This window comes from Brassica napus, chromosome A7 (genome assembly GCF_020379485.1).
Source record: "Brassica napus cultivar Da-Ae chromosome A7, Da-Ae, whole genome shotgun sequence".
Classification (NCBI taxonomy): Eukaryota; Viridiplantae; Streptophyta; class Magnoliopsida; order Brassicales; family Brassicaceae; genus Brassica; species Brassica napus.
Window position 1 is genome coordinate 2,322,030 of NC_063440.1, and position 69,868 is coordinate 2,391,897.

Below are 69,868 nucleotides of genomic sequence, written 5' to 3' on the forward strand. Positions count from 1 at the left end.
GTTCCTGAATGTGTTTTACCAGTATTAAAACAGTGTGTGGTTGTATTAAATCATTGAAGTCATAAAAACTCAGACAGAACATGTAAAGTTACAAAAAATCTCAAATAGTTAAAAGAAAAAGTTCAAATATCGCTCATGATATCATAAAACACAGCCTTCAATTTCCTAAGGATCATTTCTCACTTCAAAAGGGAAATACAACAATACATCTGTTCGTAACTGTATCCACACAAACTTGTGCTGTCGTGTAAACCTACAAATAAATAAAAAAAGTTGAAGATAAAAGACTGGATAAAATTTTGAACATGTCAGTAATAGGTAGTTCAAGACTTTAAGACATTACCTCCTCTTATCTTAGTTTTCTCAAACCTTGAACTCGTGGACGTGGAACCATTTCGTGGATGACCATTTGTTTCCTTTCACCACTGGACATCCACCTGAAAATCAAAGCAGACGATATAGAAATTTAGAGACATTAATATTATTCTCACTGAAAGAAAAAAAAAGAGTTTTTGGTTGTTGAATCTCTTCACCGTGCAAACTGGAAGGGTCTAGAGAGGCATCAGGTCTCATGTTCCAGAAAAGTAAAGCATCTCGCTTCTTTGGTAGAACAGAGAGTCCTTCTTTGCCACATTCCGAGAGCTGGTTCCACCATGGGACTGCACTAATGTTTCCTTTTGCTGCTGGGAACACGGTCTCGCCACCATCATCAACATCAGAGCTAATGTATTGTATGTCAAAAAAGAAGAAGATTAAAACACACATAAGTATATATTTCTAAGAAAAGAAATGGATTATGAGAAAAGTTTTTGGTTACTTACAGGTACATAAGAACAGTGGCTATTCGTTGCCCTCCATTCTTGGTGTTGAACTCATCTAAGAAATAATCATAGTGAGGCTCATACTTCTGCCCAACTTGGTAGTGAAGAACCTGAAGACCTTCTCCATTTTCTACAAACAAACAATGATCCACAAAATCAAAGATAAGATGATATTAACTCTGCAACCCTTGCAAAAAGGGAACGTACCAACAGGAATGAAGGTGAAATCTGAAATCCTTTGCTCAATCCTCTCGACAACTTCGTCATGTCCTCTTTTGAGAAAAGTTCCAGAGCTCGTCCTTACTCTGAACAGGGGACCGTATACACAAATTAACAAACTTCGCCAAGTTTAAACTAAGAAGAAGCAAAAAAAAAGAAAAAAAAGGAAAGAGTGGATAAATCACCTGCTATCTTTGCTGCCACCGGTTTTCTCATCAACCACAGTTGACTTAACCATGTTGGGTTTAGCGAGACTGATCAGGTGCTCACATTCATCATTGGTCTAAAAGAAAGCCCAAAGATCACATCTCAGACATTTCAATTAAACAACTCTTTTCAGACACAAACGAAAAGAAAAATGTGTGTGTTCCCTCCCTCTAGGCCATGTTCACTGAACATTTCCATTAGTGTTCAATGGAAGATTCATCATAACATCTTAAACTCTAGTGCAGAAGCAAAACAAAAGTCAACTCGATCTATCATCAAACAAAGTCAAATCTCAACCTTAGCTTTATCTTTGTCAGACAAGAAATAATAAATAAAAAAAAGATTTACCAAGAAATTGTGGTAAACAACAGCTCTAGGCTCCCACGATATCACTTCAACCCAACGCTCACCGTTCCCTTCCTCATCTCCTCCATTCCTATTACCAAAAATTTCACACAAAAACAAACTCAGCAAAATTCAAACTCGAATTCAAATCGTTAATCACTACTAACCTCTCCTCCTGGCTCTTCCGTACAATGTTGGTCAAATCGTTGGGCTTTGAAGAGTTTCTGTTGGCATTGGGAAGTGACAAGATCCCCAGACCTAGAAGAATCATAATCACCACGAGAAGACCGATGAGCACCGTGAAGGCTTGGGTCGATCTCGATGCTGATTTTCGCGGTTGGTAGCGAAGGTTGTTCTTCGATTTAGCCGCCATTGGTTTTTGGTTCTCTTTCAAGATCTAAATGATTAGCATTGAAGAAGAGAGTCGTTACAGAGAAGCTTTGGAGTTTAATTTATAAATCTTTAAATAATTATTATTATTATTGTGTAATTTCGTGTGAGATTGATTCTCTTCTTCTCTTCGTGTTGGAACAAATGCTAATATGGACCACTTGGGTTCCAAAAAATCTGAATTAGACCCATCCCTTTTTTCTTTTTTTTTTACATTTAAATTTAAATAGAAATCTAACTAAAATAACTAAAAAGCCTAAGGACTTAAACATATTTACTAACCTATGCCATTACTATCCTACCCAGAATCCGACCCGGTTTCAGACCCGAAATTCAACCCAACTTTAACCTAAAGTTTCTTTTTCTTCCCCTTTTCTTCTCCGTTATTAGTTCTTTCACCATAAAACAAAATCAAAAATTTTCTTCAACCATCCACTAATTTTCACTTTCTTATCTCAAATCGATCAATCCATAGAAAGATTTAGTCAATTATATATTATCCAAAATCAAATTTCATCTTTTACATACGAGATTCAAGATAAAGAAGAACGCAGAGTATTACTAGTACAACTAGTACAACTCCAACTAGTACAACTAGTACATCTAAAGCGATTATAACTAGTATAAATATATTAAGTATAACCAAGACGTTATTTGAGAAGTGATTTTCTTATGCGTCATCACCATGTTCATTATCACCAAAAAAAAGATGACCCGGCTTTGAGAAATTATGAAATAGCATTATAATTTTATTTATTTATTGTTTTCAGCATATGAAAATGCTATAAAAGAAGATGATGTAGAACCAATAAGACATATTGGTCTAATCTCCTCCGGCTGCATGTGTCAAATATATGAATAGTATATTTTTAATAATATTTGATTTGGATATTGATACGTTTACAAGTTGTACTAGTTATACTAGTTGTACTATTTTTCGGGAAAAATCATCTTCATCTTTTTCTCTCGAGACCACAAAACTAGATGCGGAGCCAGAAAATTCTTCAACTATGGCTCTATAATGCAATTCACCGGAAAGAAGAAGGTGAGAGTGCTGACTACGAATAAGAACGACTCACCAGCGACGAACAAAAAAAGAAGAAGAAGGGTGTGTCCTTGTCAAATCCAACCAAGCGAGCTTGGAATTGCGAAAGAGAAATAGCATCTCAACCAGACTCTCAAGGTGGTCTTTTCCCGAAACCGTCAACGGATGCACCATCTCGGCCCGGTAGTGAGCCCTATAAATCACCAAATTAACCCGAAGATCCTCTTTCTTATGAATTTTTTTAGTTTAAATTTACAGGTATTTTAGTCAATACTCGACACTAGTGTAAAACCACAATGTTTAAAACATGATACACATTTAAAACGTGATGCACATTTAAAACAATACTAAATAAAATACCAAGTAGTTGTACCAATTTGTTAGTTATACCGGCTATAACATAGTTGTACTAGTTTTTCAGTTATACCCGTTTGTGCATAGTTGTACATTAGCTGTGAAATTGAAAAATATTAGTTGTACCACATAATAAATAAAGTTACTTCAGCTGTACCACTTATTTATGTTTACATGTCTGTGCCTGGTTACAATGAAATAAACAATTTTGTAAAAATATATTTCATGTATGTTTTCCAAAAATTATGTGGACAAACAAGTTAACAAACCTTAAAAGTATAATGTAGATCATGTAAACTTATGGAATTGTGCAATAATTTTCAAAAAAATAATTCCAAAACTACAAATAAATGAAGAGAAACTTTTTGAGTACATACTAATTGTGATATTTGATTGTTTTCTCATATGGAATACCAAATTGGTTTTGTTAATTTCTAAAATGTCAAAGTTGTACTAGTTGTATCAGTAATACTCGTCTAATATATAATAAAGATATATATCAATTGTTTATATGTCTAGTTTTAGGGTTTTACCAATATTTTCACATCATAACTTTGTAAAAATATGTTTGATATTTGTTTATCATACTAATATAGCTAATATAGTTAACAAACCTTAAAAGTAAAAAATATATAATGTAAAATTAATAGTGTAATGTAATAATTTAACAAAAATATGAAAAGTCTCAAATAAAATAGATGAAATTTTGTCTTCAGATACCAATTACGATATTTTCTTGTTTATTTCATATGTAAACTATGATTTATTAGTCGTGTTAATTATAGCAACTACATATAATACATAAATTATAACATTTATATACTAGTTATACTAGTTATTCAATTTTTTTAACTTGTTTAGTTGTAAGAGTTATACGAATGCGAATGAAATAACGAAAATTGTGTGGCTGTGAATTGATCACGTGGTTGAGATAATGAAATAGAACGAGAGTGAAGGAGAGATGAGTGAAATCGATGGCCAAAATTAAAACATGATGAGAAGATCCGACGGCTCATGATTAAATTTCATTAATGGCAAACTTGTAATATTTTATCTATTCTTTCCTCTCATGATCCAATGGCTCTCATTAAAACATAAATGATTTGATCAAAAGGTTTATATTGACCTATCATTAATGGCAAAAACGTCATTTACACATACTTGGTCCACGTAGAATAATTTAGGTGGTGAAAGATTATTTTTTCGCCATTTGGTCCATATGAGATTTTTGTCCCTTCGTGTTTGTCTTTCTTCGTCGTCGTCGCGTATTTGTTAGATACAGACACTAGTTAGGAAGGTGGCTTTGACTTTTATAATTCTGACTCAGCCCTTTTATTTTCTTTTATTTCTTGTTTCGTTCCCAATACTTTTCGGCAATCCAGATTTCACCCCCCAATTTGTTTTGTCGATTGCTGTGACATACTTTTCCCTATTACTAGAATGTCCTCGGTTTTATTGGCACGAATTTGTCCAGATATGTTTCTCACATTTTTAGCGTAAATTAATGGAGTGGTTGGAATAAGAACAGAGTCTCTAATTGCTGGATTATTTTAGTTGCGAGTGGCAATAAGGAACATTTCATGATCACTTAAATAATAATCTCTAAACATTCAAATGTGAAATGTGAAACAATGTTTCTCATAGATTTTTTTTTTTTTGAAAAAAGGCTTTCATATTTAAATTGCAATGCTGAAAATAAAGTTACAAGGCTATGAGTTTTGACATCATAGAGATCAAAGTAAAGCTTGGGAAAGAAAAATGATTGACAAAATCATATGGAGCTAGAGAATTAAAGCAAAACACTCTGAGCATTTGAAGAAATTGAGAGAGGGATTAGCTCACTAAATAACTTTAGTTTTGGTCTCCGTGACGACCTCTGCCTCGGCAGCCCCGGCTTTTGCGACCTCTTACCGTGTGCCATTGCATATCTTAGACCTTCTATGTTTCTCATAGATGAAATAAACTTATAGATAAAAAAAAAAGATTGTTAGGATTTATTTTGGTAGATGTCAAATAATTTAGGTGTTGAGGAATTACAGAGGACTTGGGAGTTTTAACTTCTAGTAATATCTTTTAAGCGAAGTTACTAATGGAAAATAGCACATGGATCTCTCCTTTCCAATGATATCGATATTTCTTTGTTTATCTACAAATTGAGATGTGGTAAGAACATGTTAGACATTACCAAAACATGATTCGGTCACATCTTGAAGTGTTTATATTTCTCTATCCAATAAAAAAAAGAGGATGGTCAACATTTTCTTTAGTGGGTATTATTTAATACAAGTACTTAGTTGTCAGACTAATCCAATTCTTATCAAACATAAGAGAATTAGATTCATTTCAGATTAGCTTAATTCTTTTTATTACATGCATCCCAAATAAATCCAACATTCTCTTTCCGGATTAAGTTTTGATAATTCAGTAATACACTATTTGAGATAAACACATTGTTCATCTGAGATGTGTATGAGTCTTTCTTATGGATTTTTTTGTTTTTGTCAAGAGAGTCTTTCTTATGGATAAGAATTATAAAAACACCCATGTACAATATAACCTTATTATCTACGGAACAAGAAACTAATGTTCCATAGTAAGATTGAATTTTATTCAACACTTACAAACCAAACAACCACACACCAAAGTCCAGATCCATTAACACGGAACACAATTACACATGAATGTACAAAGACACAAACACACACACACATATGTAGACATATACGCAAGACAATTTGCACATAGTTAAAAGACATTAAGCGAAGTTGCATAGAGAGGAATGCAAGGCTTGAATGAGAAATAGTTTGGTACATAAGACGAAAACCTCTTTCTCTTGAGTGAATCTGCAGATCCAAGAGCAGGCTGGTTCAAGTACGCGTACTTACTCTTCATCCACCTGATAGATAAGTTAGAACCGTGTTATAACAGCTCAAATAGCTGAGAAAAAAAACAGGTGGCTCTTGTTCTAGACTCATTATATGGTCTAAGATATTTGAAAAAAAGAGTAAAGATTATCTGAAGGAGAGTTAAACAGAGACCAGTCTTTAATTCCCTCGTGAACTTCGGTTTCTGGATCCTCCATGTCCAAGCTTTCTTCAAAGCGTTTGTAGTCCTCATCCTGCAACAAATAAAATAATTAGACCATACCAAGTTGAAGGCATGAGACCATCTGATTATCCCTCGTCAATGATCTAAAAAAGCCACACAAGAACTGTAAAAACAATAAGGACATACAGAGAGATTACGGGCTCTGACACGAGCTGCAGCCTTAATAGCAGCAAAGAGATGCTCCTCTTCAATGATCTGCTTCTGCCTCCAGAACTTCTTGATCTGTTTATTGGTTATGCTGTCTCCCTCGATCTTTCTTGATCCATATCCTGGAGATGGAGGAAGCGGTGGAGGAGGAGGAGGAGGCGGCGTCAAGGACTTCTTGAAGCACAAGTTCTCAGACTCATCCATAATCTGCTTCTTCATATCCATACCAAGGACTTCACCTTCACAAGCTAAAACAATTTGAAAACTATATACACAACAGAAAGAGAAGAGAAGCTACTAAATCTACAGATTCTGAATCTAACCTTCAAACTAAAGAGATACACCTAAGATTCTTAAGGGTCTACCAAACAATTATCAACGTCTACGTCTACTCTTCTAATTATCTTGTACGTTAAGACAAACTAAATAGCTTAAGCTGTAGAAGATAAAGACAGATAGATGTAACTTCTAACCTTCACTCAATGATAAAGTAATGTAAGGATAATGTAAAATATATGGTCTTGGAGCACCTAATGGTACATCTTTCAATCACATCCGTTGAATCATGAATGGCCATCGCAATCACTCTCACCGAAAGGCCACTTTCAACATGACGCTCCTCCATTAAACTAACTATTGGTTCTTGTTCTGTTCTTCACTTATGCTTTAAGCCGCCGATTGTATAATAAAGAAAACAACTCAACTTTTGAGTTCCTCGTACGAACATTCAACCAATGAATAATGAATTAGTCTCACCAAAGAAGCGAATCGCCATAACAAGAACTGATAGATTACTGAAGAAAAGATGAAACGATAAACACAAACACATACTCCTTATTTACATGTAAAGCTTAGATAGCAGTTTACTGATTCATATAATCACAAATCCAACTTAAACAACATACTTAATTACATACATGTGTGTATATATATCTATGTAAAGCGTAAACCCTCTGGCTCAGATAGAGGTTTTATTATGTCTGGGACGAGATCAGAAGGGTCTTGGTTTTGAATCGATAACGAGGAGCACGAGGAACGACCTGACTCGGACCGAACCCATACTGACCGATACCGCCGGTGAGAGGAGGACCATCGTCGTAGATGTAACCCACGAGGTGGCCGCAGCAATTGCACTTGATCTTGGTTCGTTTGCGTTGGATTCCCCAGTAATTAAGGGTTTCGAAGAAGGGCATGATCTTGTCCTCCTTCTCGAATCTGAATTTGTCGGCGTCGACGGCGGCGAAGGAGATGGTTGCTTTGTTCCCGGCTTCGAAGTAGAAATCGGGAGGGAACAGGTCGTTAGGGTTAAGGTTTAGATCGGATCCGCATTCCTTGCAGCTGTACATCGTGAACGCCATTTCTCTAATGCTACTTCTCTCTCTATCGTTTCTTCTTCTTCTTATTTTTCTTTGAGCGGAATTTTCTCCAGAAACGCGTTTCTTCGGTCAGCGCCGTCGGAACTGACTCGTATTTTCTGCCGGTGTCAAATTGCGCTAATGGGCTTAGTGTGATTTAATCTGTGGGCCTTCCATAATTTTTTTCCCGGCTGAACATATTTTGTTTTTTTTTCTCGTCTAATTTTTTAATTCAATATTTTCTGTCGAAAACAATAGCATAAAAGTTTATATGGTACTAGCATAAAACAATATTTTTTAATTCAATATTTTTTAATATATATATATATATATTTATTATCTCTATATTTCTGTTGATTTAATATAGCATATCTAGTGCATAAGTCCATCACTGGTACAAAGTGCTCTGGTTCTCCAAAATATTCTTTTATAACTTTTCTAGCAATAGAAAAATGCTCTTTACAGCCGATCTTAAGGCATTGTAGGACAAGAACACTTATATACCATGTTGTCTTTGTAAGAATGTTGTAGAGTCAAGAAATCATTTGTTTTTTCAATGAGAATTCTCAGTAGAGATTTGGAGTAATCTCACGAAAGGTCTGCTCGGACACCACTACACCTATGACTGCCTAAATACTGTACATGAACTGGCCAAAAACGACTTGGACTGTCAGCGGCTGTTTCTCATACGCTATGCATTTCAAATCACAATTCACTTTATCTGGATGAAAAGGAATAGGCTTAACCACGGAGACCCCCCTTCCAGGCCTCTCTCTCTCTCCATAAGACTGTCGACAATGACATTCAAAATCGCCTCTAGTATTGAGAGAGAATTGCAAGGGGATGAATACAATTTAACATTCATTCAAAAAATGCTGAATTTTGTGTATGCAGAATGTCTTAACTGCACACATAAATTGAAGTACTAATATGGACAATAAAGTGTATGCTCCAACACTCAACATGCCATCATTTTGAAACAAAATTATCAAGATCTTATAAGGATGATTTGCAATCCAGAATGATGGCATAGTTTATCGATGGAGCTTAAAGAGGTAGTATCACTGAAGAAACATTTTCAAAACTTCACAATTGGATATTTCTATGAGCTGATAATTATATGCATTAGTTCGTCATTTACGGTTATATGCATTATATGCATTAGTTCTTCATTCATATTTCATTTACGACTCTTTTCTAGTTTCATATGTTGATCATGTGATATTATTATTATATAACTAGCTAATGGGGGATTTAAAAAAGAATAAATAAAAGATGGATATAGTCAATGGGGACCAGATGAAACAAAACTTCTGATCGATTTACTTGTTGATGCATTTCATCGTAATTGGCGTGATGATAATGGTTTAATAAACAACTTTACAGTGGAAGGAAAAAAAATTCTTGTTCTCATCGAAAAACTTGGATGCCAACAAGAACACAAGCACTACCTAAGTTTTTTTTTTTTTTTTTTTTTTGACTAAAGGCATTCATATTAAAATTACGGAAAGAAATAAAAAGTTTTACAAGCATAAAGCTATAGTCAAACCCCTACACAAAAGCCCGTACATAGTTATAACCCATAATTGAGATCAGAATGACAAGGTTGAATTTTTTCAAAAGATCAGATAGTTGAGGAGTCAGGGAGATCAATTCATGGAGGTATCGGCAGTGTGTTAAACCACCTTTGCATGAGAGAGGAGGATAGGGACGGCGATGAAGATCTATAGCTCAGTATCTTGTCCCTGATCAGACGATCCAAGGAGGAGATAATCATGTCTGATGATTGGAACCGCTGACTTTGGAGCCGCTGATTCCGCTCACGCCACAAAAAGTAGATCACCGCTTGCCAACATAAGAGGATGAGGCGATTTGCATGTCTGTCCCCAGTTAGTGCCATCAGACGGTTTATTGTATCTTGCCAAGAGGGGGAGGAAGTGAATGAACATCTGCGCCCGACCTCCGACCAAACTCTCATAGAGAAAGGGCATCTAAAGAACAGGTGATCCCTAGATTCCGGTTCCAAATTACACAACAAGCAATTACTATCCACCGATAGTCCCCAAGCAAGGAGACGATCACGCGTTGGGCATCTATTCAACACAACTAACCAGACAAGAAAGCTGTGTTTTGGGATTCCTCGTTTTGTCCAAACCACCTTCGCCCACGGAACTTTAGCTTCTTCTCCCTTCAGTTCCCAATATACTTGTGAAGTTTTGTATTTTCCCGATGCTACTCCTTCTACTATCCATTCATAACTGTCCTCAATTCCCTCTTGCAGAACCATAGTTGTTAGAGCTACTTGAACCTGAATCATTGCCTCCGATCGTGCACGAGGTAGTAACCAGTTGCCCGACCTGTTAAGATTCGCTAGAGTAGCAGCCATGGGGATCCCCTGTCTGGATGCCAGAGTTGAAGCGAAGTGGTCCTGCAGAGAGCCCAACAGGGACCAGTTATCCGTCCAGAAGCGGCACTCCACTCCATTACCTACTCGCATTTTGATCCATGTATACACTTCTCCTCGCATCTTGATTAACTTGTTAGCTAACCAAGAGTTTGAAGCACTAGTTTTGACGGTCCAGAAGTTAGAAAGCGAACCCTGTAGAATCTCCGACTTGAACCAAGCAACCCAAACCGAACCTCCCTGGAAAAACAGCATCCAAATCAATTTGATACATCAAGCTCTGTTCCACGTACCCAGGTCCTTGATTCCTAGTCCACCCGCCTCTTTACTTCTTGTTACCACTTCCCAAGAGACTTTCGCAGAGTGATGACCTTCAATAGAGCCTTTCCATAAGAACATACCACATAGAGAGTTAATGCGCGCAATGCAAGCTTTAGGAAGTAGGAAATTTGAGCACCAAAAGTTAGTGATCCCAGCAATTACTGTTTTAATAAGGAGCAGCCTTCCCGCAAAAGAGAGAGTCTTCACTGTCCATGAATTAAACTTTCCTTTCACTTGTTGAATCAGGACCTCGCAGTTGGCAATGGTGAGCTTCTTAGTACAGAGCGGGACTCCAAGATATCGCACTGGAAGGATTCCATTTGGCATGCCTGTAGACGCTTTGATGGTGTCCACCTCCTGCTGAGTGAGACCAGAGGAGAAGAAGGAGCTCTTTTGAACACTGACCGCAAGCCCTGAGCGAAGCTCAAACTCCTTTAGCACTTGGAGGACATTTTGGACAGAATCAATCGATCCATCAATGAATATTAAAAGGTCATCTGCGAAGCATAGGTGAGTGAGCCTTGAGGAGGAGCACCTATGGTGATATTTGATCTTCATTTCTGCCGCTGCACGATTTAGCATGATAGAGAGGACATTCATCGCAATTACAAAAAGATATGGAGACAGTGGATCGCCTTGGCGAAGACCACGGTTGCCTTTGAAGTATCCATGAACCATGACATTATACCCAATGGTGAAATTTGTCGAGCAGACGCAAGCTTTCAGCCATCCTAGGAGCAGAGGAGGAAGCTGCAGGCCCTGTAGGCAGTTAAACAGAAATTCCCAGGAGATAGTATCAAAAGCCTTCGCAATATCCACCTTTATGGTGATTCTTTTAGGACCTTGCCTCCTGTGATACCCATTAACTAGTTCTCCAGCCAAGGTAGTGTTCTCCACAATCAACCTATCTTTGACAAAAGCTGTCTGATTTGGGACAATTAGAGTAGGAAGAATTGGTTTAAGGCGCCTGACTAGTAGTCTTGCAACTACTTTGTACAGGGTATTAAGACAGCTAACAGGTCGGAACTCCGATATGAGAGACGCCCCCGGGAACTTTGGGACCAGTGCTAGTATCGCTGAGTTAGTTGAGGATGGCATGAAGGAGTAATGGAAGAAGTGAGTAACTGCTTCAACAACCTCCTGTCCAAGGAAGCTCCAGGAGGACTTATAGAAAGCAGAAGTGAGGCCATCGGGGCCTGGGGCTTTATTTGAATTCAGCTTAAATAGCAGAGAAGTTATCTCTTCAGGTGAGGGGACAGCAGTCAGCGAAGGCAAGACAGCAGATGGCGGTGTGTAGGAGGTTAGTAGGCCAAACCATGCTGGAGAAGAAAGAAGCATAGGCGTAGCAACTATATCGGGGCCCAAGATATTGCGAAAATGCGTGATGGCATGCAAGGACATCAGGTGCGGGTCCGTGATGATTAATCCAGACGGAAGTATGAAGGACCTGATAGAGTTGTAGCAACATCTGGTCTGAAAAATCCTAAAGAAATAGGCAGTGTTCTGGTCACCTTCTATCAGCCAGTTGATCCTGGATTTCTGCCTGAAGTAGCTCTCCTCAATATCCCTAAGGAAAACCCATTTCTCATGTAATCTTCGCTCTTCCTCAAAGTTAACAGTGGATGGATCAGTAAGCGCTTGTACCTGCACAGACTGCAACAAACTGTTAGCTTCTAAAACTCTCACTTGAATGTTCGAAAAATTTTCTCTGTTTAGTTGTTTTAACACTCCCTTTACACTCTTTTGCTTCCAGCTCAGCTTTGTGAGATTCATTGCCAAACTTCCAGCTTGACTCCAAGTCTCAAGTACCAGTTGGTGATAAGAGGGGTGACGGGTGAGATAGTTAAAAAAGCGAAAGGGTTTAGTTCCGGCCAGGGGCGACGGGTGAGATAGCACTACCTAAGTTGAATAAAAATATTTAAGAAAAAAAAACAAATCTATTTGGATCTCAACGCTTCAATTCTGGATTTGGATGGGATCATGACACTAAAAGGTTTACTGCTCCAGACGAAGTCTGGGACGAGTATTTAAAGGTATGTATTTGTCTATATAAATTTAAACATCATAACTTAAGTTTTCAAAAATATATTATAACTAAACTGTGTTTATTAATCTACAAAACATCGTACACACAAGCATCTATGGTATGATTGGGTTGAAAAATATGAGGATCTGCAACTCATATTTGGAAATGGTGTAGCTAACAGTGGTTTTGTGATTGGAATGGGTGATAGTACTGATGCTCGTACCTTTATAGTTGAAGAGAGTAATCAAATGAGAGAATACATAAATATTCATCAAAGTAGCAATGAAGATTTTGAATTATCATCTTAACAACCATCAATGGAATGTGGTATGTCATCTTTTCCAGGTACAAGTTCAAAAGATCGTGCAGAAAAGCTTCATCCGAGGAAGAAGTCAAAAAGGGAAGCGGATACCAATGTAAATAAGCTGAAAAATGATCAGGTTGCCTCTATGATCATAGTTAGCAACAAAATTCTTAGTGTCATACAACAAAGAGAAGCTGAAAAAGAGAAGAAAAGCTAAAATGAGAAGCTGAAGAAAAGGAAAGCTGATAGAAAAAAGACATCATATGGGAAGCCATGAAGAAGATTCCTAATATAGATAATCATACCCGCTACAAAGCAATCACCTTGATTCATTCCCTTGGGATGAAAAGTGTCTTCAAAGATGTGACAGTATAACATTTTGGTTGGATTTAGAGAAATCTTGGCTCTTTATGATTATTTAGTTGGTCTTTAAACGTTTCTGGATTTTTAGATTTTCTTAGTTTTTGTTTGATAGGACTTTTTATAAATGGTTTATTAATAGGAAGTTTACTAAAATAACACAAATTAATTGTGTTATTACTAGAACGACTCATATTTTTAAAAAATTATTAGAAAAAGTATGCTATAATGTAACTGAACATTTTCTTAGGATTTGGCTGAAAATGAAGGTTCTTACTCTCTCGGACGTTTCGTTTCTGTGTCTTGTTGTGTTGTGTGTTTTGGATTGTTTGTTCTTTAATGCTTTTCTTGGATCAAACGAATGGTTCAGATTCTTTGCTCTCGTAATCTTTATTCTCGTTTATGTTGACTTAAAGTTAAATGTATTAGCTGAGATTAGAGCTCGGATTGGTGACATGTAGTATTAGGGTTGATTTGCAGTATGTATTACAAATCGATGTAACTTGCAGTAAAATTAATGTGGTAAAAACTGTAGACTTATGCGGTAAGTTTGCAGTAAAATAAGAGTTACTATTTTATTAAAAATATTGACTCGTAGCTTTTTTGAAGTATGAATTGCGGTAACGCTTTAAATAAAATAATTAATGTATAAACATATAAATAATGAAGTATTTATTAAAGAAAAATAAAATATTAAACTAATTTAAAATAATTTATTATTGAATAAAAAATATTACTTTGAATATGTATAAGAGATAAGAATTTAACAATTAATAAAATTGATTGGTAATGCTTGTACTTTGTAAATTGTAGTAATTATTTTTTTAAAATTAATAAAAATTATAAATACAAAAATAATAAAAGCTATTACTAATATAATAATTAAAATAGATTAGAGAAAATTTAAATCTATTAAAATTAATAAATATCTAAATATACATATATAATAACAAAAAACTCTTATTATAAAATAAATTTATGGATGTAAATTTTAATTACCAAAAATTAACAATTTAAATTATAAAAGGTTCATTTTATGTAATTGAATAGAAATAAAAAAATTTATAATGAAGCTGACAAACAAATAAATTGATGTATATAACTATTGAAAATATTTATTTATTTATTAGCAAATAAATAGTTGTATGCAACAGTAAATGTTGGACAATTGCCATGTTTCAAAAGTTGATAAATTTCCTTAGAAAAAGAAAAAAAAACGTGGACAACCAACTCAAGTTAACTCAAGGTCTAATACATGCTCCACCTCCACGTAGTTGTTTTTGACTAATTATAAGCTCGTAAACGATGACCAAAACCTGAAAGCTGCACGCTAGAAAGTTGGTGGTGTTTTAGATTACTGATTTGATTTAATGGGTTGAAAAGGACTGGTAGAAGGAGACTAATCATGATCTGAATTTTTTCAATAAATGGTTCATAGTCCAAGCGAGTCAGGCTTTTAGTCGTCAAAGCTAGATTTGATGGGAACTGCAACTCCCAAAACTGAGAGAGCATATGAGCGACGGTTTGTTGCTTCTTATCATAACTATAAATGATTTTGCATATGATGGCCAAACCTGATTTACTGGTTTAAGACAAGCAGTTTGGGTGGAAGCCTATCTCCCCTACATTATTAAACCCGCAGAGATAGCACATTGATGGCAATGACAAAAAAATATATGAGAAAGTGAGCACAGTTGCGTTAGGTCACTGGAACTGTTAAAGAAGCCTTTAAACTGACACATGTTCCATGTGCTATTATAACATATAACATTTCACTTGTGTTTCAAAGATTGACATGAACGCACATTTTAGTTTTATTTTATTGTACAGTGACACTATTTCATTTATTTTCAAGGAAAATTCAAATATCCGTCTTCAACTAGTTGGGATATATGTTGAATCAGTTCCACAAAAGCGATACAAGTGTATGATGAAGCTCGATTAATACGATCTCTTTTTACAAATCTAAAAAGTCTTTTATAAATGTAAAGTGCTAGTTTACATTAGAATTTTTAAATCTTCTCTATTAAAAGAGAAGTACCATTTTTATCTACTACAAAATAGTCATCCTAGAAGTCTAGGTCCATATATTCAAATAAATTTTTTTATTGTTTACATTAGTTTATTTAATGTATAACATTTCTAAATAATTATAAGGATATTAATAACAAATTCATTTTAACTATAAATTTCAATTTTAGTTTTAGGAATAACAAAATCTGTTGAGAAAAAATTTAACAAAATCTTTTTAAAAATTTAAATATTCTTTTAATTAATGCACTGATTAATTTCGAAATTAGTAGTATAATATTATTATAAATTAATTTTAATTACAATTTTATTATAAAAAATAATGTTTTTTTGCTAATTTTATATTTTTTATAAGTATATTCTACATTATATTAAAATATAAGTAATTAATGAATTACATATTAAAATTTTTTTTTTTTGCAAACATATTAAAATTATGTTGAATTGGTAAACCAATATATTTTGAAAAAAAACTTTCAGTAAGATAAATAAATAAAATATTATTCACCATTTAAAGTGACTAAAATATCATTCACTTTTTAAAATGATTAATATTCATAAATTATGTAATAATTTTTACAAAAAATAAAATTGTTAACATATGTTAAATTTTAATATTTAGAACTATATATCATCTATTTAGTTATTTTTAAAATGAAACAATATATTATCATAAATTATTATATAAAAATAATATAAAAATTTAAACTTATAAATGAAATGTTATCCGCACGGATGTGCGGATCAAAATCTAGTACAAATTATATCATCTGACGTCTGTGCTATAATAATCATAAAACTTCCAATATCGAGTTGTATTTTCTAAGGGTTTCTTTGCCAAATAACAAAAAAGAAGATAATTAGATTTGTAGTGAGAAGTTAGAGAGAGATATGAAGAGAAATGAGAAGAGAAGATGTGTTTGGTTAGATATTGTATTTATGTTTTTTGTATAGTTACGGAGGCAAATTTCTCTTTTTCTGATAAGTAAGAATTTTTTTAAAAAAATTCAAAAACAATACTAAAAAGCAACAGTATCCAGAGAGAGGATACTGGTGGTCCCCCACACACACACAAGTGGGAAGTAACGTCCTGTGACCCACGTCACAAACAAGTGGTCCCCACTTAATGACGTGGTTATATCCTACGTGTAAAGCACACGGTAACGCCAATCTCGCTCGCTCTCTAATCTCTTTCCTCCTCCTCCTCCTCTCTGTTTCGGCGGGCCTATAAATAAGAATATCTGAAGATTGTTTCAGTCGCTCTCTCTCTCTCTCTCTCTCAACCTGAATCTTGGATCAATCTTCTTTTAGATTTCGGAAGGTTTCGCTTTTCTCGATCCTCCGTCGTGGATTTAGTGGCACCGATGAAGAACACAGACGAGTCGGAGAGTTCCGGAAGCAGAGCCGTCGTGGCTTCTCCGTCCCATGAGAACCCTAGACACTACCGCATGAAGCTCGACGTCTTCGGTGAAGTCTTACAGCGACTCCAAGAATCTAGCTACCAAGAAGCCTCTCTCCCTGATTTCGAGGATCAACTCTGGCACCATTTCAATCGCCTTCCTGCTCGGTAACCCTTTCTTCTTCTTCTTCTACATTGATTTCGACTGTTCCTTTAGGGTTTTGTCATCTCTGAGTTTGATCAATTGGAAGAGTCTCTTTGGGTGTAGTATCTTGCCACGTGTTTATATATGTTCATCGACAGCGATAATCTTTTTCCTGCCACGTGTCTCTTGATCCAAGAAAAATCAAGTGAATGTAATCTTTTGGTTTGTTAGTATCGTCATTGCTTGCTATCTCTCCCAGGTATGCTCTCGATGTTAAAGTTGAGAGGGCGGAAGATGTTCTCACGCATCAGAGATTGCTGAAACTTGCGGAGGATCCTGCAACTAGACCTGTGTTTGAAGTTCGTGATGTACAGGTACTATTAAAAAGATTTTAGCTAAAACAAGTGTTCTTTGTGTTGATTCCCTTCTCTTTTGTTGCAGGTTTCTCCGAGAAACTCTGCTGACTCTGACCCTGCGTTGGAGGATGATGCTCAAAGCTCTAGCAAACCACACGGGAAGGGGTAAAGATCCATCTTAAAACTATTGGCTCCTCCTCTTCAATCTAACCGTGCGCTTTCTTATTGTTTAAAAGGATTCTTGCAACTCCGACTTTTGGCTCCTCTACTAATTTTGAGGCTATTACTCAGGGGAGTAAAATTGTTGAAGATGATGATAGTTCTGTTAATGCAACATTGGCTACTCGGTGAGGTTTCTTTGTTAAGTTTTGTCTTTTTTGTACATAGATTCCTAACTTGCTTTGCCTACTATCTTGCAGACCGATGCATGAGATTACCTTTTCTACCATCGATAAGCCTAAACTCCTTAGTCAGGTTAGTGGTGCTTTGTTTAACATCACCTTTTGCCATGATCTTGATGCTTTGTTATAGATTGTCATGTAGACGATGGCTGCATCTTCCGTTTTGTTTTTTTGGGTGATAATTTGAGTCAGAGATGGTTTTCTGTTTCAGCTTACTTCCCTGCTTAGTGAGCTTGGATTGAACATTCAAGAGGCTCATGCTTTCTCCACTGTGGATGGTTTTTCTTTGGATGTCTTTGTTGTTGATGGTTGGTCTCACGAGGTATGATTTTAACTTTCTTGGAGCATCATGCTACTTGTTACTTAGTGAATGACTTTGTAAGTTATTATAGGAAACAGATGGTCTAAAGGATGCATTAGGCAAGGAGATACTGAAGCTTAAGGTATTTTCTCTATCCTGATTCTAAGATTGATTTTGGAGGCTGTACCTATGTTTTCCGTTGGCTGTGTTCTACAGGATCAACTTGGTTCAAGACAGAAGGCTATTTCTTTCTTTGAGCGTGACAATTCAAACAACTACATGATACCCGCCTGCATTGAGATACCCACAGATGGAACTGACGAGTGGGAAATTGACGTGAAACAGCTCCAAATTGAAAAGAAAGTGGCATCTGGTTCATATGGGGATCTGTGAGTGTTATTGTTTTGTAAGATTTGTTCTAAAAGGCGTTTAAGTTTTTATCCAGAAGTGACTTTAATATGTTAATGATTCCTACGCAGGCATAGAGGCACTTATTGCAGTCAGGAGGTTGCTATCAAATTTCTCAAGCCTGAGCGTGTAAACGCGGAGATGCTTAGAGAATTTTCTCAAGAAGTCTATATCATGAGGTCAGTGCAATTAATTTGAATCATGATGTGGAATGCATAGTAGTTTGCGCTGGTATTCAAGTTGTAGTCATGTTTTAAGCTCGTATGATGTAGAAAAGAAAGTTGTAGTCATGTTTGCGCTGGCCAACATGCATGCTTCATTAGTGTTCTCTGTGACTGATATATATTTACTGTCTTTTAGGAAAATCCGACACAAAAACATTGTTCAGTTTTTGGGTGCATGCACACTATCTCCGACCCTCTGTATTGTGACTGGTACGATATCAGTAGATGCGAATTTGAGTAGTAATTCACAAAGACATGTCTCATTTGAGTCTATTATCTTTTGTGACAGAGTTTATGGCTCGGGGGAGCATTTATGATTTTCTTCACAAGCAGAAATTCGCTTTCAAGATTCAAACATTGCTTAAAGTTGCAGTTGATGTTGCAAAAGGAGTGTGCTATCTGCATCAAAACAATATCATCCACAGGGACCTTAAGACTGCAAATCTGCTCATGGATGAATTCGGAGTAAGATTTGTTCTCTCTCTGGTTATGCTTCATGTAGAAGCAACAGATTTTCTCTCTCTCTCTGGAGTTCTTAAATTTGGGTTTATTTTCTGAGCAGCTTGTCAAGGTTGCTGATTTTGGAGTTGCCAGAGTACAGATTGAATCAGGGGTGATGACAGCTGAAACAGGGACATATCGATGGATGGCTCCGGAGGTATAAAGTCCATAACTCTCTGTTTAATCTCTCACCTCACTCACTTTGACAATATACTTCTGAGATCCAGGTGATTGAACACAAACCGTACAGTCACAAAGCAGATGTGTTCAGTTATGGGATAGTGATATGGGAACTTTTGACTGGTCATGTAAGAGTTTTGCTTACAAGTCTTTCTCCGAATTGGTCTTCATGCTAACTAAAGATAACTCTGGCTAAATTGTAAATGGAAACAGATCCCATATGCTTACTTGACTCCACTACAAGCGGCTGTTGGCGTTGTTCAGAAGGTACTGTATTTATTTTAAGAACGTCTTTGCATTTAGAATGTTTCAGAGGCTAAATTGAATTCTTTTTTTTTTTCAGGGGCTTAGACCGAAGATACCAAAGAAGACACACCCAAAAGTGAAGGGACTTCTACAGAGATGCTGGAACCAAGACCCAAAAGACAGACCAGAGTTTGAGGAAATCATAGAAATGCTTCAACAGATAATGATTGAGGTAAACGTCGTACCGTGATGATGATCCGAGTAAAAAAAAAAAACCTTTTAGAGGCGAGATTTCTGAGAGCACGATGTGGTGGTGGTGAAAACAAGCAGGTTGGAGATGAAGACCCTGCAGATAAGGACAAGCACTGTCTTGGTTTCTTACAAGCGGCCTTCCGAAAGCCTCGTTACTAGTTCATCTGATATAGTGATATAGCTCTCACTCATTCACTCTCTTACATATTTTGACTTGTACAGTTTTTTTCTTGTTTCTTTTAGTTGGTTGGTGTGGGCTGGCTGATGGGGGAGTTTTGACCTTAAGAGAGTGTTTTCTCCTTTTAGGATTCCTTTCTACTTAGAAAAACCTTTTGGCACTTTTTATAATGATAAAGAAGCTATGGGTATTCATTTGACAAAATCATTTTTCTTTATCTAGTGAACAGAGTATTTCTTTTTTAATGAGCATATTGTTTTGGTTGTTACGTACTTTTCCACTCATGTCTGCCACTGACGCACCCTACTTGAGCTTGACCAACAGCAGCAAACTCGTGTTCATGGCCATACGAGTCAAACTAACATATAGGGATGACTAACGTAATGACGACTTCTTTTGACTACACACAACACTGTTTATTGGTTTATTAGTAACTTTAATTAAGCACGGAGACATTTATTAGCTGGAGAAGAGCGGTTTTCCAATGAGTTTGATGGAGATGGTAAAGTATGGTATGAGATTTTATAGAAACATTTGGAGTCATCCGTAGAACTCATGAACCATAACCGACAAACCGATGAACATCTGAATCACACATTCCTTGTCGACCAAGTATACATCTTATTTCTCATCGTTGAAACGTTTTCACGAGACTCCATCCACAAACATCATACGAGAGATGTGTTTAGGACTTTCTAAGGGTTATGGTGTGTTTCCTTTTCTACGTAAATTAGGGTTTAGAGTTTTAGTGTTTTGGCCCTTTTTTTTTTTTTTTTTTTTTAGGTTTGATTATATACAAGGGTCGATCTCTTATGATCAAATTAGGGTTTTGAGTAACTATGGAGCCAAAAGAAAAGAAGAAGAGGAAGACAAACTGCAAAAAAAGCAGAATACAATCGATTCCTACAGACCTAACCATAGAGATACTCTCAAGGCTGCCTGAGAAATCTGTGGCTAGGTTTAGTTGTGTGTCCAAGCTTTGGTCATCAATCACCTCGGACCCATCTTTTCCACGGTCGCGCCTTCTACTCTGCTTCCAAAAACATAATGACTTGTTTGTTTCATCTATTCCACATCATAATCCGAACTCGAACAGGTCCTACTCTTCTTCTCTGTCTTTTGATCATCATCATATGACGAAACTCCCACTACATTTTGATCGCTACCAATCCACATCTGGCTTGATCTGCTTTGTTTTAAATAATCCTATAGTTTGGAACCCTAGCACGAGACAGTCCATAACTTTACCAGCTATACCCACGCCATGTAAGGACTGGAACAAAGTAGAACTCTTTTTAGGGTATGATCCCATTGAAGGTAAACACAAACTAGTGTGCGTTCCCTACAAAAGGACTTGTTATGTGTGCCGAGTTTTTACATTGGGATCATCTCAAGAATCATGGAGAACGGTCAAAACTAATTGTCGGCATCGTCCTACCGGTTATACCTATGGGCAATGCATCGAGGGTGTGATATATTATCTAGCATCTAGTCTTGAGGGGGACGATAGAGTTGTAATGAGCTTCGATGTCAGATCTGAAAAGTTTGATATGATAAGACTACCTTCGAACTCTGACTGGGACGTGCTGATAACATATAAGGGAAGGTTGGGTTTATGTAGGGAAATACATTATGGAATAACGCATATAAGATTATGGATTTTGAAGGATGCAGAGAAACACAACTGGTCGGGACAAGACTTTCTTTTACCTTTTGGTGACTTTTTTTTTGCCAAAAAGTGAATTCATATAATATATGCGCGAGTTTGTAAATTTACAAAAAGGTTAGAGCTTAAGCAGGATCAGCCTTGGCAAAAAAGATAAAACAAGGTGAGCCTGCACATGAATTGGTTAAACTAACAACCAATTACTCAAATCTCAGCCACGACTGCATTAAACCGTTGAAACGTTTGTCTTTCCTATGGCCGAGGATAACATCTCTGATGAAGCGATCAATTTGCTTGCATATTATTGCTGAAGTAGAGGATGTACTGGCGTGGAGTCTGTTGTTCCGCTCCCTCCAGATGCTGTAGATAACGGCTTGCGAAGCAAGGCGTTTGAGGGTCCTAGAGGAAATCGTGTTCCTAATGCTTATCCAATCCGAGAAGGCTGTCCAGGTGTGGAAGTGCAGACCACTGTGGCCTAGCCTTGTCAGTATACGCTCCCAGATTTGCTCACTTACTTCACATCGCAAGAAGAGGTGGTCCCTGTTTTCAATGAAAGAATCACAAAGACAGCATGTTGTCGGGGTGTTCATACCCCAACTGGCAAGACGAGCTCTCGTAGGGAGACGGTCTTGGCTTGCAACCCAAAATGTAAACGCATGTCTCGGGACAGCACCACTGAACCAAACGTTACGTGTCCAAGCTTGGGTCTGTCCCCTGTTTCTGATACCCTCCCAAGCAATTTTAATTTGAAAAGTATTAAACTCCTCTCCCTGCAAAGACCAGACATAACAATCTTCCACAGACGACAAACGAGGATTTTCGATGGTTGTAAGATAGGTCTGCAATACTTCTGCTTCATTTGAACGTGCCCCCCTCATGATCCACCCAGAGCTGGTACAAGTATCAGATACTGTTGCAGAGATAGGAATTTGGAGCTGGCTTGGCCCCCTTTCACCAAAGTAAGTCAAGAGGGAACCATAAGGGGTCCAATTATCACTCCAAAACCTGATTTTTTCACCATTACCGAGCTTGGCTTTGATGAATTGAGAGGCCAAACCCCGCAGGCGCAAGATAGCCTTCCATGTCCAAGAAGAGGCCTGATTCTCATCAATCCTCCACAAACAATTCTCTTGCAGCCTGTAGCATCGAATCCAACTTGCCCAGAGAGAATCAGAGGGGACAAGAAGGCGCCATATAAGCTTTAGACACAAAGTTTTGTTCCACAAACCAAAGTCCCGAAATCCCAGACCACCCTCAGCTTTGGGAAGACAGACAGTACTCCAAGAAACCTTAGCCAAATACCGAGAGTTAGTTTTACCTCCCCACAGGAAACATGAGCACATCCCTTCAATCTTTTTTATACATCCTTTGGGGAGAATAAAAGCTGACGTCCAGAAATTTATAGAGCCATAGATAACTGAGGCAATGAGCTCTTTCCGACCTGCAAAAGATAAAGCCTTCGACGACCACATATCAAAACATCTTGCAATCTTGTCTAGCAAAGGTCGGTAATCTGTGATCCTGAGTTTCCTGTGCATTAGTGGCAGGTCCAAATATCTTATTGGAAGTGAACCAATGTTGTAACCAAGAGCCGAGAGCTCCATAGTTTCTGCTTGGTTCAGTCCCGCCGTAAAAAGCTCTGTTTTAGCCGCATTCATTCTCAGTCCAGACCAATCTGCAAACGCTTCTAATGTTTCAGTGATATTGGTTAAGGATTCCTTACATCCATCAAAGAAGATCATTATGTCGTCCGCAAAAGCTAGGTGGGTTAAAGAAAGATCTGTTGTGTACGGGTGATAACCAATGCTCCCATCAAAGTATTTGACTCTCAGCATCTGGGAGAAAACCTCTAAAGCCAGGACAAATAGATAGGGTGATAGGGGATCCCCTTGGCGTAGACCTCTAGAACCTTTTGGTGACTTAGATGCTTGGAGTTTCAAACTAAAAGGTTTTACTCATGCTGGTGAGTTTATTTATGTACCGGAAATGACTAGCCAATCGTCTTATATTTTATTATGTGATCCGGTGAGAAACAGCTGGAGAAAATTTGAATTTAAAGGAATAGCAGACGAGGTATCTGTCCATAATGGAGTTGTTGAAGAAGAAGAGGAAAAACAAGATGATGAACACCGACCTATGTATGCGCTCCTTGCTTTTCCGAATCACATTGATAGTCAAATATCTTAGTAACAATTTGCTGCTGTTTTCTTTTTCCTTTGAATGATATTCTTATGCCAACTTTATGATTTTCTTATAATATATTTTTCTGAGCCTCTACTTTGATTCTATATATCCCGTTTCATTACCAGTTCATTGTGATTCACATTGATAGTCAAGTGTCTTTGTTACAATCTGCTTTTCCGTTTTTCCTTGGAATGACACTCGTATGCAACTTCATGATTTTTATAAATATTTTTTTTTTGGAGTCTTTACTTTGATTCTATCCCATTTCATTACCAGTTCTCTGTATGTAAAAGAGAGTATAAACACGAATTGCTTTAAGTGACATTATGTTGAATCTCTTAACATTTGCACCCAAAAAAAAACATTATGTTGACACCTTTTTTAAGTTTGAACCTCAAGCTTTTAGATGTCATACAAACCCGATCACCTCACCTCATATATGAACCTAACATGGTAAGCATATAGCCTATTGAAGTAAGCTTGAGATAGCTTGAGATAGAAGCTATCATAATCCTACTGAGATTGAGTTTACTAAAAGGATTAAGAAATATTGAGTTGTGTTATACCTAATGAGTTTAGGATAATTAGATAGCTATATAAGGATATGCATAGATGTTGCATAACGTGTGAGAAATATGATTGTGTTAGAGAGCTTCCTTAAGAGAGGTTAATAAGAACTGTTCTTATTGAGAGAGTTTGCAATCGTGATCCTGAGACAGTTTGAGAACTATATTTGGTATCAGAGCCACTAAAGAGAAACATCATGAGTGATATTGTGGCAATTGCGGAATGCCCTAAAGAGAGAGGAGGCTCCTCGACCTTCCAGTGTCCCATGCTTAACGCGACCAACTATACCGTTTGGTCCATCCGAATGAAGATTGCATTACAAGATCATAAGGTTTGGGAGGTTATTGAAGAAGATACCGAGAAGAACGATGTAGCCACGGCTTTATTATTCCAATCCATACCCGAAACCCTGGTTTTGCAAGTCGGGGATTTGGATACATCTAAATAGGTGTGGGAAGCCATTAAAACCAGACATATGGGAGCAGAGCGAGAGTTAAAGAAGCGAGACTGCAAAAATTAATGGCAAGTTCGATCGTCTTAAGATGAAAGAGACCGAGAGCATAGATTGACTTTAATGGGAAACTATCTGAAATCTCATCAAAGTCAGCGGCTTTAGGATCCAACATAGACGGACCGAAACTTGTCAAGAAGTTTTTGAAAAGCCTGTCTCGGAAGAAATATATCCATATAGTAGCTTCTCTAGAACATGTATTAGACCTTAACACGACAACCTTTGAAGAGATTGTTGGCCGTTTGAAGGCGTATGAAGAACGCATTACAGAAGATGAAGAAACTAGGGACGATCAATCAAAGTTGATGTATGCAAATATGGAAGCTCAATCTGGTCAGTCGAATAAAAGCTATGGACAACAAAACCGAGACTATAATGGAGATTGGAGATACAGAGGCCGTGGAGGTGGACGTTTCTACTGTAGAGGAAGAGGTAGAGGAAGATATTATGGAGGAAAAGACACACGAGATGCATCTAAAATCACATGTTTTAGATGTGACAAAGTAGGTCACTTCGTTGCATCATGTCCAGAGCTTAAACTTAAACTACAAGAAGCACAAGAGGACAACACTGAGACACAAGAAGCCGACGATGGAGATGGTAAAGTATTGGTATGCGATATGAAGAAACATTTGGAAACAACTCTCTGCTCAGTTCTCGTGTTTCTTATGGTACAACTATCGTGTCTTAGCTTGAACACCTGAATCTGATATTCATTTCTCGTCCAAGTAGATATAGTTTTGCAGTCATCCGTAGAACTCATAACCCATAACCGAGAAAGCGATGAACATCAGAATCTCACATTCCTTGTCGACCAAGTATACATCTGATTTTTCATTGTTGAAACGTTTTCAAGAGGCTCCATCCACAAACATTATTCGAGATATGAGTTTAAGACTGTCTAAGGTTATTTATATATATATACACACTACTAATACAAGGGTCTCTTATTATCAAATTAGGGTTTTGAGCAAATATGGAGCTAAAAGAAAAGAAGAAGAAAACAAACTACAAAAAAAGAAGAATACAATACATTCCTACCGACCTAACCATAGAGATACTCTCAAGGCTGCCTGAGAAATCTGTTGCGAGGTTTAGTTGTGTGTCCAAGCTTTGGTTATCAATCACCACCGACCCATCTTTCCCACGGCCGCGCCTTGTACTCTGTTTCCAAAACTATTACGACAGCACACTCAGAACTCCACCAGGTCCTACTCTTCTTCTCTGTCTATTGATTATCATCATACGATGAAAATCCCACTAGATTTTATTCACTACCCATCTACGGAATCTGTCCATGGCGTGATCTGCTTTGAATTAAAAAAAGCCCATAGTATGGAACCCTAGCACGAGAAAGTTCATAACTTTACCAACTATACCAAGGCCCTGTAAGGACTGGAAAAAGACAACACTGCTGTTAGGGTATGATCCCGTTGAATGTAAACACAAAGTAGTGTGCATTCCATATAAAAGGATTTGTTACGTGTGCCGAATTTTTACACTGGGATCAGCTCAGGAATCATGGAGAACGATCAAAGTTAACCATAAGCATCATTCTGGCATGTATGCATATGGGCGATGCATCGAGGGTGTGATATATTATATAGCATATAATCGTCATCAGAGCCGTGGTTATGTTGTAATGAGCTTCGATGTCGGATCTGAAAATTTCGATATGATAAAACTACCTTCGGAATTTTATGGGGACAAGCTGATAATATATAAGGGAAGGTTGGCTTATTTTAGTGAAATAATTCACAGAACAAATTATAGAATCAATCATAGAATATTATGGATTTTAGAGGATGCACAGAAACACAGATGGTCGAGACAAGACTTTTTTCAACATTTTGGTGACATAGATCGGAGTTTCAAACTAACAGGTCACATTGATAGTCAAATGTCTTTGTAACAATTTGCTGTTGTTTTTTTTTTTCCTTTGAATGATATTCTTATGCCAACTTTATGTTTTTTTTTATAATATATTTTTCTGAGTCTTTACTTTGACTCTATCTATCCCCTTTCATTACCAGTTCTTTGTATGTAAAAGATAAAAGAGAGTATAAACACGGATTGCTTAAAGTGAAGATTATCTTTTCGTGGATGATTAGCATGAACACATAAGGAATGAATAATGGTTGAGACTGCCATTGCACATTATATGTTGCGAAGGACTAATATAATATTGTTTTGGCTCGACCTATTGCTGTTCTAGTTTATTCTGGCTGTGTTTGTTTTCCGAAAATCAGTATAGGTGGTTGTCCTCCAAGCCAAGTTGTGGTACAAATGCAAAGTCAATTTTCTCTCACAGAGCTCCGGAAGTGCGTTTTCTTCTTCTCATCTCTTGTATCCTACTTATATTGATATATTTGAACTATGCACTTAACTGTGAGTTTTTTTACATGCCCTATATGTGACAAGATCAAGATACAAGAGATGAGAAGAGCAGTATTGTTTTCACCACCACCACTTCCGGTGGAAGGATCTGACTCTTGAACATTTGTTGCAGCTCGGTGGCCCATCTTTCTCTGTGTATGCTCTGTTTTCTCATCCGGCTCCGTTCAACTTCATAGGTCCCAGTGGCCTTCTAATCAAGGAGGCACTGCACCAAAGTGGTTTATTACTGCTTTTGCTGTTGCTTCATTGGTCCCAGTACCAGTCCACATTTTTCTCTGAGCCTCATACTGATTTAATAATACATTTTCTGTTATTACATTGAGTTGTTATACAATGCATCTGCATATAATGTTTCCAAGATTCTTATTTGTAACCTACGTTCGCAGGGCAGTTCATGTCCCCATATGATCCAGATGAAGGTTGGAATGTACAGCGCTGGGAATCAAGTGGAATTTTGGTGGACAGGTCCCCACCCAAACTGTCCGGGTATCTGTTGGAATTGTATCCTTAGAAGAAGAAGAAGAAGCACAGGAAACGAAGGTGCAAAAGAAAAGAAGAAGACTTGAACCGCAAGAAACAAATAATGAAGAAGAAGCGGGAAGAACAAGGAGGAAGAAAGTCAAAGAAGAACTAGAAGTTACACAAGAAGAAGAATAAGAGGAACTAGTTGGTTTGTAAGCTAACTAAGTTAAGTTGAAGTTGTTAAGAGTTGTAGTTCTGCTCATGGTGGTGAAATTGCGGTTGCTTTTCTTGGTGGTGGAGTTCATATCTTTTTCACCCGTTGAAAACTATCAAATAAATGTCGGTTGGGCAATCTCTGCACCCGCATTTTCTCCAACGAGCTGTTGCTCGGCTTCTGTATGGCATGATGCTGCCAAGGACTGTGCAATGTTGATAATCATTTGTGTTCTTCCGTGGGAGCGGGCGACTGCTAGGACGTATGTATGTCATCTCTAGTGGAGTCTTTTGGTCGGAGTTGATTGGTGGGATGCAGTTGGCTGTACTGTACACAGAGTGCTGCAGAGGGTGGCATTGGTATAATTTGTGGTGCTTATAAGTTTTCTTGATTTCATTGCTTTTTAATATTTTCACTCAGAAGTAAAAAAAACACTTCAGATTTCTGAGAGCAGGATAGGATGTTGTGGTGTTGAAAACAAGCAGGTTGGAGATGAAGACCCCTGCCGACAAGGACAAGCTCTGTCTTGTATTCTTACAAGCGGCCTTCAGAAAGCCCCGTTACTAGTCTGATTCAGTGATAAAGCAATATCACACCACTCATTCACTCTCTTATATATTGGCTTATTATATAATATAATCTGGCCCAGCGCTGGCCTTATATATATACAAGGGTTTCTTATAATCAAATTAGGGTTTTGAGTGAAATATGGAGCCGAAAGAAAAGAAGCAGAGAATAACAAAATACGAAAAAAGAATACAATACATTCCTACAGACCTAACCATAGAGATACTCTCAAGGCTGCCTGAGAAATCTGTGGCTAGGTTTAGTTGTGTGTCCAAGCTTTGGTTATCAATCACCTCCCATCCATCTTTCCCACGGCCGCGCCTTCTACTTTGTTTCCAAAAACATAACGACTTGTTTGTTTCATCTATTCCACATCATAATCAGAACTCGAACAGGTCCTACTCTTCTTCTCTGTCTTTTGATCATCATCATATGACGAAACTCCCACAAATTTTTGATCACCCATCTACGGAATCTGTCCATGGCTTGATCTGCTTTGCTTTAAAAGAGCCGATAGTTTGGAACCCTAGCACAAGACAGTTCATAACTTTACCAACTATACCCAGGCCCTGTAAGCACTGGAACACTGTAAAACTGTTTTTAGGGTATGATCCTGTTGAACGGAAACACAAAGTAGTGTGCATTCCCTATAACAGAACCTGCTATGTATTTCGAGTTTTTACATTGGGATCAGCTCAAGAATCATGGAGAACTGTCAAAACAAATCATAAGCATCGTTCTAACATGTATAAAGTTGGCCGATGCATGTATAGCATCTAATGTTGACATCAGCCTTGGTTATGTTGTATTAATGAGCTTTGATGTCAGATATGAAAAGTTCAAGTTCAATATGATAAAACTACCATCGGACTTTGATGGGGATTTGCCGATAACTTATAAGGGAAGGCTAGCTTGTTTTAATGATTTTGATGATCATACAAGATTCTGGATTTTGGAGGATGCACAGAAACACAAGTGGTCGAGTCGAGACTTTCTTTCAACTTTTGGTGATTGTAATCCGCGTATGGAATCTGATTTGAACCTAAGTGGTTCCACACATGCTGGTGAATTAATCTATGTACCAGATGACTTTAGCCAATCGCTTTATATTTTATTATGTGATCCGGTCAAAAACAGCTGGAGAAGATTTGAATTTAAAGTATCGGTAGAGGAAAAATCTGTCTGTTATGGAGGAGAAGGAGAAGGAGAAGGAGAAGGAGAAGGAGAAGGAGAAGATGATGATGATGATGATGAACATCGACCTATTTATAGGCTCCATTATTTCCCAAATCACATTGATAGTCAAATGTCTTTGTAACAATTTGATATCCCCCTTTAGTCAATTATTAAATCTTTAGTAAAACAAAACAATTTTCTGCTGGTTTTCTTGTTCTTTTGAATGACACTCGTATGCAACTTCGTGTTTAAATTATATTTTTCAGAGTCGTTACTTTGATTTTATCTCAACCAGTTTCATTACCTTTTCTTTGCAATTTAAGAAAACAGAAAGATTTAATAATTGACTAAAGGGGGATATCAAATTGTTACAAAGACATTTGACTATCAATGTGATTTGGGAAATAATGGAGCCTATAAATAGGTCGGTGTTCATCATCATCATCATCATCTTCTCCTTCTCCTTCTCCTTCTCCTTCTCCTTCTCCTTCTCCTTCTCCTTCTCCTCCATAACAGACATATTTTTCCTCTACCGATACTTTAAATTCAAATCTTCTCCAGCTGTTTTTGACCGGATCACATAATAAAATATAAAGCGATTGGCTAAAGTCATCTGGTACATAGATTAATTCACCAGCATGTGTGGAACCACTTAGGTTCAAATCAGATTCCATACGCGGATTACAATCACCAAAAGTTGAAAGAAAGTCTCGACTCGACCACTTGTGTTTCTGTGCATCCTCCAAAATCCAGAATCTTGTATGATCATCAAAATCATTAAAACAAGCTAGCCTTCCCTTATAAGTTATCGGCAAATCCCCATCAAAGTCCGATGGTAGTTTTATCATATTGAACTTGAACTTTTCATATCTGACATCAAAGCTCATTAATACAACATAACCAAGGCTGATGTCAACATTAGATGCTATACATGCATCGGCCGTTACTTTGATTTTATCTCAACCAGTTTCATTACCTTTTCTTTGCAATTTAAGAAAACAGAAAGAGTATAAAACACGAATTGCACAAAGGGAACATTACGCTTGCACCTTTTGAAGTTTAATCCATCCAGCATTTAGATGCCAAGACCAAATCCTTTTCGTCACCGATCATATTTGAACCTAACATAATACGCATATTATAGCCGAAAATTCTTCAGCCATTATGTATCCCAACAACCACCAGGAGATGGTTTCTTGGGGGTCAAAGGGTTTACACCGGTCTATACTAAATGTTCACGAAATTTGCTCTATTGTTTGTACAGGATTCAGTCGATTAGAATGATGAACTTAGAGATGGGGTGACTAAAGACGTTTTTATTAGAATCCAATAAAAGGGGTTACAAGAGTGATCGGGAAGTAAGGAGACAAGCTCAAAAGTTAAAGCAACAAGATCAAAGAGATGATTCAGGAACCCTAGATCTAGCTGCTTGGTGTGTAAGTTGTCCAAAAGTCCCCTTATCTTCTCTCCTTCCTCCTTCTTATAGGTCTCTTGTTTGTGATGCCCTAATAGTTGGCGTCCTTTGGGCCCTGACGTGCAAGGCCGAGTACGCGGGCCTCAGCACTATTCTCTCTAAGCCGGATATGTGTATTCGGCTCAGTTGATCGACTAAAAGCACTCTGAGGTCGAGCCGACGCCTTCGGCCGTTAAGTCGACTAAAGTAGTCGAACTCACACGGGCTAAGGTCTGTTATTCGATGGGCCTTGTGGAGGGATATAATCCATCTCCTAACTCTACTTAACCATAAACTGCGTCATGGAATATATATCATCTTTTCACTAACAGCTGTCAGAAATGATATGCTGTATATCAATGCGCAGGTATGGAGAAACAGAGCTTTTAAACCTAGGTAAGACCAAATGCTTCTTTTGTTAATTTGACCAAGGATAATAATCTATACTATACTAAAAGCACAATATACTCAATGGTCATGCTGCCACGTCCTCAAAAAAATCAGCCAATCAGAAGCATTTAATTAGACACGTCAGACAGGCTTCACAGTGTGGGCTTCGTCCACAGTCGAGCATGTCACCGTGTGTTTGTGTTTTGCGTTTTGGTTCCGCGTGTATTGTTGACTTATGACAGGTTGTGATTTTCTTGGATATTGATTTATGGAATGGGCTGGGCTGGTTTACTAACTTTTATGTTTGTTTATGTACAAAACCAGTGGTCCAATTATAAATATATACAACCAAAGCCTCTCTTCGTTATCTTCCTCTTCCATGTAGAGTAGGTTTCAGTCGGTTCAGTCTCCTCTGAGAAATCAAAGTGACCCTTTCGGTTTCCATGGAGCAGTGAATCTTCTTCTACCTCTACATCTCCCCCTTCTTAACTCTTTGGATCATTAATGCTTCAGAATCCTAACAATTCAGTTATTCCTTCTTATATAACCTCATCGTAAAAACTGAAACTTTACATATCAAATCCAGTAATCACCATTACAGATTTAGAGAAATCTTCCAACCCTTTCTGTCAAGTGACAATCTCACCAGAAGACGCCAATTAATTAATTAATCTGTTTGGTCTTCTTCATCCTAGAAAGACAAAGTCCTTCGTGGATTAGATCGGGACGGCTATTGCAGCTTCGATTGGCGGAAGAGCTATCTGACTCTGATCCAAAAAATTCCGGAGGCGGATCATCAGAATTATCACTGCCTGTTACCCTTCCTCTTGATTCATACGCAAGCGCACATGAAAACCCTAGGCAAACCCATTATCCAGGTTCCTCCTTGGCTTCTCTTTTTTCATCACCTCTGTCTCTACTATATAAATATAAATCTTAATATCATGCTTTCATTCATTGTGTTTCGTCTAATTGTTTGGAACTCAACGTATCAAAATACTCACTTTAAGAGTTACAAAAAAATACTTACTTTTTAAATTTATTTTTGAACAGAGAACTTGGGAGAGGATGGTGTCAACTTTTACGCTTTGGGCTGTGAGTCACAGACTGTAACGTTGGTAATATTTCTCAGCTCTCTACTCTTTCTGGTTCTGAACACAAGAAAGTTATCTAATTTATGGATCAAAGGTGTCCTTTTTTGTTATCTTGTGATTGTAAAGACTACAAGATGATCATTTTTTTTTTACTTATTGTTAGTGGGCCAGATAAAAAAGAGAAAATGGATGACGTGTTAGAGCTACACCAGTGTCGAAGATCTGAAAAAAAGTTTCCATGGCCACCGCTTCTGTCGTATATGACTCAGTGAACCTCTCCACTTATCTGTTACACTTGGTAAACCTTCCACCCTATTGATTCATCTGCTTGAAGATGTTTCATCATCGTTGCTCACTGAAAGCAGCAGCAACAACTACCTTGATTTGATAAAGTGACATAGCGGTTTGTGGAGGAAGCACTACAAGAGCACGGAGGAGAGAAGAGGATATTTCCAAACGCAAGAAGGTGATTCTGAAAAAAAAAAGAGAAAGTCTGTTCTTCAGTTGTCTACGAGATGATTTTTGCTTTTAGCTGCAAGCAAATAATGAAAGTATGATTCTGTACTCAGAAGTCAAAAGGCTGGACTTATCCACTCTTCTTACAATTTAAACTGCATCTGAATAAGATTTGTTGTTTTAGCTACACCTTACATCTCTGAATAACTCTTCTAAAACTGTACGATATTTTTGTTTTAAAAGCCTTGCCAACCTTCTTGGTTGTGAAATGTTTTAGATCATTTGGAGGAGTAATAAAGTTTATATGTTATCACAAATCACATATATAGATTGAATAAAAGCAACACAGGCAGAGATAAACATTGGCATGCCAACGTATGCACCACAAAAAGAACTATTAAGTTATCATCATATCAAAATCTAGGTGGCATTAAGCACAGCCTATCAAAAAAAAAATTTTAAATACAGTGTGTTAATGTTATCGGCTAAAAAAAACTATAAACAAAAACCGAGCTTGCGCATTAAGATAGTTATCGTAATTAAATCCGAACACCCTTGTGAGTGAGAGTTTCAAAGTTATCAAACTGTCAACCCCTAGGATATTAACTATTCCGTGCGCAGGGTGAATTAATTTGACAAATATTTAAAAATATAGTATTAAAAATTTTATTTTTAACATTTGATTAACTTTTTTACACATATATAATTATATTTTTTGTTGTTATAATATAAGTTCTGCCGGATGGACCGAATCCATAATTATTATAAATTGTGGACCTAAACAATAAGTATTATATCATGGACCGATCAGTTTGGGCCTAAAAACTTATGACACAAAAACCTTATACTTTTTTCCATCAAACATATTCTTCTTCTTATCAAATTTAATCTCAAAACTGAATTAGGTTAATAGATGCAATAGACACTTGCGCTTCAATTTATGTAAGGAGCCTTTGGTACACTGAGCGATTGCTAATAAGAGTTGTCATTAAACAACACATACAACATTCTCTTATTATACACGGTTAAACAATACGAAAATTCTATAAGTTGTCCACTAGCTTTGGCATTGTATCCCAATTATTCAGTGCATACCATATTTTCTAAAGAATTTAAAATATAAGTTTATTACGATTTAAAAGGCTATTTCTAAATAAAATACGAAAAATATAAGTATGACAACTTTAAAAATAAATCATCCCAAATGAAGCATAAAATGATTGTTCCAAAATATAAAGTAAACTAAAAATCTCTAACTCTCGAACCGCAAGAACAAAACGCCGTAACAAAAATGTTGTAATAATGTAAAATTGTAAATATATAGATCAGCAATGACCCGTGTTAATACTTTTTATTCTTCATAGGATATGTCATAAGCAAATCATATGGAATTATGCTTACATTGACTTGAAGTATTGTATCTCTGGAATTTTGGGATCAAATAAAATTTGAGGACATTCTATATGTTTGAAGCAATCTATATAAGAAATAGATGTCCACATATCATAACACTCCCAATTGAATCGATTAGGACCATCTCAGTAGTAAGACCACCTGCAAAAGAATATTGTTTCTAAAGTTATATGATCTTCGCCTTGATCTTCCACATGGATTGAGTGGTTCCAAGTCACACGCAAGGCTAAAAGCGGCCGTTGGAAGTCAAGGAGCAATATATTTTTCTAGGTTATTCAATTTTTGGTAGTTGTAATCACAATGAACTTCCCATATGCTTCTTAATTTCTTATATAGAATACATTATATATTTTATGAGAAAGATATTATGAGTGCCTAGCAAGTTTTCGAGAAAGATAATGCAAGTTTCTGTATTACAGAATAGTATTTAATAGATAATGCAAGTTTCTGTATTACAGAATATTGTAAGGGAAATATGCGACCAACGTTATATTTTAAAACTATGGTTTATATAAGGTGCTCTAGAATTATTTTAAATAGGATTTAGTAGGCATACACAACTGCCACATAAGATGAGGTTTTTTTTAATTAATACAAACTTAAGGTTCTTATTTTTTAAGAGATTCTCAATTAATATATAGGGAAAGTCAGGGTTAACGTAAACTTCCGTATTCAGGTTAACAAAATGCACAACTGCATGTTTACATAGTAAATCCTACCTCACATAACCATACAAAACACGAATACCTTGCATTAACAGCCGCTCTTATACGTTCATTATAATAAAATTGATCACGTATAATTCTATGTTTCTACTTTATCCAATAAAACCACACATTATATGGTTTTTCCTTCATCAACAATATATGAAACTTTTATTCTCTATTCTAGACCACTACGACTATACCAAACAAAACACTAGAGCCCACCTCTTATACCATTTTTAAACTATAATAACGTATGCATTTTTTAATATTAGAAAGCAATTCTCTGTAATTAAAGAATAATGCAATAAAAAACAATGCAAAGTAAAACAAAAAAATATACACACAGAGCAAGACTTAGTAATATACGTTCATAATAAAAAAAATTTAAAAGTGTGTTCCAAAAAAAAATACACAGAAAGCAAGAGTTAGTAAAATACATTCAAAATATGATTTACATAATTTATAGTATACAGTTATGCTAAAAGTTATTTAATTAGTTAATTGTGTTACTATTTTTTGTTAGTTATAATAGAAACATATTTGACAATAATATTATTTTCATGCTATAATGATGAAAATTGTAAAACTAAACTATACATAAAAACCGATGGTTTACATATAAAATAATAAAGATATTCACAGAAAAAATATTTTAAATTTCAAAAATTAGTTAAATAAAATTAAAATGTGAAAATTTTCATATAAATAAAAAATTATAAACATAAGAAAATTAAATATATTATCCGCGCATAGCGCGGAAAAAGGATCTAGTATTGTGTAAAAACAACGTGCTCATGAATTACACCGGTTTTCTTTCTTTCGAATAATACCCATGATCCAGTCATCCAGATGATTAACTCTTCCTTTTTTCTTTTTTTTTCTGAAACTTTCCAGATCATACTTTCCAGATCTTACAATATTAGGGGCCCTAATTATTTAATTAGCATATCTGATTTAGATTTAAACAGTATTAAAACGATGTATCACAATTTTTTCTAGTTAAATTATCAAAGAGAATATACATGTTTGATGCTCGAGTCGAAATTTCAGGGAATTTTTACCAACGTTAAAAAATTAACTTACTATAGGGGCCTTAAAAATTTTTTTGCCCAAGGGCCCTTCTATATATTAAGCCGGCCCTGGCTAGGCGAGGTTTGGCGATGTTCTCATCAGCTCAGCGTGGCCACATACACAAAGCGAGTGCTTTCTAGTTTCTACGCTTTGTTTCTAAAGTTCAAGATGCATAAAGCGACGCCTTACTGATTTTGAGTCAAACCGAATTGGTTTGTCAAAATTATACCACTAAACCAAATAACAAACACTAAGAAAACATACCCTAAGAGCATGTCCAAAGGAGTATCCAAGGCACTTCTAACTGATGTATCTAAGTATTTATGTGATTAAATTTAAATCAAAAAGACATAATTTAGATAGATATGGTTCTACAATTGGAGGTTTTGGATCCACTTCTAAATGATAGATGTCATTTTGTGAGAGGTGGTATTTAAAAAAAAAGAAGTTCTTTGTCAAGTTAATTTAAATTTTATGTAATTCAATAATTATAAGTTTTTTTTGTATTATAGAGTGTGATGCAAGTAATCAAATGTCTTATTACAAATTTTCAATTTTTTGAAATTTAGAACCTTTAATTGGTTCTACCATTGGAGGAGCTAAAATTAAACAAATATCTAAAAATTTTAATTTAATTATTTTCAGTTAAAAAATTGATTTAGAACTCTAATGGTGGATCTATTGTTGGAGATGGTCTAAGTTTAATGTTACGGTTTGTAGCTATTGTTCTTTTCCCTTTCACGTGAATTCAAAGTTTTGACATTTGGCATTCTTCTCCTATGTTTATGCATGCCTTTCTTTGCTTTCATACACAAAGCGCTCTCTTTGTGTTGCCATAGCGCAAGGCGAGAGACGAGACACATGTTGCCTCACCTTGCCATGCGCAATTTTAAACTAAGGGGGTGACCATTGCATTCCCATTTCCCAATAACCTTATTCAATCAACCCTTTGCCTTATATTTGTGAACCTACATTCTCTTAACTCTTATATTCTCTGGTTGAAAACATAAGAAAACCCTCAAAGTTTTAGTAGTGATTAGACGTACGTCTTGTTCGGAAACTCGCTAGGCTTTCTCCATGTATTCTGATTGGGCGTAGCGCCTAATAGGAAAAGCGGGGATTAACCAGCGATTACTTTTAAGGCTCTTTCTTTAATTTTTCGAATACAGTTATATATAAAATGTAACTTACACCAGCAAAACCAATGAACAAATGTGGTCTGGTGGTCGCGTACCTATCGTAAGTCCTAAAGATTTGAGTTCGAAGCCCAAAACATCTTTTTTGCCCTTTAAATTTTTACGAGGGGCATAATGATAATATTATATTCATTTTTCTGGATCATTTTATGGAATGGACCACAGGAGAAACAAAAATTCCAAAATAGACCCACTTTTTTATTTAAAATAAATCAAAAATAGGGTAAAAAGATCTTGAAACCTAATAAGTACTATTTAATTACTAATCCAACTATTCACTATTCAAATCCACCAACCCAAACCGACCTGGCATGTTTTCTAGCCTTAAAATCCTAATCCCCTTCAGTTTCGACCTAACCAACCACGATTTCCATCTCCATCTCCCATTCTTCTCATCATGATTACCGAAGTTTTCGATTTGGTCTTGTGTTTTGGTTAAAATGCTCATTGCAGAGGTCATGAATTCGGGTATTCTTCATGTGTCAATTTATAGGCCCAAAATGTTATTTTTGCTTCCAGCCTATAAAATGCTAGTACCGGCACTGACCAATTGGCCAAGTTTTATAACAAGGGGAGGGAAGTATAAAATATTTCAAGTAGATATATTTTTACGACTCACAGTGCAAGGCATGCGGGTTATTAAGTTTTAAGGTTGTTCGGGTTGGGGTGTTTAGGACCCGTTTAAGAATCAGACATTTTTCGGATCGGATCAGTTCGAGTAGTGACGGGTTCGGTTTGCGTTTATATTTTTTTTAAACCCGAAGTAGAACCGAATTAGAAATAGTTTGAGTTTGATTCATGTTTAAAGAAATCTCGAAAAAAATTTGAAAACCCGAATGAATCCCATAAATCCAAAAAGGGTTGTTTGGGTAATTAAGGGTTTTGGTTATTTTATATTATAAACTCTCTTCGTTTTATTTTAAGTGTTGTTTTGGGTTTGTGCACACAGATTAAGGAAACAATTAATTTTGTATATTTTCTATATAAAAATACAATTACTTATACACTTAACCATATTTCAACCAATAGAAAAATAAATTGATGAATAAAATTAATGAATTTTGCATTGAAAGTCAAAAACGACACTAATTTTGTAACAAAAATATTTTTCTACAACGACACTTAATATGAAACAGAGGAAGTACTATATATTATGATAATTAATATTTTATTATATTTTTAATATTTGGATACCCTTTCGGTTCTGGTTTTATTTTCAGGTTTTGGGTTATAGAAATAGTAATCGTTCAGGTTTTTGAAAATTTTGGTATGGTTTTGGTTTCAGTTTTTTTTATTCATTTTGGTTCCAGTTTGATTTTCGGGTCTTGGATAATATGATCAAGACTAACGTCTAATCAGTTTTCTTGTTTTAATATCTATCTTACTAAATTATAATTATTCTTATTTTTAGCCTTAAAATACTTTATAATATTACTATTATATTATTAAGTTTTAAAGGATTTTTTTTTCATTAAATATATTTATATCGTCTGTAAAGTGTTTTTTTTTTTGCTAAAAGAAAAAATGAAATAAAGGATTAACTTTATTTTTTTTATTCAACAAAATCATTTGTCCCAAATATCAGACCTCACTTGCCTATATTCAAGGGCTGTATGTGACTATTACTAATGATTCTCATATTCAAAATAGTTATATATAGTTCCATAAAATTATATAGTAATGGCATCGTTGTAAATGCTTAGCAAATCAAGAGGATCTCAAAATAAATCTCATGTTTTAATAGTATAAACTAGATTTTGATCATTGTTTTAAAAGTTAAATATTTAATAGACATCATAAATTTTTAAATAAGTAACGTATTTAATTTTTACATACTTAATAGACATCAGCCGGGATAAATTTTCATGTTTGTTAAGTGAGATAATAATTCTTAGGTTTTGAATAGAACTCAAACCCGTACTATATAAAGATATATTTGTCACTGGTTAGTATGTATTTAAATATTTTATAGCAAAAATGATCTAATATTTTTTATTTTGTCTGTTTTGTATTTGCTAAATATATCTATAAAATAATAATATGCAATTAATTTGATCATTATATAATCAAATATTATATTTATACTCAAATTTAATATTTTATATTTATTAATATTATATATAGTCAATTTTAATATTTTATTTATAAGCTTTTATGACATAAATATAAGTATTGACTGATAAAAATGGAAACATATTATTTTATAAATGATATTTGTCAAAATAATAGTAACTTGATTTTTTTAGCAATCTTAATATACTCCCAAAAATATATTGCGTAGATCGTTGTTAGCCCATTTTGTTAAATGCTTAAAATTTAGGAGAATTTTCATGTTTACCACATTGTTGATATCATTATCTATGTTTACCTTCATTAAAGAGACATTTTCACAAATACCTTCTTTATTAACAGGCAAAAAACTCTTATACCCTTACTATATGTATATAAAATAAATAATTATTTAAATAAATAAAAAATAAAAATTAATTCGAATTATACTTTTTCAAATTTGGAATTTTTTATCGTTTTTGTTTTAATTTGTTTTTTCAAATTTTCTTTGTGAAACTATTTTATTTTAATTTTTTAATTTTTGTAAGTATTTGTTTATTAGAATCATAAACTCCATATTCCAAAACTCTATCATACACCTCAACTTTAAACCCTAAGGACATTTCCATCTACACTCTATATTGGTTTTTTTCAAATATGACCTAAAATTTCAAGTCAACACACAAAAATAACCCATGTTATTTTTTTGAAACTTTACTTTTTCTTATTCACCCTATAAGTTTGAGTTATTCACGAAAATGTCATTATATTTTTTTCTTTCTTTTTTGAAAATAATTCTTTTACCTATCATCCTCATCTTCACTAGGTATTTACAACTTTTTCATTGCCATCAATATACTAACCACCATGAACAACCAATTTGAATCTCTTAATGCACTAAAGTTTCGATTTTTACTCTTCGTATCTCATTACTTATGCACACAAATCACATTTCTTTCACTCTCTCTTCAAATTCATCCAAAAAACCAAGATTTTGATTCCAAGCTTTGTAAGTTTCATAGAGATATTGAAGCTCATGATTCGTAGTCATTAATGACTTGGTAACTTTTGTAGTGAAGTTTTGGGTGTTTGGAGAAGCTAAGCAAGTAATCTCACAGGCTCAAGGTATGAAATCATTGTTTTCTCAAATCTGTTCGCGAAGACTTTCAAAAGACTCTTAGAAGACTTCGCTAGGTGTGTTTTCCATCAATAATACTTTCTTAGAAGTCTTCTAACTTTCCTTTATAAAGAAAAAAAAACAAAAATCCCAGCTCGAATAAATATGTTAGTTTTGCAATTGATCGAAGTTTGTCAGAAATTTGACTTTTTATAGAAGACTTCTCGAGAAAAAATTCTATAGAAGTCTTCTGAATTTTTTTTCGAAGTAGACTTCTCGGGAAAAACTTCTATAGAAGTCTTCTGAAAGTTTTTTTGAAATCTTCTCACTGTCGCAAGAAGTCTGCGTGGATTACTTTTGAAATTGAAAAATAGTAGTGAAATATTTAATATTAATGAGAAGACTTATTGAGAAGTCTTCTCAAATTTGATTTCGGGTTTTGGTCAAACCTTTGGTTACGAGAGAAGACTTCTATAGAAGTCTTCCGACGGAAGATTTCTAGAAAAGTCTTCTCTTGAAAAGTCAAATATAGTCAATTGCAATAGTATACCAAGTAGACTTCTTGTGACATTGAGAAGATTTCTATAGAAGTATTCTCCGAGAAGTCTTCTATAAAAAGTCAAGTTTCTGACAAATTTTGGTCAATTGCAAAACTAACATGTTTATCCGAAAAGACTTCTCGAGACGTCTTCTCTTGCATTTTCAAGAACTTTTCAAATTCAAAATTAAGCCAATATTTACATAGGAAGATTTCTCAAGATGTCTTTTGTAGAGTAGACTTCTTATAAAGTCTTCCTTTGTAAATTTTCAATTGCAAAAATGACCTAAATAGAAGAAGTCTTCTCGGAGAAGACTTGCGTAGAAATCTTTCTCTGAGAAGACTTCTTAGGAAGTCTTCTACATCAATGTTTAATAAATTTTCATTTTCTCTGCAATTAAAATGAATTTTTAATATTTTTTTATTAATTCATGTGTATTAGTCAATATGGAGCTCCTGGATGAAATTCATAATTTATTTGGTGATAATTATGAGATTTTAAATATTTATGTTTACTAATGTTTTTAGCTAATCCAAAAGCTTCTGGAGAAGTCTTTTACGTTTTATTTTCAAGAGTGTTAAGTAACTTTAAGGTATGTTTTTAACTTTCAAAAGTATAAAGTAACTTCAAGAATATCAAGTCATGTGGTTTATTGTGTCTTTTTATATCATAAGGTATAATTTTTAACTTACATGAGATTTAAAATTTCAACTTTCACTTAAAATTCAAGTTTGATCTTTTGTGAATTTGACTAAGTTTTCTTGTGAAATCTTCTCTCTTAGTTTTTAGTAAATTCGACTAAGTTTTTGTATTGTTGTGTTTGTTTATGAGTGAGTAGAATGGTTAAAAAACTTTCTTGGTATGTTGTATCAATAACTTCAATAACGTCAAATACTTTTGGAAAAAATTGAACATATATACCAAATTCTTTTGATTAACATCTTTTCAAGTTTACAAAAAAAATCACAACTAAAATCGTACACATAAAAATAAAAAAACAGACAATAAACAAAACTATTACACATGGAGCCAGATATCATTCCTCAACATAAATAAGTTTGGATTCCACTTGACATCATTTCTTTGTAGCACTTTGGGCAGAAGACTTCCCAAAGACTTCGTGGAAAGTCTTCTAACATAAAATACATTAGAAGCAGTGTTTTTAAAACAGGACCGGCTAGCAAACCAGAATTTTTTTGGGTCATGGGTCATTGTGGTTCGACCGGGTCTGACCGGGTTTGATCGAGTTTACTAAGATTAAACTAAATTTATTAATTTAATGATATTTTAATAAATAATATGCATATTCTTAAAAAATATATATATCATGTCAATAAAATGTTTAAATAACCTTAATGTGTAGAAAAACTTAAAAATAACAATTAAAATCTAAAATCAATATGAAGATCACATTTAAACTTTATTCGCAGATCTTATCACTTTAAATCTTCATCACCTTTTTAAAAAAAAAAGTTATATACACATTAGGTAAAAGTTATATTTTGAAATACAAATTTCACAAACGTAAATGTTTCAATTATTTAAAGTCTTCAAAACAAATGATCATGAAATAAAATTTAAACAAAGTGAGAAGTAGACAAAAAATATCTTGACGCTAATATTAAACTTTGTTAATCCTGTAATTTATGAGTTGTAGAGACGACAAAATAAATAGACGAGAGACGATACTTTATTAAGTTTTAGTAAATCTTATTTTTACTTAAAAAGAAAAAAAAATTGTTTCATTAACAAAATCTTGGCAACCGGGGTTTGGCCGGTTCATTGGATTGCCGGTTCCCAGGTTTTTAATGGTTCGATAGGAGTTTTTAACTGTTTCGATTTTAGTTGGATTTTAGCATTAACCCAACACGGATTATTTTCGGTTCATGGTTCAACCCGGTCCGGCTTCCGGTTCGGTCCGGGGTTAAAAATACGGATTAAAAGACTTCCCAAAAGTTTTTCGAAAGTCTTCCGAGAATCTTCCAAGAGTCTTCTGAGAAGTCTTCCAAAGTCTGACTCAGATCTAGAAAAATTGCATATTCAAAAGCATTCAAATGGTTTCAAAACATGGAAAACTTCAAAAATATATTCTTTATGCCTAAATAATAAACAATACAATCAAATTTGGTTGAATCTATAATTTTTTAGAATCTAATATATAAAATACACAAAATACATATCCAAAATTTTCCGAAAATGCATTAGAAGACTTGCCTAAAGTCTTCCGAGAAGTGTTCCGAGAGTCTTTTTAGAAGTCTTTCAACGTCTGTTTCAGATGTGAAAAACTTGTAAATTTAAAAACATTCAAATGACTTCCAAACAGAGAAAAACTTCAAAAATATAATTTTATGCTAAATACTACACAAAACAGTCACTTAGGTTGAATTTATAGCATTTTAGAATCTAATATATAAAACACACAATAATATATATCCAAAATTTATAGATCTAATTTTAAAGAAGTGAAAGATGAGAACCATGTAATGAAAAACCTGAAAAATAGATAAATTAGTGAGAAGACATAAGAAAAAAATGAGAAATAGATTTAAAGTTTGATGTTTTGATGTTCAAAGAGATTAAGAGATGTTGGACAGTTTAAAAGTGAGAAACATTACATTTTTGTTGCAACCATTTGAGAGGAATAAAGAAAATGTATAAATTTTCTTTATATATGGAGATAAATTTTTTAATTAGGTTAAATATTTTTGATACAGAAGACATCTAAAGAAGTCTTCTAGACCCTAAAATCAAATACATGAAAAGACTTCTGGAAGACTTCGCTTTAGTCGGGAAACCTAAATTTTACTAAAATTTAGGCGTGAATATGTCAAAAGACTTCTTAGGAAGCCTTATGGAAGTTTTCTTGTGAAGTCTTCTAGAAGTTTTCCAAACCATAACCTAATTAAATAACTAACTAAATAGCAAAAAACAATTTATAAAACTTAAAATCAACTTATAAAGCGTTTAATATACACATAACTAAACACATGTAGGTCAAAAAAAATTAAAAGTTAAGATTCTAAAATCTAACCCTAAATACAAACAATACTCTAATATATGTTACGAAATCCTAAATCAAAGTATTCTCGGAGTCTTCCAGTCCATATAATCAAATAACTAAGCAAAAACACTTCCTTAAACTTAAAAAAAAACTTAGAAAGTGTTTAAATCAAGTAATTAGATAGTCACTAAAGATTTCAAACTAAAAAAAATACCAACAATATTATAACATATGTTACCAAACCCTAAACCGAAGGCTATCATGACTCAATCTACATTCATTCACTTATGTTAAAAATAATTCAATTTAGTAAAACTAAATTTCCATCATTTAAAAATGTTTATTAATACATGATTTTGATTTATTCTCTTTCAAAATATTTTTTATAAAATTTATTAATTACTTTTAAGATCTAGTACATGAGAAGACTTCCCCTAGACGATTTTTGGAAGACTTTGATTTAGGCGGGAAACCTAAATTCTTCTAAAATTTAGGCGGAAATCCTAAATTCTACTAAAATTTAGGCGGGATATGTCAGAAGACTTCTTGGGAAGTTTTATGTGAGTCTTCCAGACCCTATAATTAAATAACTAAACAAAAAAAACATGTTCTTAAACTTTTAAGATACTTAGAAAGTGTTTAAATCAAGTTATTATACAGTTATACTAAGCACATATAGGTCAAATTTAAAAAGGAAAAAAAAGGAAAAATTTCAAAATCTAATCCTAAATATACCAACAATATTATAACATATGTTACCAAACCCTAAACCAAGGATTATCGTGAGTTAATCTACTTTCACTCATCTATGTTGAAAATAATTCAGTTTTAGTAAAACTAAATTTACATCATTTATAAATGTTTATTATTAAATGATTTCAATTTTTTTCATCAAAAGATTTTTTATAAAAAAATTAAATTATTTTAAAAATCTATTGAACGAGAAGACTTACAAAGAAGTCTTCTCATGCGGAGGGTTATAATGATAAAACTCAATACATGTTTTTTGTTTGGTCATAAGGTGCTTGTTGTAATTTTACTAGTTTTTTGGGCTACTTTTACATTTGATTAAATTGGAGGTATACTTTTGTATTCAAAATCAAGTTTTGAGTCATTTTGGCACTTTCCCCCTCTATATTGTACTCCAAAATGGAGTGGGAACTGAAGCAATGAACTAAAAAGGAAGATTATTCCATTTATAGAGTTATGCTTTTATTTTTTATTTATTACTTCATTTTCCACTCTATTTTGGAGTAAAATATGGAGTGTAGATCGAGATGCTAATTCTAGATTATTTAACTCTAGGGTTATAAATGTATTTTTCCTCTTTAAAATTGAAAGAAAAAATAGCTAAGGTAAACATAAAAAAATGTTATTAGGAATGTGGTATTTTAGTCAATTTCTTTAATTTATGAATTTAAAGTTTTTTTCAGTTATGGAAGATATCATTGGATTAATTCTCGTTTCTGATAGTGATGAATAATATTTTATTCAATATATTATGGATTATATAATATATCTATTATTATAAAACATGGTTTCCTTCCTTTTTGTTGTGCCACCTCAGCAGATAGGTCAGAACGTCGAATCATGTAGGCTTGACACGTGTCCACTTAACCAAAACGTTACGTTTCATTTATTTGGACGATATATGGACTTTGTTTCTTTTGGGCTTTATATTCTCATAATTGATCCAGGCCCATTCGTTAACACCTAAATCTAAACACATATTGATTGTCGTTTTGCTATTAGGGTTGAACCTGTGTACCCCATTCGAGATCGAAGCAAAACCTGTGTTCCAAGAGAGTTGTTTCATCTTCTTCCCTGTCAATCCGCAGAGATGCCGGTTACAGACTAACCCTCTTCAATTCCTTCTTAAATCCATACCCCACTCTCTTGAATGCGATCTTAAACCATCACCTAATTTCGTTTTCACAAACCAGTAATCTAATGTTGAGTAGAATGGCTAATGCTACAATCTTTCCGATTTGATTTGAGGACCGGACAATGCTCATCCACCGTTCAAGTGCGGTTGCTTCGTTATTGGGAGGCCAGGAACGCCCGACTCGGTGGCGAACTCATGGGAGTCGATATGTTGCTAAGTTTTTAATGTTTCTGTCGTCTTAAATCCTTCCAATAGTCGGTGATAAAAATTCTGTAATGAAGCGCTGCCAAATAACAGAGTATTATTTTGTTAAATTAACCTAAAATAATTGTAATTTCAGAATCATAAATAAAAAATTAATCCAACTTCGTAACAATTAATTTTTTATAAAATTAGTTATACTAATATATATTTAATATTTTTATAATTTAGAAAAAAATATAGGAAGAGATAAACTTGATAATAAATAAAAAATATATATATATATATATTGGATTGAAATAAATGTTGAATGCTATTATCGTCTTCTATAAATTACATACATGTGAATTTAATTTAAATGAATACAAAAAGGCACTTGTCAGATTTATATCAAAACCATTAATATAATGTAATCTATCTAAATAAACAGAATTAATAAGTTTAATCATATTGGTATATTTGTATTAAATTTAAAATATATAATTTGATGATTGATGTCATTAATTCAAATTTATAGAAATTTTACTTTTAATATAATAAAGTACGTAAAAATATGAAATAAAGATTGTCTTTGAATTTGAAGCACAAACATTCTTTCTCCGTTCTAGAATATTACTTAATGTTAAATCATATATAAAAGTAACACTTCAAATATAGATAAAAAATCACTCAATAAATTAGAAAGTATTATTTTTTTAAATTAACCCAAAATAATTGTAATTTCAAAATAAAAAAATAAAAAATTAACCCCACTTCGTAACAATTAATTTTTTATAAAATTGGTTATATTAATATATGTTTAATATTTTCAAAAGTTTAAAACAAAATATAGGAAGAGATAAACTCGGTAATATATATATATATATATATATATATTATGTTGAATGTTATTATCGTCTTCTATAAATTACATACATGTGAATTTAATTAAAATGAATACAAAAAGGCACTTATCAGTTTTGTATCAAAACCATTAATATAATGTAATCTATCTAAGTAAATAAATATTTTATTAATTAATATTACATAAAACATGGTTGTAAATAGAGTAATATTAAAAAAAAAATGTATTATTATGTATTTTGGAAATGTGCCTACTTATATAAGATGATGTTGCTCTTGCTTTCAAATAAGTCATAAGATGATATCTTGTGACAATTAAGAGTTATGACATAGAATAAAAATATATCAAGATTTGAAATCTATAAATATTTAAATATTTAGTGTGAATAATAAAATTAAAACTTTAAATCCAAAATTAATCAAAAGTAAAATATAAAATTGTAATAAATTACCGATAACAAAAATAAACTAACGTCAAATTACATCAACTAGTTTTGTTAATAGAATCCATATTATCATATGATCTTTTTATTTTGGAATAAACTAAAAACTTAACTTTTTTTAATTAGAATACTAAACAGATTCTAATAATGTAACAAAAAAATTAAGAACAAATAATTAAAAGTTACGTATTGGTTCAATCAGTAGTTCAACCGGTAGTCGGGTTCCGTATTTTAACATTTTTTCTCGTGGGTTTTACCCGGTTTTTAAATAATGGATTTTTTCTAAAACTTAAACCGGATTATATGTCGGATCACCCAGTTTACCGGTTCGACCACGGGTATGGGTCGGGTTTCAAAACACTGCAAAAACAAGAGTATTTTGTTTTGTTTAATAAGATAAATTTAGATTTGCTTGTTACGTGGTTTAACAAACTTTTGTATCTTATTTAATGAATAAAAAATTAAAACAAAAATTCAACAAAAATAGCAAAACAAAAACTTGTACAGCCGTTTTTACATTTGTTCAACTCCAAGAAAGGAACATAACTTGTTAGTTTGTAACCAATCAACCCCTATATTATAAATAATTCGCAAAAAGATCGATCAATTGCTTAGCCATCTGTGCAAACATAACCCTATATATACATATAATCTGTAGGGGCATGAAACACATCCAATATCCTCACCCTCTCTCCCTCTCTCTCAAAGTGTCCTTGCCAGTGTGGGGAATGATGAGTGAAATGAAGGCATTAATCGCAATGGTAATTGTCCAAATTGGTTACGCAGGCCAAGATATTCTGTTCAAACTTGTGATCGAAGATGGTGTGAACGTCAGAGTTGTTGTGGCATATCGTCTCATCTTTGCCACCATTTTTATGTTCCTCCTTGCCTTCATCTTCGAAAGGTTTGTATAATTAAATGCTGAAATTAGTTTTACTCAACTTTTACTTGGTAATTCAGATATTGTTGCTCCATGTCCTTACATAGGAACAAGAGGCCAGAGTTTACATGGAGGCTTCTTATCCTGGCATTTCTTGTGGGGTTATTCGGGTGGGTAACCCAATCAATTTATGTGATCACCTTTTGTTTGATGGATTACTCGAGCTCTTGTGTACGATCAAAAATTCATAATGTATTTAGGATATAAAGTCAGTTCTATAGATATCTTTCGTTTCTCAGAAACATGAGTAACAACTTACTCCCAACATCCAGTTTACTAATCAACAATAAGTAGAAACGTTCAAATTGATACTAGTCATGAAATAACGTGGATTCCAGTATTGCTAGTAGATAATCATGTTTCTCTTCTTTTTTGTCACAAGAATAATCATGTTTCTCTAACATTTTATCAACTTGGAAAATGCAGCTCGGCAGGACCGAATATCCTCTTTGCTGAGGCCCTGGCTAGGACAACAGCTACGTTTATTTCAACTGCGACCATACTAGTCCCGCTAGTAACATTCGTCTTGGCTGCTATACTTAGGTAATTCTCTTGATGTTATTGCGGTTTACAAAAAATAATTTATGGTATCTTTAATTTTACATCTTTTTGTTCAAAGTACGGTTTTAATATATATTAATTACCAGAATCACTCAAACTTTGACTAAGAGTTGCTATACAAAAGTTCTCAAAAGACGCGTAGAATTTATTTACCTTGACAATGTACATTTAAGTTTTCATGTATTTGTATAAGTTTGATAGGAATGTGCATGAATGATTATGTCGATAAGGCTTATTCTGGGTGTATTCTAACTTGGCATTTAATTAGTCAAACTTTTTTCAGTCAAACTTCTAAGAAATTAACGTTTTAAAAAAAAATTTACTAATCAGTTCACCTGTTTGATTTTCTTTTTCTATACATTGACTCTACCAAAATTTATGGAGTTAACTCCTAAAACTGTTTGGTGAAAGTTTGCTTCATTCTGGTGATTGAACTTCAGACAAAAATTAAAATAAATAATGCATCTAAATAAATAAATAAATAAGTATTTCCTCTGTTTCATATTAAATGTCATTTTAACATTTTTTTCTTGTTACAAAAAAAGTGTCACTTTACAATTTCAATACAAATTATACTTATTTTCGGCTGAAAATTAATTGAAAATTGCATTGATTTTATAAATAATTTTATTTATCTCAAATACTATTGGTCAGGGATGTATAATTAATAACAACTTACATATATTTCCCTCACTTTTTTAATATGTGTGAAAAATGTCAAAATGACACTTATTTAGAAACATAGGGAGTATTAAATAGAGATGGGTTTATTATTTATAATATTAATTTATTACACTTGTCTGAAAATTTATTTATCATTTAAATAAAATTATGATGTATGATATATTTATAAAAATTGCTAGAATTATAAGCCATATTAATATATTCAGAAACCATATTTATATATACATGTCACAATGCAACACTTGTAACTACTTCATACTACTCACATTCCAAGTGTGTACATATGTATTTTAATTTTTTTTATAATATATTAGCATATTATACAAATTACTCAACTAACTGATCAAAACGGAAAGTTAAGATTTTAGATAAAAAAAAAACAACATTTTTTTCGAAAAATTTCATAATAAGTTTTAAATTTCAAAACAGTACAAATCATTTTTGTGGAAAACACTTGTTTACTCTTAAAAGTTCCAAAATTTTCGATATTGAGTATATTACTCTTTCATTCTAAGTTAGAGTTTAAACTTGTTTCTATTATAAAGAGTTTTTGGTCAGTTTGATATGAAAATTTTGTTATTTTTTTTTGGTAGATGGCAGGAGACGATAGTCTCCTACTTTTTATTCAAAATCAAACTTGCGTTACAAGAAAATCTGTCTAGCTCTAGCAAACCCATGAATATCATCTGACAAGATAGAAGCAACATGCTCCGGAGCAAACTCAAAGTAATGTAAACCGTACGATAAAGAAAAAGCATAGTTAGCTAATCCATCTGCTAGACAATTAGCCTCCCTATACACGTGCGAAATCTTGACTAACCAGTCTCTTGATATGAAGCCATAGCACAAACGTACTAGGAATGACAGAGGATGAGAATCCTGGATACCTGTCGTAAGAAAACCCACCACACTCTCGGAATCAACCTCCACCTCTAGTCGTCGGATCCCCTTATCCCATGCTATACATAAGCCGTAATAAACACCCCATAACTCCGCCAATGGGGCTGAGCAAATACCAATATTGATCGCAAAGCCTCCTCTCCACTCTCCATATTCATCCCGCATGGCCCCACCTGCTGTAGCCAGTCCCGGATTCCCTTTAGAGGACCCGTCAGTATTCAATTTACACCAGCCATTACCCGGTTTGCACCATGCGATCTGTCTCTCCACACGCGTACTAATGGTCGAGCAGGGTCGCATTTTCTTATTTGCTAGTACCACCTCCTGAGTCTTATCTTTAACAAACTGCACCCTATCTCGACACTTTCCAGTTTCACCAAAGACATACCCACACCTCCATTTCCAACACCACCACACAGTCAACGCAAACATTATGGGCCATTGATCTCCATTAGCCGACGTATCGTTTGTGAGATTCTCATACAGCCATTCTAAAAGTGGTTGATTGAAGAACCGCTGTTGTTTTCTTAGGATCACAATTTTTCTCCATAGTCCCATTGCAGCAGGGCAATCTCGAAGGACATGAATGATTGTCTCATCTCCATTCTTGCACAGTTGGCACATTCCATTATCACTTAAGTGTCTCTGCTTCCTCTCCATGTTCGTCATGATAACTTGGTGCGCAACCAACCATAAAAAAACTCTAACTCTTTCTGGTACCATAACCCGCCAAACCCGACTGTAGAAAGCCTCCATATTTGGTCTCGGTGACTCGTCTATTGTCAAGAGTGCATACGCTGATTTCACAGAGAAGAGACCATTCTTACTTCCTCCCCAAGACATCCTATCCTTAGCCCCTGTGACATCATCGATCACCACCGAAGCTAAACGTAATCGGTTCTCCATTGATATGTACGGTTCAATTTGTTGTGCTAACCAACCTATCCCAGTCTGCCATAGGTCACAAGCTTTTGCCTCCAACAGTGCTTCCGGAATCTCCACCAAACTCAAGCCATGTAAGGGTTCATGCAACAACCAATTATCCTTCCAAAACCGTACTCGGTGACCATCTCCTAATATCCAGGAAGCTCCTGGAATCACAACTGCTCGAATTCCCAACACCAAGCTCCTCCACGTCGCCGACCAGCTCCCCTGAGGCACCAACCATGCTGATTCATGTATCTCACCTACACGAAACTTCTTACGTAAGATTTGCACCCATAGTCCATCTTGTGTGTTCAACAGTCTCCAGCCGAGTTTAGCTAAGAGAGAAATGTTCATTTCTTTCGCTGATCTTATGCCAAGTCCCCCCTCTCTCTTTGGTTTACAGATTCTCTCCCAAGACACCAAGTGTTGTTTTCTGATCCCTTCACCACTCCCCCAGATAAAAGACCGAGCAATTTTATCCAGTTGGATCAAAGTCGACACCGGCAATGCTATCGAGCTCATCGTGTGGACGGGAATTGATGAGAGAACAGATTTAGTGAGAGTTATCCTTCCAGCTAAGCTCAAAAATCTCCTCTTCCAACCAGCCAATTTAGATGAAACCCTCTCAATGACTGTCCCAAAAGTCTCTTTATTAATTCTCTTCTGCAAGACCGGCATGCCCAAATACTTTCCCAACTCCTTCGTGCCTTTGATTCCGCTTTCATCACTGATCAAATTAGCTAAATCTCGATGAACATTCTCAGAAAAGAAAATTAGAGATTTCTCCAAGCTAACTTTCTGTCCTGATGCTCCACAAAACCTCTCCAGCACCTTTCGTATAACTCGGATCTGTGATACTGAAGCTTCTGCAAACAAGATCAGATCGTCCGCAAAGCAAATATGTGATAAGGCTGGGCCACCTCTAGATAACTTGATTGGTTTCCACTCCTTATTTGCGACAGAGAATTCAATTTGGTGGCATAGTCTCTCCATACATAACACAAAGAGATATGGAGACAAGGGATCTCCCTGTCTAAGGCCACGTTGAGGTGTAAACGCTTCTGTTCTCTCCCCATTCCACAGTAGACTCATACCTGGATTCATAACACACTCCAATATCCATTTGATCCATATATGTGGTAACTTCGCTGCATTCAGAGTATCCTCTAAAAAGTCCCATCTGATACGATCATAAGCTTTTTCAAGATCCAGCTTAAGTAACATCCAGCCTTTTTTCCCTTTTTTCCTTCTCATTGAGTGAACCGCTTCCTGTACTACCACAATGTTATCTGTGCTGAGTCTTCCCGGAATAAAACTAGCTTGTGCTGGACCTATTAGTTTTGGCATTAGTGTCTTCAGTCGCATCACCATTGCCTTTGTTATCGTCTTGAACAAGACATTACATAAACTAATAGGCCGAAACTGCATAATTCTTTCTGGTTTGAGAACCTTTGGTATGAGAACCACCATTGCATCATTCATGCCCTCCTGAAGGACACCGGATTCAAAGAAACCTAGCCCACATCGAGTTACTGATTCTCCCACCACATCCCATGATTCTTGGTAGAAGACAGGTTGAAATCCATCTGGCCCTGGTGCCTTATATTTCCCCATCGATCTCACCGAAGCCTCCATATCCACTGCCGAGAAAGGCTTGTTTAAGCTCTCCAGTTCATCACGCGTAAAGTCAGTAAAGCCAACCTGGGATAGCTTCTCTGTATCGAGAGATATATCTTCAGTTGAATACAGTCTCTTATAGTAGTTCATTGCTAGTTGCTCCAACTGTTCTGACTGGTCAATCCAGTGGCCATCATCACCCTTCAGCATCTCTATTCTATTCCTCTTTCTCCTCACAATGGTACTCGTGTGATAGTACGTTGTGTTTCTATCACCAAGAACTATCCATTTCTCTCGTGATTTTTGGTACCAGAGCACCTCCTCCTGTTCAAGGACAACATCAAACTCTTTTTGTAATGTCTCCTCCCTTGCCAGCAGACGATCTGATGGGTTTCTCTCCAATTCCTCCTGAACTTCTTTTATATCCCCGAGCAGTTTCTCTTTTCGTTTGATCACGTCTCCAAATATCTCTTTGTTCCATTTCTTGAGTTTCTCCTTCAAAGACACCAGTGCTTCTGGAGTACTCATCTCACTATTCCAAGATGTTGATAGGAGCTCCTTAAAACCATCATGCTTAAGCCACGCAGCTTCGAATCTAAACGGTCTCCTTTTCGGATCTCCTTTCCGCTCTGGCTCCATTTGTACATACATTGGTGCATGGTCTGAAGCTAAAAAAGGAAGATGCGTGACCACTGCCTCCTGCCATCTCACGCGAGTCTGCGCACTACACAAAACTCTATCAAGTCGCTTCGCCACAAAGTGCTGCGTATCTTTACCTCTCCTCCAAGTAAAAGTATTTCCTCTGAATCCCATATCCACCAGAGCTAAATCATTAATCCAATCCCCAAACGCCAGAGAGTCTGGTGAAAGTCTACCATTTCCTCCAGATCGCTCATCCAATCTTAAAATGGTGTTAAAATCACCACCCACCATAACCGGTTCATCAATACTCTCTAACACCCGCTTCAACTGACCCCACAGACCACTCCTTCGACTAACCGTAGGAGCCGCATAGACAGCAATAATATGTATAGTCTCAGTCCCCATTGTCACCCTCGCATGAACAAACTGATCCGATGATTCCAGCACCGTAATCATTCCTACTTGATCTCTCCATAAAATCCAAATGCCACCACTTTGACCAACGGCATCTACACGAAAAGAGTTGTCAAACCCCAGGTTCTGGCAAATCTTCATCGCTTTGTCTCCACTCGCATGAGTTTCGAACAATGCCAGAAAATCAGTTTGATGCTTCTTCAGAATATACCTAATAGACCGTCTGAAATTAGGTTTATTTGCCCCCCGGCAATTCCAGAATAAACAATTCATCATCATAATTATAAAAATCTCCGATAGAATTCCCGGGGCACCCTGTTATGCTAGGGATCCCACTACCTCCTCCACCTGCACCGTCGTCAGTTCTTCCACCATTTGCTTCTCTGTCTCACTTCTAATAATCTCCATCGGATTCTCTAACCCCTCATCTCGCAGCTGAAGAAGTTTAGGCATAACCCTGACCTCCACACTATCTCTGAAAACGCCACCAGGTCTCCCTGCATCGCTATTCTCCACTCTCAGTCGTTTTCCTGATGTCGACAGGTTAGTCTCTCCCTTGGTTGGCCCAAAAACCAATCCTCGAACCGGCCTGTTAGTCGATTTTTTGGGCCTTCCTTTTACTCCCTCCATTATTTTTTTATTCCCATTCCCTCCCTCTTTGTTTCCTCCATTCAAATTAATACCTCCATTACTACCGAAAACTAAGGATTTCTTCTCTTGTAAGGTTCCCTTACCCTTAGCGTTCTGAATGTTGACCTCCTGATTCTCCTTATCTCCCTCACCAGCGATCAATTCCTCACTCGGTTCCCCCGTATTCGTATCCGTACCAAGACTTCCGTACTTGTTTGATAACACAAGATGCTCCGGTTCCTTAATCTGTTCTGTTCCTCGGCCATTTCTATCAACCTCCTCATGTAGTTCCCTTGTCCTGGCAGTCGCCGGCCGAGGTAACGGAGGAGCTACTCTTCTCGATCCCCTTGCCTTAATGAAACCCTCCTCCTGCTCTGGTAGTCCTTGTTTGGACGCGACCTCAACAGGTACTGACCTCTCCTTCTGTATTAGTAGAGCTGCCGCTCGCTCCGCAATCGTTTTTGGGCAGCTATGTACCAAGTGTCCATAGATACCACACTTTGAACAGATCTCCGATAGTCCCTCATACGCTACAAAGTATCTCTCACCATTAATCAACACTGTTCCTTTCAAAGGTTTTGCTAGATTAACCTCCACACAAATTCTCGCAAAACGAGCCCTTTCGAAGTTCAATGTAGTTTGATCCACACGAATCGGCTTGCCCAACCCCTTAGCAATTCCCATAAGGATCGATCGGTGGTAAAAATTCACTGGAATATTTGTTAATCTGATCCAGACTGGTGTTGTAACGATATCGTCTCTTAACGGATCAAACTCCGGTGACCAGGCTCTCACCATGAGATAACTTCCGAAAGCCCTCCATGGTCCTCCTGTTAACGCCTCCAGATATTCATCCTCCTTTTCAAACCGGACCATGAAGAACTGTCGAGGTAGGTCCATCACATACATCGATCCCTTCGGACTCCATAATTCCCTTAGCTTCCTACTCAAGGCAGAGATCGGAACATTCCTTCCCAAAACCCTAACAATCATACACTGCTTCCACATCCCGTTCATTGCTTCAAGTACCTCGTTCTCAATCGTGATCGATGGTTCTCCATCTTCTCCATTCGGAAAATCTACTCTGAGCCTTCTCGACACAAACACATCATCAATCAAAGCCTCTGGAACCGGCATACCTCCTGCCGTCGTACCCGCCGCCTTCGCTGCCCATGTGGTCACCCTATCAGGCGGGTCTCCTGGCGGTCTCGATCTCTCCCCCACATCCATCATGGTTGCATCCTGATCCTCCGAAGTCAAAGCCCTAGTGTCGTTTCTCGCCAAAACCCTAGTCTCGCCGCTCATCGTTTTCATGAAAATTTTGTTATTAGTAAACATTTTTAGTGATTGTTGCTAAAAAGGAAACTTTTTTCTTCTATTTGTAAGAATTGCCTTTCTAATTAATATATACATTAAAATATATACTTATATATGTTTTTCAAATATCTTAAAGAACGGAACATGTACATCTTGGATCAAAATATGGAAAAGCTAAAGTGATCGGGACACTACTTGGCGTTGGTGGATTATTTTTCTTTGTATTGTACAAAGGAAAAGAGATCCATCTTTGGTCGTCTCGTATTCATCTAGGAGGCCGGACACACAGTGATACAACTCCGAACATTTCTATACTTGCGGCCTTTCTTGCTCTAGGAGGCGTAATCTCTTATTCCTTTTGGGTTCTATTGCAGGTAAATTTCTCTTTGATTATAATTCTATTGTTTGATAAAGAGTGTTATTTTAACACAAATTAAAAACTATTAAAATTTATTTTTATCTTTAAATAATATATTAACAACAGTTTCTTTCTCCATTTAATACATTGAAATAATGAGGTTAGAAATGAAAATTTATTTAAAATTTTGTATTGAAAATGTAACACAACACTTAAAATTGATGGATTATATAATTAGAGCATACAATCCTTTTCAAAAAGGAAACTAAAAATATTATCATTTAAAGTTAGTATATATACATTGATATTCACATCTTTCTCTATTTAAAAAAATATTTTTAGGTAAAAGCCTATAAAATTTTATTAAAATAATTGTCAATATGTTCTCATATTATTTATTGTTCAACTAAACTCAGAATTGTTACACAAACATTAGCGACTATAAATTACATGGAGATCTGAAAAAATGAAATAAAAACAAAAAAATAAAACACAATTTATACTTATTAAATTTAAATATTTTTTTAATTTAAATTATATTTAAAAAACTTAATTAATATTGTAGATTTTATTATTTTCTTGCCAGTATTTTAATATAAATTTAATTAAACATAAAATTAAGATAAATATAATTTTTAATTAAAATTATATTTAATATATATATATGTATATATTTAAAATTATAATCTTAGATAGATTTTGTATCTTTATTAAAAAAATATATAGATTTTTGTATCTATTTCAATTGGTTAAATATATCAAATCAACTTGTGTAAAATTAAGACAAAAATTGATGTAAAAATTGTATAATATCAAACATTTAAACTAAACAGTATTTATAAAATTTGTAGATATATAAAAGAAACTAATGATATTACTATTAAAATTTTAGTTATAAAAATTATATAATTATAAAAATAGAATTAAATAATATTTCAAAAATTATAATATCAGATTTGAATATATTTATTTTAGTGATGATGTATAACTTATTACCATATTCTAAAAAGTTTACTAAAAATATAAATAAAAATTAAATGTAATGTAATGTATGAGTTACTACCATGCATATTCTAAAAAGCTTACCAAAAATATAAATCAACAATGTAATTGTCCATGTCATATTTAGCCATAAGTCATATCATCTAATTTATTAGTCATGTCATATTTTTTTGTGAAAATGATTGTAGAAATAACATATAACTTCTTTTTTTGTAACTTATTGACATATAGTTATTTTACGAAAAAAAACATATGGCAAATCATTTCTCTAATAATATCTAAGGGATAGAAAGAGTAATGATAACTGGTGACATAAATTTATTGGTTATTCCACAGTATATTACCTATAATTTACAAAATCTAGAGTTTCTAAAACAAAAAAAAATGTTTGAAATGAAAATTAAGTTATATATATTGCGTGTGCTCGAAAAAAAAAGTTACATATATTGCTTAATTAACCCACCAATTGTTATTTTGAATAATACGCATGCAATGTGCAGTGAACTATCCTATGCAGTGACACACCTGGCCTAGGTGTTTGGATACCCGATTATGCAAATGAAGATGTGCCACATGCATAATACAAATGATTATATGACAGTAAATAAATATCCTCTTTATTTATTTACAAATATCATTTAAGAAAATTTTACACATTAAAATTCTATTAATAAGTTATTTAATTTGATCTCTTACACTAATACATTTAAGTAATATGAATTGACATTTTAATTCTATTTAAGTTTTTGGCTAAGATTTAAAACAATCCTTCAGCTGAAACAAAAAAAAGGTTATGATGACATTTAACTTGAAACTAAATATGATTATAATTTTGCATTACATTTAAAAAAAAAAATCTAAAAATATTTTACAGGGAACACATGAAGTATTATTTCATTCTTTTTTCCTCATCATCTATATCAAATGAGTTAACTAATTGCTTTTGTTTCTTTTTATCAACATTCTCTAGTCTTACTAAATGCTAATACTATCAATACAGCGACCAATGCATACATATGGTATAAAGATTATTTTTATACCAATAGGTTAAGATAGGTAACGGACTTGGGGGACCTTATTGGAACACTGCTTTGATGAACATGATGGGGAGCTTGGTGGCTCTTCTTGTGGCTCTTATTTGGAAACCTGATTTTGAAGAATGGAGATTAGGATGGGATATTAAACTGTTTGCCCGCATCTTTTCGGTAAATAAACAAAACTCATGACTAAATTCTATTCTCTCTCTCTTTTTTTTTGTCGATCTTGTTGGTTAACTAATTTCGTCTATTATAGGGAATTATGATTTCCGGTATGGCATTTGCTGTCATTGTGTGGTGTGTGGACGCTAATGGACCAGTATTTGTGTCCATGTTTAGGCCTGTACGACTAGTGGTTGTTGTCATCGTCGCATCACTTATTTTACAAGAGCCTATTTATTCCGGGAGGTACAAATCTTCATCTAGTATTGATTTCTTAAGATATCATTTAAGTAATAGAACGTAATCGATGTGACTTGGCAACATTGATGCAGCATTATAGGTACAGTCATTCTTGTGGGAGGACTGTACCTCGTCTTATGGGCTAAGAAGAAAGAAATGAAGAGTATGTCAAATCCAGTAGAAACAAATAGGACAGATCGTAATGTTGTCTGATATAACAACATCCTGACGTGAGAATTTAGCCGCCACAAGCAACATTATGTATTACATAATAAAATAAATATAATCTTTTTTACACAGAATTCAAAATTTTGCTTGTTTTCAACTATATACAATCACTATTATGAAGGATCGGCCCAAATTCAGGGTTTGTCTCCCTGAACACATACTTTTCTTTCCTCTACAAATCTGTTGGCAAAAACCCTAAAACGATTTTTTTTGGAGGCTTGTAGTAGATATTCTCAAAAGAACTCAATCACCTTCTCATTTTCTCATTAAACCTGTAGAAGGCACTATTGCTACAAAGTATTTTTAAGGGAGGTGAACAAATTTTGTCCTAATCTGAAGTTCTGAAAAAATGATGTTAAAGAGCTTGGTGATCACCTCAAAAATCAATATTATCGTTTTGCTAAAATTTTCGATTCAGTTACAAATTGAGAACTACAATTTTTGTTGATTCATCATAAGAAAATAAACATCAAAGTTTATTTTATCATATGAATAAACCAAAACGAAAAAGTTCTAAGACAAGAGTTATCAAAGGCTCAAAGCTAAGTTCCCCCTTACGATAACAAATACACAACACAAAAAAGTTTAAGAAAAGGTAAAACAGAGCCATTTCTTGACGACTGGTTTATCACCGTCTTGTTTCCTCTGAGAAGCTGTCTTCGTAGAACTCCTTCCCGTCTTTTTATCTTCACCGGCTTTGCTGAATATCACCGTGTATCCATCCGCCGTCGCCGGATCATTCACATCCCATTCTCCAAATTTAGGCAACGGCCTTCCAGCGTCATTCGATGCCATTTTTGATCAATAAAGTAACAATCTTTAACCTCTCAGACAACAACAATAAAACACCTTTTGCTTCTTCTTCTTTGATGAGTTGATGTTTTTGTTTAAATGGTCTGCCCACGATGCAGATTTATAATAGAGAAACTGAATAGGAAGAAAGAAGACAAAAAATATTGTTTTTGAAATCTTCCTACGAATTGAACTCGTTTCAGACGCGGTAGAATATTCTATTGTCTTCTTCTTTTAATGTCTTACTAAATTAACTATCTTTCTGAGGTACAAAATCGTTTGCCTTACCGCGCAAGAAATCTAATTATAGCAACTCTTTTTTTTATTATTATAGCAACTCCTTATGCATGGCTGATCTGTTTCTTCATTTCCCACGCGGTTGATCCTTTTTCTTTCCTAATATATATACCACAGAGATTAAGCAAGCTTTAATTTTTCTTTAATAACTTAGATCACAAGCTACCCATTTCATCAGCTCTATTCCTCAGTAGATACTTCTGTACTTCTTACAAAATGGTGCCTTACCGCACAAGAAATCTAATTATAGCAACCCTTTAGGCATAGCTTATCTGTTTCTTCACATTTCACGCGGTGGTTTACGATTCTTGGATCTTTTTTCTTATATATATATACCAGAGATGAAACAAAGCTTTTATGTTTTTTTTATGACGTACATTACAAGCTTCACATTTCATCAGCTCTCTTCCTAAGTAGATACTTCTGTACTTTCCCTGTTGATGTTTTAGGTAAGTCCCCGAACACAATAGTCTTTGGAGCCATGTAATGAGGCAAATGATCTCTACAAAACTCAATAATCTCCTCGGGTTTAACACAATCAAACCCCTCTTTAAGCTTAACGAACCCGCAAGGAGTCTGTCCCCAGTGATTATCCGGACGAGCCACAACAGCAGCTTCAAAAACAGCCTTGTGACTACACAAAACTCTCTCGACTTCCACCGTGCTTATGTTTTCTCCTCCGGATATGATCACATCTTTTAACCGATCTTTTACCTCTATGTACCCGTCCGGATGCTTAACAGCGAGGTCACCACTGTGGAACCAACCTCCCTCGAAAGCTTTTCGCGTTGCCTCTAAGTCCTTGAAGTACCCACTCATCACCGTGTTTCCTCTAAACATTACCTCACCCATGGTGACACCATCACTAGGTACAGTCTCCATTGTCACCGGATCTTTCACTTCGAGCCCTTCTAAACCCAAATGCTGCACTCCTTGTCTAGACTTTAACTTAGCTCTCTCTTCCAACGAAAGCGAATCCCATTCAGGCTTCCACACGCAGTGTGTCCCTGGACCGTATGTCTCCGTCAAGCCGTAAAGATGAGACACATTGAATCCCAACTCTTCCATCTTAGCCAATATCTGCGGCATAGGCGGGGATCCTCCCGTCATGATCTCCACCCTGTGAGGGAGCGGTCTACGCTCCCTCACAGGAGAGCTGACAATCATGTTCAGCACCGTTGGGGCACCTCCCATGTGCGTCACTTTGTGTGTAGCAATGCTCTTAAAGATCAGCTTAGGAGAGACTTTTCTAAGGCAGATATTTGTACCGCCTTGAGCCGCTACTCCCCAAATGAGACACCACCCGTTGCAGTGAAACATCGGTACCGTCCATAAGTAGACAGGAGAGACAGGCATCTGGTGAAGAAAAACCGTAGCGAGAGAGTTGAGATAAGCTCCTCTGTGAGACCACACTACACCTTTAGGTCTCGAGGTTGTCCCCGAAGTGTAGTTTATACTGATCGGATCCCATTCGTTTCTCGGTTTGATCACCTCGAACTCGCTGTCTCCGGATTTAACCAGATCTTCGTAATCGTAATCGAAAGAGTAGTTAGAATCAAAGCTCGATGATCTGTCCTCGTCGTCATCGTCATTAGACTGAGAGATCAAGACAAGCTTTGGTGTTTTTCTTGTTCTGTCTGATTTAGCAAGAGCTCCATGAGCAACCTCGAGTAAGTGGTGATCAACGAAGAGGATTTTCGCCTCTGAGTGTTGGAGCAAAACAGACAACGTAGAAGTATCGAGTCGAGTGTTGAGCGGACAGAGAATCAAACCAGCCATCGGAACAGCGAAGTGAAGCTCGTGCATCGCTGGAACATTCGGCGCCAAAACTGCAACCTAAAAAAAAAAGAAGCTAATCTGAACGAAACTACTAGAAAAGAAATTTAACAAGTTTTAGAGACTAACCACGTCGCCGGGAGAGATTCCTAGGTGAGTAAGCGCAGATGCAAGACGGAGACAACGGTGGTAAGTTTGGAGCCAAGTGTGCTCAACGGAACCAAACACAACACTGGTTCGGTCTCTGTAAGCTTTGGCGGATCTTTCCAAGAACGTGATCGGAGATAAAGGAGAGAAATTGGCGGGGGATCGGAGAAGACCATCCATCGTTTTCCATGACTCCGGCTTGGAATCGTCGGAAAATCCGCCGGAACCTGAGGTTGAGAAGGAAGAGTGGGTTGACCAGAGTCTTTGAAAACGTGGGGTCAAGGTTCTGATTGCCCTTTTAGATAACAAGATTCTCATGGTTTAACTTAACAATCTGAAACGCCTTTCTTCGGCTTCATTTCACTTCATTTCATTTCATTTCATCGGTCGAACTGAGGGATAAGAAAGGACTCATCTTATTACGTACTGTTTTGGATAAACCCACGTGCTCTGTTTAATTGGATGGTCCGAATATTATTTTTTTAACTATAAATTATTGTGGTCTGTTGGAAACTGGCCTCTTATATTATAAGCCCAAGTTCGATGCGTTTCATCAATAAATTACAGCATAGTTGGTCTGAATTTCTCGCATTGAGCCCCTAAACCACGTGCTCTGTTTCTTTTTTTAAAGCTATGTTTCTTATTGAACCACGTGGGCAAACAGTTCTAGAGTAATACAAAAGTTCAAAGTAAAATCATACTAATAGATATGAAAAGTGTTAGAGATAAACTTGATGATAGTTTGAACCTCAAGTCATACTAATCCTACTCATGTTAGGATTAGGATAAACAGTTTTACTATTAAGTTTAGGAGTTTTAGATCTCTATATAAGAAGATGTTGTGTTGTAACATGAACATACAAGTGAGAGAAATTATTGCGAGAGCTTAAGTTTTGAGAAATTTTATTAAACTAATAAAGAAATTATTCTTATAATCTTGTGAGCTATCATACAAGTTTGAACAATAATTGGTATCAGAGCAAAATCTGAAATCAAAACCGAGAAAGATGAGAGATATCACAACCGTACCTGCGAAACCAAAAGAAGGACCATCATCCATAAATTGTCCGATGCTAAATACAACAAACTATACAGTTTGGGCCGAGTGAAGATTCTTCTCAAAGTTCATAATGTATGTGAGATCGTTGAAAGTGAGACGACCGAGAACGAGAAAAACGATATGGCCATAGCTCTTCTTTTCCAATCCATTCCAGAGGTGCTTATCTTACAGGTCAGAGAACTAGAAACCGCAAAGAAAGTATGGGACGCCATTAAAGCATGTCATCTAGGAGCAGAAAGAGTTAGAGAAGCTTGTTTACAAACCCTAATGGCAGAATTCGATCGCTTGAAGATGAAGGAAACCAAAACAATCGATGACTTCGTCGGCAAGCTATCTAAGATTTCTTGGAAATCTGCATCTTTAGGGGAGAACATTGAAGAAGCTAAACTAGTCAAGAAATTCCTCAAGAGCCTTCCTAGAAGGAAATACATACACATTGTGGCGTCTCTCAAACAAGTCCTTGATCTTAAGGTAACAAGCTTTGAAGATATCATTGGCAGATTAAGAACGTATGAGGAACAAATTGGAGAAGATGATGAGTATGGTCACAAAGAACATATCAAGCTAATGTATGCGAACTCAGAGAACAGTCAGGCGAATCGAGAATAAAATGGACACTATAGAAACAGGACGAGGAGGTCATTTCTATGGAAGAGGACGAGGACGAGGAAGATCCTATCAAGAGTTCGACATGTCAAAGATTGCATGCTTTCGGTGTGACAAAAAAGGACACTTTGCGTCCAGTTATCCTGATAGACTTCTGAAGCTACACGAAACATACGAAAACAAGCTCAAAGAACTAACGGTTTAATGTAAATAAACAAGAATAATTGTTTTTATTTATGTGATCATGGAAATTTAATTATATACATAATAGGTACTAGCTTCTCAGTTATAATATATATATATATATATATATATAGTGTTTTATTATTTTATAATATGTAAAAAATTACAAAATCAATAATAGTATGCAAAAGAGAATTTGTAGACACAATACTCATTCCGCGCAAGCTTAGCTTAGTTAAAAATATATGGCCAGATTATACGTAAAAACCATATGGAAGTGTTATTTTTATAAACGAATATAGTGCTGTTATAAATCATCAAATTGAATAAACCATAAGTCATTTAATTTAAACATACTAACATAGTAGCATAATTACATATAAATATATTATAATAGAAAAGGAAATTGATAAAAAATTTGATTGACGAGTTGTCACCTTTTCTTATGGAATAGTGGAATAGACAGAAATGGCATAGAGAACACTCTGCTACGCCCCTTTAGTTAAATTGATTGCTATATATTTCAAATGAATCTTAGCAAATTTTTTTATTTTTTATTTGTATTCATTCTCTTGTAGTGATCATATGCCATGAAGGTTGGTGTAGGCGTAAGTCATGCGTACTGAACCGAGTAAATGGGAAAATGTTATGTTACTCTTGTAGTTGCAGTATATAATTGTTATCTTCTTATCCAATGTCTGAGATATGTATCATGCAAAATTTATCGGTTGTCCGCATAGTTCATTTGCTGCAATTACCATGTATGTAGTTAGTGGGTAAAGACATTTGAGTTATGGTAAAAAAAAATCAGATGGTGTTCCAAAAAATTCAGACATATATAGTTCATTGCTTTGCAGAAGAAGTTATTGAATATGTTATTCAAGAAGTTGGTCATGATATATTTTTTTTGCTGGTAGATGAGTCTGCAGATGTTTCTGATAAAGAGCAAATGACAATGCTTTTTGTCTTTGTTGTTAAACATGAGATATTTAAAGAAGATTTGTTGGTATTGTTCATGTGAAAGAGACATCTTCTTTATCTCTTAAGTGTGATGCTGATTCATTGTTTGCTAAACATGGATTGAGTATGAAAAAGTTCAGAGGACAAGGTTATGATGGAGCCAGTAATGAGAAGGGTAAATTAAATGGATTGAGATATTTAATACTGCAAGCATGCAGTTCTGTATATTATATTCATTGTTTTGCTCATCAGCTCGAGTTAGTTGTCGTTGTAGTTGCTCAAAAGCATTTTCGAGTTGGAGATTTCTTTGACAAGCTCTGTGTCTTTTTTTTAATGCGGTTGGAGCTTCTTGTAAGAGGAAATATATGATTTGGTAAAACTTTCGGAAATAATAGAGGAAAGAATTCAGAAAGGTGAAATTAAAACATTAAAGAGACTAAACCAATAGGTTTCATTTCAAAGACCCGGTAAAACTCGTTGGGATTCTCATTATAAAACATTGTTGCGGTTGGTGATTTTTTTTTTCTATTATTAAAGTACTTGAGTATGTCGAAAGCGATGGGAGTGATGGTATCAAAAGACGACAAACTAATGGTCTTCTGAATTACTTCTTACCGTTAATGTTGTTTGTTCTTGGGATCACAAATAACTTATCAAAGGATCTTCAAAGGAAAGACTTGACTATTTTGAATGCTATGCTGCTTGTGAAATCCACCAAGCAACAATTGTGTAAGCTCAAAGAAAATGAATGGGAATCTCTAATCAACAAAGTTTTTTTTTTTTGAGAATTACAAGACTGAGTTGTTGGTTATTGATGATGAATTTAATTTGAAGAATTCAAAAAAAAAAGCAATATAACCAACTTGCATCGTTACAAGGTGGAATGCTATTACACTGTATTGGATATGCAAATTCAAGAGTTTAATGACCTCTTTAATGAGGTGAACACTGAATTACTTAGTTGCATTGCTTCTTTGAGCCCCGGTGATTCATTTCGTGAGTTTGATAACTTGAAAGTTATGAGATTGTCCGAGTTTTATTCTGAAGATTATAGTCATATGGAGCCAATGACTCTTGAACATCAACTTGATCTCTATATTGATAACATCCATGAATGATGAAAGATTTGCTAATTTGAAACATCTTGGAGGTCTTTCATGTATGATGGTGGAGATAAAGAAACATCTTTCACATCCTCAAGTTTATCAGCTTTTAAAGCTAGTTTTGACTTTATTTGTTCCCAATGCAACAGTTAAAAAATATTTTTCTACGATGAAGATTGTGAAAACTGGTTTGCGAAACCGGATAAATGATGAGTTTTTAAATGATTGTTTTTTTTTTGTTTTGAGGAAAAAAATTATTTGAAAAAGTAACAAATGATGTTGTTCACGTAGAGGATGAACCAGAGATTGGAGAGTTTCACCAAGATCCAGATTCAGATTCATCTGGTGATGATGACTCAGAAACAGAGTAGCATCACCTTTTTTTTTAATATAAGAATACCGAGGAAATTCCGAGGGATAATACGATTTAGGGCTTTTCTCGGAATTTCCTCGGAATAGTCCAAGACTTTTCCGACGATTTAGGCCTTTGCTTTTAGGGTTTCAGTTTCCTCGGAAAAGCCTCGGAATATTCCGAGGAAATTCTTAGGAATCACAAGTGTTCCTCGGAATTTCCTCGGAATATTCCGAGGCTTTTTCGAGGAAGTAGGGTTTTTTAACCGAAAAAACGTTTTGCGGTTTGAATAACACTTATATAACCCTTATTAAGTGTCTTAGTCTGATTATGAAGTCAAAAATTTGTTCATTACCCTATAATAAACACTTTTCCGATTGTATGAACGAAATCCCCATAACATAAGAGAAACACTTATACACTTTAATGAACGGTAAAGGGAATACTTACAATTCGTTTTGAAATTTTGTTATTTCATGGTTTATGATCATCTATACAAAGATTCCTCAATGGTATGCATTGCATTTGTATAAGAAATGATATAGGGCAAAAAAAATTGATGTTTTGAAACCCCAAACATGTGTTCCTCGGAATTGCCTCAGAATATTCCGAGGAAATTCCGAGGAACAATATAAACCAATAGAAATACATGCACAGGATATTCTTTTTCCTCGAATTAATGAACATACCGAGGAAATTCCGACGGATATTTAAGTGTCCGTCGGAATTTCCTCGAAATATTTTTATTTAACCGGGCAAACCTGCCGCCAAATATTTCGCGAAAATTGAAATTGAAAATACCGAGGAAATTCCGACGAATAGTTTCCTACGAACCCTAGGTTTTATAAACACGAAACACTTCTTCTTCCCCATTCTCTCTTCTTCCTCCGGTGATCTCTCTCTTCTTCCGGCGATCTCCCCCTTCTCTTGCGACGATCTCTCCGGCAAATCCTCTCTATTTCTACACAAATCATGTAAGGACCCTATCCAACTCTCTTAGGTTCTATATGTTAGGTTTTTAAGTAGATTTGATGATTTTAGAAGTTTTTTGTTAGGGTGATTGGTTAGGATTATGATTTGGTTGTGTAATAGGTTTAGAATTGTGATTTGGTTGGATAATTTGTTGTGTTGAATTGATTTAGAACTTTTTTATAATTTTTTTATTATTTTTGTATATATAAAATTGATTTTGGATTTTACAAAACGTTTTTTGTATATAAATTTGATTTTTGGATTTATAAAAGATGATTTCATAATTATAAAAATATTTATATTTATTAAAACTAATTTTTTATTTATAAAACATTTTTTGATTTATAAACACTATTTTAGGATTTATAAAATATATTTATATTTATTAAAACTATTAATAGATTTTTAAAAGATTTTTCTATTTATAAAACTTTTTTTGGAAATATAAAACTATTTTGGAAATTTTTATTAATGGATTTTATATTTATATAACTTTTTTAAAGGTATTTATAAAAAAAAAATTTTGTATATATAAAAAATATTTTTAAAAATGTTTTTCAATTAATATTTATTAAAACTATTTTCAAAATATGTTTTTTTAAATTTATATATTTATTATAACTAATTTTAAATATTTTTTTCAATTAATATTTATTAAAAATATTTTAAATATGTTTTTTTTTAATTTATATATTTATTATAACTAATTTTAAATATTTTTTCAATTAATATTTATTAAAACTATTTTTAAATATGTTTTCTATTTCAATTTTAATTTTATATTTTCGAATTTCAATTAAAAAAATAAATTTTTAATTTTAAAAAAAAATTAATTTTGGGAATATTCCGAGGAAGTGTATCCCTCGGGATATTCCGACGACATCTTCCTCGGAATATTCCGAGGGGCATAGGTCCTTAGAATATCCCGACGGATACACTTCCTCGGAATATTCCGACGGCTAAGGTTTTTCGGAATAATCCGACGGCTGAGATTCGTCGGAATATTCCGATACCTCTTTTCTCTCGGAATGTTTCCGAGGACCGTTCCATCGGAAAGCTCCGAGGAGATATCGACGTCGAGCAGTCCTAGAAAATGTTTCTTTGGAATGTCCTCGGAATCTTTAATTCTCGGTATTTACTTTCCGACGAGAAATTTCCGACGACCTTTCTCGTCGGTATGCCCTCGGAATACCATTATTCCGAGGACATACCGACGATAATTGTCGTCGGAATCCCGGTGTTTTCTTGTAGTGAAAGTTGCTTAGCCTCGTCTCTCCTGAACTTCGGATCAGTATATCAGGATCCGGCGCCACGCTCATCTGCATATTCTCCTCAATATCCACCAACTGTATTGTCTCCATGTCCCTATCTAACTTGGTCACACAAGATTTTTTGACAGCTTGTACGATCTCATCCGTCGAGTTATAAGCAACGCAGACAAGAAGCACTACACCACTTCTCTCAGAAGTGGCCTCCATGACTTCTTCCGCAGCAGCTCTCACTTGGTCACTTAAAAGCGCCAAGTTACCGATAAAATACACATGTATCCCGTATTCATGCACTATACTCTCTTTATCAAGCAGAGACTTGATCTTCTCCAGCATCAAATCCATTAGAGACCGAACCTCCTCAGGCTTTCTTCTAAAGTTATCTATGCTAAATGCGTATACAGTTACATACTTGATGCCCAGCTCGTAGCAGTACTGTAGCATCGACATGAGCGCAGAGAACCCGGCTTTGTGTCAGACCCGTCTTCTAGACCTTGCTTCTTTGCGTACCTCCTGTTTCCATCCATGATAAAGGCGAGATGAGTGGGCAAAGGACCCATGGATATGACCCGGAACAAACATCTTCTTGAAAACCCGTATATCTGCTAGAGGAGTTTATTGATATGTCTTATTTGCCCCATACTTCTTTGAAAGAAAAAAGAGTTTTATCTGTTCACACAAACTGAAATAAAAAAAACTTCAGTTAGAACATAATCAAGCAAGAGTTTTAGCTTTGAACTAGAATACAGAACTAGGATCCTCACTCACTATAGATAAGAAGACGAAAAAATAAAATAAACTGTATATTTGCATGCTTTCACATTGATAGAAATCAAACGATTCAGAGAATACAAAAGGAGGATTCAATATTACTATCGAAACCGAGAACACTTCAAAACGAAAAGGAAGATTGGATAAAACATGGTGTTTAGATAAGTCGAGTCTACCTGAGAGTGAAGCGAGATCAACGCCTATCTTGCAATGTTGACGGCGCGACCAAAATTCACAGTTGACTCAGGGCCCGTCTGAAAGTTTGGAGGTCCAACACCATTTAGTAAAGATT

At 35.0% G+C, this 69,868-nt stretch overlaps 8 protein-coding genes, 1 long non-coding RNA gene and 4 pseudogenes across 12 annotated transcripts; 6 read left to right on the plus strand and 7 right to left on the minus strand.

Moving 5' to 3' along the window:
• Positions 1–22: 22 nt before the first annotated feature.
• On the minus strand, positions 23–4,809 carry LOC106451678 (prolyl 4-hydroxylase 5-like). Of its 2 annotated transcripts, XM_048737280.1 has the most exons (9): positions 4,616–4,632; positions 1,760–2,110; positions 1,596–1,683; positions 1,226–1,323; positions 1,029–1,126; positions 822–951; positions 534–721; positions 344–437; positions 23–253 (listed from the first exon to the last, which is right to left on the minus strand). In XM_048737280.1, the coding sequence occupies exons 2-8, from the start codon at positions 1,963–1,965 to the stop codon at positions 364–366; spliced, it is 882 nt and encodes a 293-aa protein (XP_048593237.1). In that variant the 5' UTR covers positions 1,966–2,110; positions 4,616–4,632; the 3' UTR covers positions 23–253; positions 344–363. The 2 variants fall into 2 exon arrangements, 1 of the variants encoding a protein (XP_048593237.1); XR_007315142.1 differs by having other exon boundaries at positions 344–721; positions 4,616–4,809.
• A 1,118-nt stretch (positions 4,810–5,927) lies between these two features.
• On the minus strand, positions 5,928–7,165 carry BNAA07G02880D. 3 transcript variants are annotated; one of them, XM_048737281.1, is made up of 4 exons: positions 7,110–7,165; positions 6,616–6,884; positions 6,420–6,499; positions 5,928–6,277 (listed from the first exon to the last, which is right to left on the minus strand). In XM_048737281.1, the coding sequence occupies exons 2-4, from the start codon at positions 6,859–6,861 to the stop codon at positions 6,127–6,129; spliced, it is 477 nt and encodes a 158-aa protein (XP_048593238.1). In that variant the 5' UTR covers positions 6,862–6,884; positions 7,110–7,165; the 3' UTR covers positions 5,928–6,126. The 3 variants fall into 3 exon arrangements, with proteins under 3 accessions (XP_048593238.1, XP_013749092.1, XP_013749091.1); XM_013893638.3 differs by having other exon boundaries at positions 6,616–6,875; positions 6,960–7,140; XM_013893637.3 differs by lacking the exon at positions 7,110–7,165 and adding an exon at positions 6,960–7,109.
• A 239-nt stretch (positions 7,166–7,404) lies between these two features.
• LOC106451680 (peptide methionine sulfoxide reductase MsrB) lies at positions 7,405–8,263 on the minus strand. Its single transcript, XM_013893639.3, has one exon. It carries the CDS (start codon positions 7,992–7,994, stop codon positions 7,611–7,613), a length of 384 nt encoding a protein of 127 aa, XP_013749093.2. The 5' UTR covers positions 7,995–8,263; the 3' UTR covers positions 7,405–7,610.
• Positions 8,264–16,646: 8,383 nt separating this feature from the next.
• LOC106451681 (serine/threonine-protein kinase STY8) lies at positions 16,647–20,232 on the plus strand. The gene is made up of 16 exons (XM_013893640.3): positions 16,647–17,004; positions 17,241–17,355; positions 17,423–17,502; positions 17,574–17,684; positions 17,757–17,811; positions 17,950–18,060; positions 18,131–18,181; positions 18,256–18,428; positions 18,519–18,626; positions 18,808–18,881; positions 18,961–19,136; positions 19,234–19,329; positions 19,400–19,480; positions 19,566–19,619; positions 19,696–19,830; positions 19,929–20,232. Exons 1-16 carry the CDS (start codon positions 16,802–16,804, stop codon positions 20,007–20,009), a joined length of 1,704 nt encoding a protein of 567 aa, XP_013749094.2. The 5' UTR covers positions 16,647–16,801; the 3' UTR covers positions 20,010–20,232.
• Positions 20,233–20,371: 139 nt separating this feature from the next.
• Positions 20,372–24,342, plus strand: LOC106453785 (putative F-box protein At1g47765). The gene is made up of 2 exons (XM_048737282.1): positions 20,372–21,744; positions 23,601–24,342. Exons 1-2 carry the CDS (start codon positions 20,868–20,870, stop codon positions 23,879–23,881), a joined length of 1,158 nt encoding a protein of 385 aa, XP_048593239.1. The 5' UTR covers positions 20,372–20,867; the 3' UTR covers positions 23,882–24,342.
• A 1,509-nt stretch (positions 24,343–25,851) lies between these two features.
• Positions 25,852–28,631, plus strand: LOC125576702 (annotated as a pseudogene).
• A 397-nt stretch (positions 28,632–29,028) lies between these two features.
• On the plus strand, positions 29,029–30,247 carry LOC106448570 (annotated as a pseudogene).
• A 1,682-nt stretch (positions 30,248–31,929) lies between these two features.
• Positions 31,930–33,446, plus strand: LOC106455018. The gene is made up of 3 exons (XR_001290109.3): positions 31,930–32,493; positions 32,669–32,733; positions 32,873–33,446. It is a non-coding gene; the product is annotated as an uncharacterized LOC106455018 (long non-coding RNA).
• Positions 33,447–49,980: 16,534 nt separating this feature from the next.
• LOC125576703 lies at positions 49,981–56,178 on the minus strand (annotated as a pseudogene).
• Positions 56,179–58,725: 2,547 nt separating this feature from the next.
• On the plus strand, positions 58,726–59,274 carry LOC106455019 (WAT1-related protein At1g68170-like). Its single transcript, XM_013897082.3, has 3 exons — positions 58,726–58,827; positions 58,916–59,067; positions 59,154–59,274. The coding sequence occupies exons 1-3, from the start codon at positions 58,726–58,728 to the stop codon at positions 59,272–59,274; spliced, it is 375 nt and encodes a 124-aa protein (XP_013752536.2).
• A 410-nt stretch (positions 59,275–59,684) lies between these two features.
• Positions 59,685–60,379, minus strand: LOC111214972 (protein NOI4-like). The gene has a single exon (XM_022717903.2). The coding sequence runs from the start codon at positions 60,082–60,084 to the stop codon at positions 59,875–59,877; it is 210 nt and encodes a 69-aa protein (XP_022573624.1). The 5' UTR covers positions 60,085–60,379; the 3' UTR covers positions 59,685–59,874.
• A 297-nt stretch (positions 60,380–60,676) lies between these two features.
• On the minus strand, positions 60,677–62,786 carry LOC106451682 (isovalerate--CoA ligase AAE2). The gene is made up of 2 exons (XM_013893641.3): positions 62,284–62,786; positions 60,677–62,214 (listed from the first exon to the last, which is right to left on the minus strand). The coding sequence occupies exons 1-2, from the start codon at positions 62,617–62,619 to the stop codon at positions 60,766–60,768; spliced, it is 1,785 nt and encodes a 594-aa protein (XP_013749095.2). The 5' UTR covers positions 62,620–62,786; the 3' UTR covers positions 60,677–60,765.
• A 5,624-nt stretch (positions 62,787–68,410) lies between these two features.
• LOC111215208 overlaps positions 68,411–69,868 on the minus strand; it is a 1,678-nt pseudogene continuing 220 nt past the window's right edge.

Bases quoted from the DNA above. Each gene is read 5' to 3' on its own strand.
- LOC106451678 (XM_048737280.1), bottom strand. From the start codon at position 1,965: ATGGCGGCTAAATCGAAGAACAACCTTCGCTACCAACCGCGAAAATCA. The intron at 722-821 runs GTAAGTAACCAA...ACAATACATTAG, and splicing joins GCCACTGTTCTTATGTACCT to CTCTGATGTTGATGATGGTG. The intron at 438-533 runs GTGAAGAGATTC...TTTGATTTTCAG, and splicing joins AGACCCTTCCAGTTTGCACG to GTGGATGTCCAGTGGTGAAA.
- BNAA07G02880D (XM_048737281.1), bottom strand. From the start codon at position 6,861: ATGGATATGAAGAAGCAGATTATGGATGAGTCTGAGAACTTGTGCTTC. The intron at 6,500-6,615 runs GTATGTCCTTAT...TATTTGTTGCAG, and splicing joins TCAGAGCCCGTAATCTCTCT to GATGAGGACTACAAACGCTT. The intron at 6,278-6,419 runs GTCTCTGTTTAA...CTTATCTATCAG, and splicing joins CACGAGGGAATTAAAGACTG to GTGGATGAAGAGTAAGTACG.
- LOC106451680 (XM_013893639.3), bottom strand. From the start codon at position 7,994: ATGGCGTTCACGATGTACAGCTGCAAGGAATGCGGATCCGATCTAAAC.
- LOC106451681 (XM_013893640.3), top strand. From the start codon at position 16,802: ATGAAGAACACAGACGAGTCGGAGAGTTCCGGAAGCAGAGCCGTCGTG. The intron at 17,812-17,949 runs GTTAGTGGTGCT...TTTCTGTTTCAG, and splicing joins AGCCTAAACTCCTTAGTCAG to CTTACTTCCCTGCTTAGTGA. The intron at 18,182-18,255 runs GTATTTTCTCTA...TGTGTTCTACAG, and splicing joins AGGAGATACTGAAGCTTAAG to GATCAACTTGGTTCAAGACA.
- LOC106453785 (XM_048737282.1), top strand. From the start codon at position 20,868: ATGGAGCCAAAAGAAAAGAAGAAGAGGAAGACAAACTGCAAAAAAAGC. The intron at 21,745-23,600 runs GTGACTTTTTTT...GTAGACCTCTAG, and splicing joins AGACTTTCTTTTACCTTTTG to AACCTTTTGGTGACTTAGAT.
- LOC106455019 (XM_013897082.3), top strand. From the start codon at position 58,726: ATGGGGAGCTTGGTGGCTCTTCTTGTGGCTCTTATTTGGAAACCTGAT. The intron at 58,828-58,915 runs GTAAATAAACAA...CGTCTATTATAG, and splicing joins TGTTTGCCCGCATCTTTTCG to GGAATTATGATTTCCGGTAT. The intron at 59,068-59,153 runs GTACAAATCTTC...ACATTGATGCAG, and splicing joins GAGCCTATTTATTCCGGGAG to CATTATAGGTACAGTCATTC.
- LOC111214972 (XM_022717903.2), bottom strand. From the start codon at position 60,084: ATGGCATCGAATGACGCTGGAAGGCCGTTGCCTAAATTTGGAGAATGG.
- LOC106451682 (XM_013893641.3), bottom strand. From the start codon at position 62,619: ATGAGAATCTTGTTATCTAAAAGGGCAATCAGAACCTTGACCCCACGT. The intron at 62,215-62,283 runs GTTAGTCTCTAA...TTTTTTTTTTAG, and splicing joins GAATCTCTCCCGGCGACGTG to GTTGCAGTTTTGGCGCCGAA.